This window comes from Lactuca serriola, chromosome 1 (assembly GCF_051521515.1).
Source record: "Lactuca serriola cultivar US96UC23 chromosome 1, Lser_US96UC23_V15, whole genome shotgun sequence".
In the NCBI taxonomy this organism is placed as follows: domain Eukaryota; kingdom Viridiplantae; phylum Streptophyta; class Magnoliopsida; order Asterales; family Asteraceae; genus Lactuca; species Lactuca serriola.
Genome location: NC_136408.1, coordinates 41,276,517 through 41,348,605, shown reverse-complemented (window position 1 = coordinate 41,348,605; position 72,089 = coordinate 41,276,517). Strand labels below are relative to the sequence as shown.

Genomic DNA, 72,089 nt, shown 5'->3' with positions numbered 1-72,089 from the left:
TTGATTGTTATGGCTAAAAAGTATGTTATCGCAAACTCACTTTTTACGATACACAACGTCGTGTCGATTTTGTCGCAAAACTTCGACGGGTCATAACTTCTTCGTTATAAGTTGGATTTTAATGTTCTTTATATCTCTGGAATCTTTGTCACAACCACTTCAACTTTCTTCATAGATATTGGTTCTATCTATTTTTTATTTTTGACGCATAATTTTATTATTATTTTATTACATTGTTATAAGCACATATGTAGCACATAAATCACACAAATCACATAAATCACATAATACTCAAATAATTCAATTTCATTACTTCAAAATAGGTTACAATTGTTGATCCTAACTATTACATCATAATATTAATGCTTAGCCAGAAAAGTAGGCATTACAATCTTCACCAATAGGAAGTCTAGTAAAAAGCTTCATACCTCATACCACCTTTCTCTTTCCATTTTTACCTAATCTTCTTCACCTTCTACTTTAACATCTACCTCCACAACATCAATCTCATCAAATTCTTCTTTGAGTTCAACATCCTAAGATACAAATGCAAGCATAAATTCAAAAACTTAGAAGGATAACAAGAAATCAGGAAAAATTGTGTAATTAAAATTTTAATAAAATATTTAAATACCTGAGGAGATATAGCTGCAGAAAGTGTGTCAAGCTTTTCCCTCTTCATATCAAAATTTAATAAGTACTTACTATTATACAATCAGGAAGAATAGAAAACCTGAGAAGTATAAGTTCTACACTTGTGTAAAACACAACAAACAATAAAGAAACGTTGTAATCAGATTCGAAATGAGAATTTGAAACACAAGAAGCAATCAGATTAAACCATAGATTAAAAATCCGAAAATGAGAGAGCATAAAAAACTAGAATGACCATACAGTGAGATACATGTCTCAATATTCGATTTCTATATATACATTTCTTAGAAATTGATTTATGATTTCTCTGATATTTAGCTTCATATTTGTTTCAAGATTTGATTTCCACATGTCTCAAGAATCGATTAAGAGTAAATAATAATAATAATAATTAGGGCTGGCAAAATTGTACCATGGAAAACCAACCAACATGTTACCAACCAAACCAAGAAACTTGGTAGCCAATACATTTGGTAGCCAATATGTTTGGTTGGTAGTACCGTACCAATTGATCAATGTTGGTACGGTAATGGTATAAAAATTTGAATACCATGCTAATACCGTACCAACCAATTCATTTATTATATATATATATATATATATATATATATATATATATATATATATATATATGAAATCGTATATTTCAACTATTAATTGTGCTTAGTGTTTACAGTTTTAATAACATTATATTAGTCATTTTGTTGTATTAGTCAATAGTTATTACCACGTTAAAACACAAAATTAAAACGTTACTTTAGCATTACTTTAGTATAATTCTTTTGTAAACAAAAAGAACTACGTAACTAGTTTCTATACTAAACATCAAAATTCCGATGTCTTTGCTTCAGTAGAATTCTTTTGTAAACAAAAAAGAAGTACGTAACTAATTTCTATACTAAACATCAAAATCTCGATGTCTTTGCTTTAGTAGAATTCTTTTGTAAACAAAAAGAACTACGTAACTAATATCTATACTAAACATCAAAATCCCGATGTCTTTGCTTATTTTTAAATCTTACAATTGAAAATCAAAAGAAGTTGATATATACCATTACCAATTTGTACAAACCAAACATGTTGGTAGCCAAATAAATTGGTACCAAATATACTTGGTACAATATCGGTAGAATTTTTTTTATACCAATTAGAGTTGGTACGGTACACGGTTTAGAGAAAAACGAATTGGTACCGTACCAATTCCATCCCTAATAATAATAATAATAATAATAATAATAATAATAATAATAAATAATAATAATAATAATAAAATAAGAAATATAAGTTCTATATTTGCTATAAGAGATGATACAGCTTCGAAAATTGAGATCGATCGAGAGAAAAAAAAATTGAAGAAGTTATTACCGATTCAAGAGCTTACGGAAAATACCTTGAAGAAGCTATTAACGATTCATTGGTTCAATAATGGCGATACACCTGTACACCGAAGCTTCAGTGCTTCACGTCTTCACCTTTATTAATCAACAATGGTGGATTGGCGGTTCAACAATGGTGATTCATCTTTGTCAAATACAAGTGTAATCGAGTAAGAACTAAGACGGGATCGGAAAGTTAGGGTTGATTGTGATTCATGAGAGGTTACCTAGGGCCATCGAAATGGTTGATAATAGAGAGCATGAATCATTTAATATAATCGATAGATCATGATCTGCAATTAACAAAACCATCAATACGAGTATAAGGAACGAAAAATGTTGATTGAGTTTTCGACGCATGTTCAATTTTCAAAGGAGCCGATGGAAACCTTTTTTAGTATCATTTTTAATGAAATGATTAAAAATGATTGTGTAGACTAAGGGTGTGTTTGGGAAAGCTTTTGAATCTTCTTATTGAGTTTTTGGAAAAACCAGAAATTTCTGAATTTTTGAAAAAGACATATTTTTGTCTAAAAATTAGTGTTTACCATTTTTTTTTAAAATTTATTGACTTTTTCAAAAGTCAATAAATTTATAAGTTATTTTAAAAAGCACTCATAAACACCCTTAAAATATAAGATTATGATATTATAAAGTGGAGTGATTATAACAATAACAAAAAATCCATTATCATGAATCTAATAACACCCTTCTATCTCATACATGTGTACTCGGTGAGAATTTATATAGAAGTGAAAAATACACACGATTAGCAAGGAACTAAAATGCTGGCAAAATTACAAGGTATCAAATCTATACTAATAAATAAAACTCATTTTCTGCCACATGTCATGTCCTCATTAATTTGGACACATGACATTTTAATAGATTTTAGGATTTATTTAATTCCACATGTAATTTTCTGATTTGTTTACATATCACAACTTATTTCGGTTACAATATTGAGAGAAGTAAATATTTCTTTGAAAAAGAATTGATATATTTATAATGTAATAAATGTCATAATTAATGAGAGCTCTAAAATTGATATTGATATTAAATATTGATATTAAATTTAATGTTTAAATATTGATATTAAATTTTTATTTTTAATAAACCCGTGTAGTACACGAGTCTCACACTTAGTACGGTTAGATAAGCAAATAACAGAATATGCCAATCAACCCATCTACCGACATGTCTTACTTATATAATTACACCCAACATATGATAATGAAATAACCATATAAGATTGCAATAATTAACTTGCATTTTTTGGACAATTCCCCCTATTTGCACCAAAAACACGGAAATCAAGGAACTCCGACACGTCATTGAACTGGTGGGTTGGAATTCCACACCATTTAAATATCCAAGCCACCAATTACCAAAGCAGTTGAAGAGTTAATAAGCACATGATCCTATGTACATAATATACTACCCGCTAAACTTTTAGAATTCCCCACCCCATCCATATCCTATACTAATTCAAAGGAAACACTTTCACAACAGAACAAGAGGAACACACAAATCTCAAAATGCATCGATGCAAAACGTGAAAGGGACACATATTATAAAACAATGTTAAACTAAATATCACATTTGTCTGTATAGTCTTATTTGGTGAACTCTTTATAATTAATTATTCCGGAGTCTAAATTAGAAAATGACCAAACTAGGAATGCTTTTTCTTTAAATAGGGATGATTTATGATTTTTTATGCCTACTAGGTAGATAATGCACTTTTCTTATGCTCCATTATTCGTGCTTACATTGTTGACGTATTGTTTACATGTTAATTTTTTCAAATATATTAATAAGTTGGCGGATTTTTATATTGAAACGAAATAATAATTATGATAAGCTAAATATAAACTAAATATTCGTGATTATTCATAAACTAAATATAAATTAACTATAAATTAGCAATCGCAATAGTTAGTGTCTTAAAAAGTATTTATTAACTATTTATTGGTATTATAGCATCAAAAACTTCTTTTTGATGGTTAACCTTTAAATTATTAATTATTATTTTATTTTTATTTGTTAATGTTAATACTAAGGGGTACACCTCCCACGTCAAATGTGTGATGCTAACGTGGGCATTGGCTTGGAGTCGTGCATACAACCCCCCTTGAGCGCAGCCTTAGCCGTAGCCACTTTTGACCATGCAAGAAGCTCTTCTCATCTCTTTCTAGCTTTTTCCTTTGAATTTGTCTTTTTCTTGGTCTCAGCCACAATGTGAAGATGAAAAGAACACCGTCCTCTTTAGCAGTAGTGAAAAGAAGAAGCTGATTGTTGTTGTGGCCACATTGTGTGAAGTGTGTATACCAATCACGCAAACTAGTATCTTTCATCACAAAACTTTTTCAATTGGTTTATTTTTCTATAAGTTCTTTCTTAAAATTAAACTAATTTGTATTCATATATCTTAAACTTTTATAAAGTTCGATTATCTAATATTCTGTTTTTTAAACGCATACCATATTTTATATAACAAACATTTATTGTCGTAAGAATCTAAATAAACAAACATATTACATTTTGCAATATAAAAAATGATAAAAATATTATATGATCATAATGTTTTTAAAATAATTAATATTCCTTGTTATTTTGATTTTTTTGGCAAATAGTCATTGGCGGAGCTTTATAAGGGCAAGGGGGCTGTGATTTTTTGTTTATAAATAGTCCTTATAGTTTCGTTTTATATATTTTAGGCCAAAAAATATAAATTTTTTGCTGTGACCCCCCTGTTTACCAACTTTTATACATATTATATTTTCGGTCCCCCGAATCAAACGTTGAAGCTCCGCCCCTGCAAATAGTTCTTAATAAATTTTAATAAAATAGTTAGTTTTATTTACATATCTAATAAAATAAATTCATTAATAAGAAACAAATAACTAATAATAAATAGCTTTGAAAATTAATGAAAATAATCAAAATCAACATTGTTTCATAAGAAATTTGTGTAAAGCAAAAATGTATACACATGCTAATGTGTAACTTTTTTAACTCTAGGTTTTGATTTTGAGAACCAATAAATCCCCAAAAGTTTATTCCGTTTATCGGAAAAAGACATCTTGAAACTCACCGGAAGAACAATGTGGGTGCACCCTCTTTCTCCTCTCCGCCCTTCGCCAATTTGCTTATTGCCTCTGTACACACTCTCTCCTTTTCATTGATCGTTGGAATCCAGTTTGCTTAGTTATGCGTTGTGCGTTCAACATGTTGTCGCCCTCCATCTATGGTCCCCGATTAATCCCTGATTAATCTCCAGCAAGACCTATTAAACCCTTAAAACCAGTCGATCGCCGAGCTACCGTCGAACGATTTTTACAACCTTGATATATATATATATATATATATATATATATATATATATATATATATATATATATATATATATATATAATTTATTACCTTCATGCCAAAATTCTCTATCTTATTTGATCTTGGTTATATATATATATATATATATATATATATATATATATATATATATTGATGCGACCTTGACCTTGACCTTCTATTTACTCTCTGGTCTGGTGTTAGAAGGTATCTGCAAGGCCACACGAAAGAACAGCCGTCAGCCGTTTCCAGGGAGGAGGCTCCCGGAAGAACGCTCCGACGGTCAAGTTAGATGGGGTTTTAGGTGTTTTTCTCAGGGAGATCGCTCTTAGAGAAGATGGCTTACCTTTAGGGCTCCTGAGTGCGCCTTTTATACCTAGCGATCCTGCTTGTCCGTATGGTACAAGATCGCTTTTAGGGGACAAGGTCAGAGGCATTGATTGAAGGGTTGTGCACCTCTTTATGTCAGAGTACTGCCATTGGCTCCGGCGGTAATGCTTTGACCCTCTGCCTTGTCGCTTGACCGTATCCTTTGTCTTGACACTGGGAGCGTCTCTGGTGGGTGCGAGCCTTTCTCCAGGGCGCCCTGCTCTTAAGGGCAATGGCGGGCGTTGAGCCCGCTCCTCTTGGCTCGGCCGGGGCGCCAGGTATCTTGGGCAGACGTGACTCTTCCGTGTCGACTTAGGCACGTCATCAAGTCCCCCAGTCCAGTAGTCGTAGCGTTGTGCTGCTAGATACGACGTTCTGGGCTTGATTACTTTACACGTGTTGCTTCCCTATTCGTTCGTCGTTCCGGTTTTAATGGCGACGTGACCGCTCATGATGGCTAGCGGTTACATCAGCGTATTAGACATTTTGAACATCTCTCCCTTTCCGTTTCCTTATAAGGGTACTTATCATGCCTTCTTATCTACGTTTCCTCTTTCTATCTATCCTTCTTCCTCAACTCCATTTTCTTTCCTTTCTTTTCATGGCGAGTCCCCCAGGCATTGTGCCTTCTGCTTATGAGTACTCATTTCTCGAAACCACTTATGGCCTTACTTCTCTTGATGGTGTAGAGTTTCCTTCACCAGGTTCTTTTATCCTTCCCCCCCCCCCTCCCGGAAAAGTCGAAATCTACCAGAAAACCCTAGATGTCGGCCTCCGTCTGCCCTTGACTGATTTCCAGAAGGAGGTGCTCCATAAAGACGGTTGCAACATTCAAATGTTGACACCCAATGCTGTAAACAAGGTTGTAGCTTTTGAGATGATCTGTCGGGCTAACGGTTATCTTCCTAATTATTTTGTGTTTAAATACTTGTTCCGCTTTTGTTGCACCAGTGATAAGTCACGTTTTCCGTTCGTCGGGAAGGACATACGTTAGTGCCTGACGGTCGAACGCCCAAAAATTGGCAAGATAGGTGGTTTTTGGTTAATCAGGGCTTGGTGGCTAGCGGACACTACCGTGCCAACACTTTTGTTGATACTACCCCCAAACTCTTTCCCCATAACCAAGGCGTGACTGATTTTCTCAAGAACATCCAAGTGTCCCCCGAGGACTATTCTGAGGCCCTCCTCTCCAGTGTAGGAATGAGCCCGTCTTGGAGACATCGCGGTAAAATGGCGATTTTCTTCTTCGTTGTGGATGGTAAGTGTCTGCGTTCTTGCTTTGTTTATCAATGTTAGGGTTTTATTATCTGAAGATCTTCCCCTTTTTGATTTTCCTTAATGCCTTAAATTCCCCAGGAAACGAGTCTTCTTTGTCTACAGGGGTAAATTGGAGTAGAAGTGGATTTAGTCGATTGTCTCCCCCCCTCTCCGTTTGGACCAGCTTGTTCTTACCGCTGCTATGCCTACTCCTCCGTCGAAAAGCGAGGATCTGCCGTCTAACGGGGTGGATACCCTTGTAGTTCGCCCACTTTCCTCCGTTATGCCTTTAGGTGGCGTTCATACTACTTCCACCGAGGGTGACGAAGACAACAAAGATGGCGTCATTGCTGATGTTCGGTGACTGCAGGCCAAGCGGAAGGCCGTTCTGGCCATGGGCGAGACTATGAGCAGTGCACCTAATGTCGCCAAGCGAGTTCAAACCAGGTGTAGCTTCTTGTGCCTTCTAAGTTCGATCTCTTCGTCGTCGGCACCCATTGTTGTTATCCCCGATGATGACGTTCAACAGTCTGAAGGGATTGGTGGGGCGCCCGTAGTTCCTGCTTCAGTTGTTCCCCCTGTTTCTACCAGTTCTTCTCCTTTAAAGGACCTTCGTGACCCGTATCCCACCCCTGTTTCCCCCATCAAGAACTTAGGCGGAGGTTCTTCAGGGCCCTCTCCTTTTGTCCCCACTTGGAATCTTCACAATGAGTCTCTTCTCTCTGTTCGTGCTAATGCTTTAGAGTTTGTCCGACATGCTTTTACTCCTGCCATTGCTGCTGATATGGAGGCTATGCGCAGTCATGCCCTGTCCCATAACATGACCTGCGTCACTGCGCAAGCCATGTTGTATCTTGTTGCTGGGGCCCGTGTAACTGAGTTAGAGCAGCGTATTTCAGAACTTACTAGTGATCTGCAGCATGCAGAGAAAAGGTATCAACTTCTGGCTTTTGAAAAAGCCGCGGTGGAGGAAATCAAGTTCGGTTTGGAAGCCAAAGTTGATTCTCTTTCCCAGGTTAACAAGGGTTTAATGATTCAGGTCAAAAGCCTTAAACGTGACGCAACCGATCGTGACAGGGTAGTTGCTGACTTACATTCGAATGTGAACGTTACACAGCGAGATCTAAATTGGTTATTACAGGTGGGGCTTGTGCGAGTTGTGGATAAGCTAATCGAGCATCCGGAGTTTACAGGGGCGGTGAGTCTCATCCATCATGCCACCTTTGTTGCCGAAGCGGAATCTGTGTGTGCTGCTCTGGTCACTGCTGGTCACCCAGGTCTTGTGGATACCCCTGCTGTTGGCCCCATTTCTAGTGTCAACGAGGCTCTCTTAGCATTTTCTAGTATGGATCATGCTTTATTGTTAGGGTTAGGCGAATTGGACATGCATGGGGTTCGTGATCTTTGTGCTTTCTCTGGTTTCGATGGTACTCCTGAAGATGTGGTGTATGGCAACGATGGAATTGATTATGGTAAGAGCACTGTTGGTGGTGGTGGGAGTGTTGTTAACGAAAGTGATGGTGGTGGTGGTGTTGGTGATCGTTTGGATGCCAACGTTTGTCTGGGTGATGAGTGTAATGATGTTGTTCCTGAGCCAAATCGTGTTGATGACATTGTTGAGAACGCTGGAGATGTAGAAGATGTTGTTGTGCGTAGAGGTGGCGACACTAATGTCGTAGGGAATGAAGATGACGGTGATGGTATGATGTAGGTTTCGTGTGCTACCCCTATGGGGCGTGAAGACACTTGTTTCTTTGTTGTTTTGATGTTTATGTCTTGAACTCTCGTGTGTGGTTATTTTGGCTTTTGTGTTGGCGATGTTATCCTTGCTGTGATATTTGATGATATATCAATGTAATCACTATGTGTTTATTACTCCATATATCATTAGTTGCTAAATTTATTAATGCTACAGGGCCACACACTAAGTGATCGACCTTGTGTTGAGCATAAGGGTGATGCCTCGATTAATTCGACGCACTAAGCGTCTGCATGAGCCAGTGTGTCGAGCCTTGTATATGTTGATCATAAGGTTTAATACTCTAAGTATTAAGGCTGAATGCACTGGGTTTTAATATACTGAGTATTTAATACACTAAGTAATATCATTGAATGCACTAAGCATTATAATTTAATACACCAAAATTTAAGACTTAAATGCACTGAGCATCACACGCGTTAATCATTAAGAGTTTAGTACACTAAGTACAAATTTCATCATTTTAACTGCTTAGATTTGTACACCGAGTACAAGGCTTTAAACATATTGTCTATCAGAACCTTCTTTAGTGCTCACACACTCAGGTTTTGATCTTGGCTTCTTGCGTTTTGACGCTTGAATTGTCCACCAGTACTTGCTCCGACTTCGTTGCTTTCTTGTGGGAGCTTTCTTCTAGAAGTAGAATTTCCTCAAATTCCTTGCGTTCCACGTTCTTGGAATCTACCTTCCTTCCATTGTTTATAGTGTGTACACCCCATTCTGGTTTGCTTCTACAACCTTGTATGGACCCTCCCATACGGGTCCTAGCTTACCCTGAGGCTGGGCCCGACTTGCCTTGGTCTTTCTTAGCACGTACTTTGCCACTTTAAATGCTTTTTCGTTGACTCTTTGATTATAATATCTCTCTGTCGCATGTTTGTATGCCGCTTGGCGTATGCTTGCCTTTTCTCGCCTTTCCTCAAGGATATCTAGGTTCAGCCTCAGGTCTCGGGAATTGGCTTCTTCATCGGTATGGTTTGTCCTTAGCGTGTCTATACTCACCTCCACTAGAAGCATTGCCTCCGCTCCATATGTCAAACTGAATGGTGTCTCCCGCGTGCCTGTTCGCAAGGTGGTCCTATACGACCATAGCACCGTCGGTATCTCTTCCGCCCAATTTCCTTTGGCCTTTCCTAATCGCTTCTTAATCCAGTTCACAATGGTTCTATTGGATACTTCTGTCTATCTGTTTGCTTGTGGGTGTGCCACTGATGTGAAAACGCTGATTTATCCCCTTGCTAGCGCATCACTCCTTGAACGGGTTTTCAGCAAACTGAAGCCCATTGTCACTCATTAACGTTTTAGGTGTGCCAAACCTAGTCATGATATTCTTCCAGACAAACTTGATCATGTGCCTTCCTGTTCTGCATGCCAACGGTTCTGCTTCGATCCATTTCGTAAAATAGTCCACCGCCACGACCATATATTTTAACCTTCCTAACGCTTATGGGAATGGTCCCACAATGTCTATTCCCCACTGATAAAATGGTCAGGGGCTGGATATATTGGATAAGGGCGCCGGTGGATTCACTTGCACCGGGGAGAATGCTTGGCACTCCCCACATGCTTTTGTCATCTCTGCTGCGTCTTGGTGCACGGTGGGCCAGTAGATCCCCATCAGAAGCACCTTTCCCGTTAGAGCTCGTGCACCCTCATGTGCGCCTGCTTGACCTGCATGTGCTTCCCGCAACGCCTCTTTCCCTTTGATCTCGTCCACGCATCTTAGCCATGGGGTTGTGAACCCCTTCCGGTATAGCTCCGCCTCAATTAGAGCGTATGAAGGTGCCTTTATGCGTATTATTCTGGCTTCGTCATGGCTATCAAGTAGGATGCCTTGCTGTAAGTAGTCTATTAGTGGGGGTCATCCATGTGGGTCCCGCTGTCATGAGTGTGCTTACCTGCTGTTCCTCTATGCTTCTTTCCTTGAGCACTTCGACCAAAACCTTCTTTGATAAGTGATCAAAACATGTCGACGCCAGTTTGCTTAGGGCGTTTGCTCTCCTGTTCTCGCTCCTTGGGATTTGCTTGATAGTGAACTCCTTAAATGATTTGGTAAGTTGTCACACTGTTTTAACGTATCTTTCCATTCTTTTGTCTCTTGTCTCGAAGCTTCCATTAACCTGGTTGGCAGCCAGTCTTGAGTCCATCAGCGCAGCTACGACCTTCGCCCCCATTTGTTTGGCCAAGCGTAGGCCGGCAAGCAATGTCTCGTACTCCGCCTCATTATTTGAGGTGTGTAAGTCGAAACGGAGGGCATACGTAATGTAACGCCCGTGTTTCTGGGATTGCCATTTTTAGCAATGTAATAGTCTAGGTTAACCTTTGTAACCCCAATTTGAAATAATAAAAATGTATTATTTGTGAATTATGTGATTTATGTGTTTATTTTCTTAATTATTATAATTTAATGAATTAAGAATAAAATAAGCGTCAAAGTTAAAGTGTGAGATAAGCCCGATATCTTTGCATAAAGTTGTAGTGGTTGAAACAAGGATTCCGGAGATATAAGGAATGCCAAAATCCGAGTTATAACGAAGAAGTTATGACCTGTCGAAGTTTCGCGACAGAACCGGCACGACGTCGAGTGACGTAAAATATGAATTTAAGATAGAGCGATATTTAGCCTTAGCGATCTAAACGAAAGTCGTAGATTTCGTTAAACCGAGAGCGTGCATAAAAGGAACGCCCAAATCTGACTTCGTATAAGGAAGTTATGATTTTTCTAAGTTTCGACGTGGCAGTATGCAGCCCGAATACTCGATTTGAGATCGAGCAGCTTTTAGCCGAAACAATCTAAATGAGAATCGAAGATCTCGTTGTTAGTAGCGAAACGATGAAAAGTTAGGCGAGAACGGACGTCAGACGAAGAAGTTATGAATTTATAACGAAGTTTTTCTGTCCCGACCTTCTAAAAATAAATAATAAAAATAAAAGTCAAAATTAGCCGACAGAGTCTAAATGAAAGTTGTAGAGTATGGTCTGACCTTCGCGTGGATATAAAGAACGTTGAAAACGGAGCTCGTATGCGAAAGTTACGCAATTTAGAAGTTCGACAAGTCAATTACGCCCCGCATAATTGAGTACGCCCCGCGTACTCAGTCGGATGCAACTTGTCTGACCAATACTCGAGTGCCACCAGATCGACGCATGCAGTGACGTCAAAGTACGCCCCGCGTAACCGAGTACGCCCCGCGTACTGAGTACGCCCTGCGTAATTTGAGATTACGCCCCGCGTAATCCCAGACCCTCAGCCTATAAATAGAACTCGAAATCAGCCATTTTCTCTTGTTCAAACTCTTCCCTCTCTCTAAGTTTTGCCTCAATTTGCGTGCCAATCATATCCCGAAGCCCCGGTATCATTCCCGAACCCCGAAGCAAGATCCGAACCCCCGAGGATCCCGAAGAGCGTTATTCCCGAGCCGAAGCCCTGCCCGCGAGGAGCCCGGTTTTTGTGAAGATCTTCCAGATCTACGGAGAGATACTACTTCTATAAGCCGTAGTGCTGTCGGATCATCTTCTGATCAAGTGAGTGTATAGTCCCTTTTCAATACGCGATATTATACAAGTAATTTTTAAACGTATTTAAGAATACGGGATGTGAATGTGTAGTTATTTTCTTTCCAACGCAATATTATGAAGTATTTAATATAAAATACGTGCTACGTGTATATATTTTGTGGTTATATGTATGAATGTATATTCACTCTCTTCTATCTCATAGATCTGATATATTCTCTATGAAATACGTGTTATGTGTATATGCCTCATCTGTTATGTGGAATATGTATTGATTAAAGCATGCTATACAGGTTTTTAAACAATGTATAAAAATGTATATTTTTATCTACTAATATGTTGGGTAGAACATGGGTAGATAATTGGTGTGAAATAAACAGATGAGAGGCCTCGGTGTTATTGGTGTTATTCTAGTCATTCAGCAGAGTATGGATGACGACCACGGACTATTCTAGACTGTCCTGTGGAACACTAGCAGGCTCATTACCTGTAGGTGTTGTGAACGACATGTTCACCGGTGTACTCTATCCCCCACATGGTTGCCTTTAGGACACTTATTGTTGAGGAAGCCCCTCTGCAGTAATGTCCGTCCCGATGAAAATCCTGAAAGAAGTTCCTTATAATAGACGTTATTTTTAGGAACATAAGGTGAGGATAACGGGAATGGGTAATCGGGTTTATTGTTGGTTGTTGTAATTAAATATAATTATTGTGGGTTTGAAAACCCTATATGCTCACCAGGCTCCCAAGCCTGACCCACTCAGTTGATTTGTATTACAGGAAGTGGCGCAAGAGCTTAAGATGGGCGAATCATCAAGTTGTTTTGTTTACAAGTCTGTATATGTATATATTTGTTGAACGACTTGTGATGTTATCGTTTATGCTTTATGATCTATATCGGAACATGACATCCCGACTTTTGATTATGAAATGAAATCATATTTCTATATGAAATGTTTTGATAAATATCTATTTTATCATGTTTTGTTTTTGGGAACAAATTCTGCATCTCTTTTAAAATCAAACGGATTTACTCTGAAAATGTTTAAAAAGCATAAATGAAATCGGTCTTTTCTGGCCGAGATTTTGGGGATGTCACAGTTGGTATCAGAGCATTAGTTTAAGCGAACTAGGAATTTGTAGGATTTCTAGACTTAAACTTAAGATGCTAAATGGAGATTGGGAGGTGTGTGTCTGATAAATTTAGACACGAGCACTAGTTTATTTTAGGAGAGTTGCCTAAAATGTTTTTATGTGCTAAATTTTATATGTTGCCATATATGATATTATTTGTTCGGATCTACGGTTTGTTGCCAACCGGATCTGAAGGTTTATGTGTTTAGGATTCTAAGCGTATGTATACGATATTAGAACTAACATGTAATCGTTTGGAGTAATAAGGTGAAATAATTCGGTGTGTAGATCAAAAATGGTGAGAACAAGAAGCGGAGTTGGAAATGCTGATGAAAACAGGAATCAACCGCCTGTAATTCAACAAGTACCTGTTGTAGCTGATGCACCTGAGCCGATAACAATGGCTGGTGTACAAATGATGATTCAAATGATGTTGGATCGTCAGATGGAAGAAACAAGACGCCTGCTTAGGCAGAATCGTGAAGAACCGTCAATTCAAGCGGAAGAGCCCGAGGAGAATGGAGGGCAGTCTGAAGGAGAAAACTTTAGTGGGATCATTGGTCAAGACGAACAACCAGTGGTTAGACGCAATAACCAGTATGGAGGAAATGATGGTCGTGGGTGCAAGTATAAGGATTTCATGGCATCCAAACCACCATGTCTATCCGGAAGCCCGACGCCGGTGCAAGTTATGGACTGGGTCTCCGAAATGGAGACTATGTTTGAAAGTTGCGAATGCAGCAACAGGCAGAAGACCGCTCTTGCGATCCCTCTGCTAAAATCTGGCGTGTTGAGTTGGTGGAAGCTGTTAGCTGACTCTATGCCCAAGGGAGAAGCAAGCAAAATGTCTTGGGAAGACTTTGTGGAACTACTAAAACTGCAATACTGCTCCGAGCAGGACCTTCTGGAAATCAGTAATGAGTTTCAGAATTTGAAGAAAGGGAAATTGAGCGTTACTGAATACGCTGCAAGTTTCACAGAAAAGATGAAGTTTATCCCATATTTGGTGCCTACAGAACTCTCTAAGGTCAACAAGTTTGCCCTTGGACTACCAGCGGACTATGGTCCAATGGTTAAGCAAGCAACCACATTGAAAGCCGCCATCTGGGCTACTAGAAATGTTGAGACCCAAATCAGGGAAAAAGGTCTGGAAAGGTCAGAGGTTGGCGAGAAAAGGAAAATCGATGGATTTTCAGGGTCCAGCAAGAAAAGTAAATTCTTGAAGTCTAGTTCGAGAGGAAGTGGAGGAAAGGTAGAGGCGAAATGGTGCGACAAGTGCAAGAAGAAGCATCATGGGAAGTGTGGCGGGGAAACCACATGCTTCAAATGTGGAAAGCTAGGGCATTATGCCAATGACTGCACCTTCACCAAAAATGTTTGTTATGGTTGTGGTGAGGAGGGGCACATCTCAAGGGATTGTCCGAAAAAGAAGGAAGCAGCAAGACCCAACATTCCGCCAAAGCCAAAGGCGAGAGCATTCCAGATGACACTGGAAGCTGCTAAAGATGAAGCTGATGTCGCTTCAGGTACCTTTCTCGTTAACAAATTGCCTGCCCAAATTTTATTTGATTCTGGAGCCAACTACTCCTTCATATCGCATGAATTTGGTAGAAAACTAGCTTTGCCTGTTGATAGACTAGATAATGCTTTATTAGTCGAAGTTGCTAGTGGCAAGTTTGTACCTGTTAGCCATTGTATGAAAAACATCTTAATTGATCTGAATGGAAATAAGTTCCACGAGGAATTATTGCCTATCGAACTTAACGGTTTCGACATCGTTTTGGGAATGAATTGGCTTAGCGCCAACGATGCCGAAATTTTATGCAAGAAGAAAATAGTGAAAGTGAACCCGCCTGGGAAGGAATCGTTTATGGTGTATGGAGATAAACGCAGAGTAAATTTTGGGATCATTTCTCTAATGAAAGCCAGAAAATGTTTGACCAAGGGGTGTACATCATACTTAGCATTCGTGATCGACGCTAAGAAGGAAAAGAAGGTGATGCAAAATATTCCTGTTGTGTGTGATTATCCGGAAGTATTTCCCAAAGATCTTCCTGGATTACCGCCTGATCGACAAGTAGAATTTCGTATCGACTTGCTGCCCGAAACAATGCCAATTGCAAAAGCACCTTATCGATTACCACCGACGGAGATGAAGGAGCTAATGATGCAACTTAAGGAGTTATTGGACAAAGGTTTCATAAGACCTAGTTCATCACCCTGGGGAGCTCTGGTGTTATTCGTAAAGAAGAAAGATGGAAGCATGAGGATGTGCATTGATTACCGAGAGCTGAATAAGGCAACAATAAAGAATAGATATCCGTTGCCAAGGATTGATGACCTATTCGATCAACTACAAGGTTCAAGTTATTTTTCAAAGATCGACCTAAGGTCAGGATATCATCAGCTGAAAGTAAGGGAGCAGGATATAGAGAAGACCGCATTCAGAACGCGATATGGACACTATGAGTTCTTGGTTATGTCGTTTGGACTAACCAATGCTCCAGCAGCATTCATGGATTTGATGAACAGAGTTTGTAATCCGTTCCTTGATAAATCTGTGATAGTGTTCATAGATGACATTCTGATTTATTCAAAAAGCCAAGAGGAGCATGGCAGACACTTACGAGAAGTGTTAGAAGTCTTGAAGAAGGAGAAGTTGTATGCGCAATTCTCCAAATGTGATTTCTGGATTCGTGAAGTCCAATTTTTGGGTCACGTGGTCAACCAAGAAGGGATAATGGTTGATCCAGCGAAGATCGAAGCTGTGATGAAGTGGGAACAACCGAAAAGTCCCACGGAGATCCGAAGCTTTTTGGGATTAGCCGGATATTACCGAAGGTTTATCCAAGGATTTTCTTCGATCCCTAGTCCATTAACAGCTTTGACCCACAAAGGAGCTACTTATGCTTGGAGTGATAAGCATAAAGAAGCATTCGAGAGACTAAAGAAGAAACTATGCGAGGCACCGATACTTTCTCTACCCGATGGGGTTGAAGACTTCGCTGTTTATAGCGATGCGTCTGGGGTTGGATTGGGTTGCGTTTTGACCCAAAGGGATAAGGTGATCGCATATGCGTCTCGACAGCTGAAAGAGCACGAAAAGAACTACCCGACTCATGATTTGGAGTTGGCAGCGGTAGTTTTCGCACTGAAAATATGGAGGCATTACCTCTATGGCACGAAGTGCAAACTTTTCACTGATCATAAGAGTCTCCAATATCTCTTTAGTCAGAAAGAATTGAATATGAGGCAACGACGCTGGCTGGAATTACTTAAGGACTACGACTGTGAGATACTTTACCACCCCGGTAAGGCCAATATTGTTGCTGATGCTCTCAGTCGGAAGGTCAATCTTGAAAAGAAAAGGCCAAGAGCGTTGAGAATTGAAGTTGTCTCGACTATTTTGGAAAGTATAAAGAAAGCTCAAAGTGAAGCTTCTGAGAAAAATGACCGAATGGAGGAACGTTTGGGCAAAACGTTGGTGTTCGGTGTAAACAGTCACGGACTGAAGATGTTCCAAGATCGGATTTGGATACCTAAGACAGGAGGAGTCAGAGATCTTCTGATGGAAGAAGCTCACAAAACCATGTACTCGATTCATCCCGGTAGCACAAAAATGTATAGGGACCTGAAACCCTATTATTGGTGGCTGACGATGAAGCTCGACATCGCGAAGTATGTGGCCGAGTGTGTAACATGTGCAAGAGTCAAGGCACAACATCAGAAACCATACGGGAGTTTAGAACCATTACCTGTGCCTATGGGTAAGTGGGAAGACATTGCTATGGATTTTGTCACTAAACTGCCCAGAACAAAAAATGGTCACGACATGATTTGGGTGGTCGTCGATCGATTCACTAAGAGTGCGCATTTCATAGCAGCAAAGGAGAAATGGACTATGGAAAAGCTTGCGAATTCTTACGTGAAGGAAATTGTGAGGCTTCACGGTGTTCCGTTAACAATTGTGTCGGGTCGTGATAGTCGTTTCACCTCACGATTTTGGAAAAGTCTACAAGAGGAATTGGGTACCAAGTTGTGTTTAAGTACAGCTTACCATCCGCAGACTGATGGTCAGAGTGAAAGAACGATACAAACACTTGAAGATATGCTGAGAGCGTGTACCTTGGAATTCCTAGGTAATTGGGATGAACATTTACCTTTGGTAGAATTTTGCTATAATAATAGTTTTCACTCGAGCATAAAGATGGCACCTTATCAAGCATTGTATGGACAGAAGTGTCGTACGCCGTCTTGTTGGCTTGAGGCTGGGGAAAAGCAGTTTATGGGACCGGAGATAGTCCATCAAACAGCTGAAAAGTTGAAAATAATTAGGGAAAGAATGTTAGCAGCTCAGGACCGTCAAAAGAGCTATGCTGACAAAAAGCGAAGACCGATGACTTTTGAAGTTGGAGATTCGGTTTTGCTTAAAGTCTCGCCGTGGAAGGGACTTATAAGATTTGGTAAAAGGGGAAAGTTAAGTCCAAGGTTTATTGGACCGTTTAAAGTTCTTCAGAGGATTGGGAACCAAGCTTACAAGCTCGAACTACCAGAAGAACTGAATGGAATTCATAACACTTTCCATGTGTGTTATTTGAGGAAGTTCACGGGAGAAGTTCCCGACATAATTCCACTTTCGGAGTTGAGGATCGATGAGAATAAAAGATTGATTGAGGAACCGGAGGCAATCGTTGACCGAAAGACTAAGAAATTGCGACGTAAGATGGTTAAGTTAGTGCTTGTCCAATGGAAACACACGAATGGGCCGAATCTCACCTGGGGGACGGAGAGTGACATGATGAGTCGCTATCCGCATTTGTTTGCTGATGTGTGATTCCGGGGACGGAATCATTCTAAGGTGGAGAGAATTGTAACGCCCGTGTTTCTGGGATTGCCATTTTTAGCAATGTAATAGTCTAGGTTAACCTTTGTAACCCCAATTTGAAATAATAAAAATGTATTATTTGTGAATTATGTGATTTATGTGTTTATTTTCTTAATTATTATAATTTAATGAATTAAGAATAAAATAAGCGTCAAAATTAAAGTGTGAGATAAGCCCGATATCTTTGCATAAAGTTGTAGTGGTTGAAACAAGGCTTCCGGAGATATAAGGAATGCCAAAATCCGAGTTATAACGAAGAAGTTATGACCTGTCGAAGTTTCGCGACAGAACCGGCACGACGTCGAGTGACGTAAAATATGAATTTAAGATAGAGCGATATTTAGCCTTAGCGATCTAAACTAAAGTCGTAGATTTCGTTAAACCGAGAGCGTGCATAAAAGGAACGCCCAAATCTGACTTCGTATAAGGAAGTTATGATTTTTCTAAGTTTCGACGTGGCAGTATGCAGCCCGAATACTCGATTTGAGATCGAGCAGCTTTTAGCCGAAACAATCTAAATGAGAATCGAAGATCTCGTTGTTAGTAGCGAAACGATGAAAAGTTAGGCGAGAACGGACGTCAGACGAAGAAGTTATGAATTTATAACGAAGTTTTTCTGTCCCGACCTTCTAAAAATAAATAATAAAAATAAAAGTCAAAATTAGCCGACAGAGTCTAAATGAAAGTTGTAGAGTATGGTCTGACCTTCGCGTGGATATAAAGAACGTTGAAAACGGAGCTCGTATGCGAAAGTTACGCAATTTAGAAGTTCGACAAGTCAATTACGCCCCGCGTAATTGAGTACGCCCCGCGTACTCAGTCGGATGCAACTTGTCTGACCAATACTCGAGTGCCACCAGATCGACGCATGCAGTGACGTCAAAGTACGCCCCGCGTACTGAGTACGCCCTGCGTAATTTGAGATTACGCCCCGCGTAATCCCAGACCCTCAGCCTATAAATAGAACTCGAAATCAGCCATTTTCTCTTGTTCAAACTCTTCCCTCTCTCTAAGCTTTGCCTCAATTTGCGTGCCAATCATATCCCGAAGCCCCGGTATCATTCCCGAACCCCGAAGCAAGATCCGAAGCCCCGAGGATCCCGAAGAGCGTTATTCCCGAGCCGAAGCCCTGCCCGCGAGGAGCCCGGTTTTTGTGAAGATCTTCCAGATGCCGTAGTGCTGTCGGATCATCTTCTGATCAAGTGAGTGTATAGTCCCTTTTCAATACGCGATATTATACAAGTAATTTTTAAACGTATTTAAGAATACGGGATGTGAATGTGTAGTTATTTTCTTTCCAACGCAATATTATGAAGTATTTAATATAAAATACGTGCTACGTGTATATATTTTGTGGTTATATGTGTGAATGTATATTCACTCTCTTCTATCTCATAGATCTGATATATTCTCTATGAAATACGTGTTATGTGTGTATGCCTCATCTGTTATGTGGAATATGTATTGATTAAAGCATGCTATACAGGTTTTTAAACAATGTATAAAAATGTATATTTTTATCTACTAATATGTTGGGTAGAACATGGGTAGATAATTGGTGTGAAATAAACAGATGAGAGGCCTCGGTGTTATTGGTGTTATTCTAGTCATTCAGCAGAGTATGGATGACGACCACGGACTATTCTAGACTGTCCTGTGGAACACTAGCAGGCTCATTACCTGTAGGTGTTGTGAACGACATGTTCACCGGTGTACTCTATCCCCCACATGGTTGCCTTTAGGACACTTATTGTTGAGGAAGCCCCTCTGCAGTAATGTCCGTCCCGATGAAAATCCTGAAATAAGTTCCTTATAATAGACGTTATTTTTAGGAACATAAGGTGAGGATAACGGGAATGGGTAATCGGGTTTATTGTTGGTTGTTGTAATTAAATATAATTATTGTGGGTTTGAAAACCCTATATGCTCACCAGGCTCCCAAGCCTGACCCACTCAGTTGATTTGTATTACAGGAAGTGGCGCAAGAGCTTAAGATGGGCGAATCATCAAGTTGTTTTGTTTACAAGTCTGTATATGTATATATTTGTTGAACGACTTGTGATGTTATCGTTTATGCTTTATGATCTATATCGGAACATGACATCCCGACTTTTGATTATGAAATGAAATCATATTTCTATATGAAATGTTTTGATAAATATCTATTTTATCATGTTTTGTTTTTGGGAACAAATTCTGCATCTCTTTTAAAATCAAACGGATTTACTCTGAAAATGTTTAAAAAGCATAAATGAAATCGGTCTTTTCTGGCCGAGATTTTGGGGATGTCACACGTAACCTCTTCTCCTTCCGGACTGGTTAAGATTAGGCCAGCCCTCGAGCCCTCCCTGCTGGATGCTCCATCGATATACAACGTCCATTTTCTATTTCCCTATGGAATTTCTTTTACCGCCATGATTCCTTTTTTGATTACATCTCCTTCCCCTGGGACTTCAAGTAGAAAACCTACCAATGCCTGCCCTTTGATGCTTGTCCTTGGCCGGTAGCTAATATCATGTTCACCCAATTCGATCGCCCATTTTGCGAGTCTTCCTGAGGTTTCGGGCTTGTGCAAGATTTGTTTAATCGGGCAATTCGTCAGGACCTCTATTTGGTGGGCCTGGAAATACCGTCTCAACCGTCTTGCAGCATAGATCAGCGTTAGCACCAGCTTTTCCAGGGTGGGATAGTTAAGTTTAGGGCCTTGTAACGCTCTGCTCACGAAGTACACTGGCTTCTGTTCCCCTTCTCTTTCCATAACTAGTACAGAGGATATGGCTTCGGCTGAAGTCGAGAGGTATACCTGCAATATCTCACCCAAAATGGGGCTAGCTAACGTGGGTAGTTTGTGTAAAGCTTCCTTGATTCCTTGGAGTGCTACCTCTGCTGCCGTTGTTCACTGGAAATTACTTTTATCGATACAACCTTTCAATGTGTTGAATAGTGGCATAGCCTTTTCAGCTGACTTTGAAATAAACCTAATGAGGGTTGTGACTTTCCCATTCAGGCCTTGTGCGCCCCTTAGAGTACTTGGGGGGGGGGGTGTTTCCATGAACTTGTCTACTTTTGCTAGGCTGGGCTGGATGCCTTGTCTGGTAACATAGTATCCTCGGAACTGGCCTTCTTCCACTCCAAACGAGCACTTGCTCGGGTTTAGCTTCATCCTTGGTTTCTCCAATGTTTTGAAAGTCTCTTCGATATCCTGCAACATCTTTACCTCATCCTCACTTTTAATGACCATATCGTCGACATATACTTCAATGTTTCTCCCAATCTGGCTTGAGAACATGGAGTCGACTAGGCGTTGGTATGTTGCCCCCACGTTTTTTAAACCAAAGGGCATTTTGGTATAGCAAAATGTGCCATGGTCGGTGTAGAAAGTTGTTTTCTCCTCGTCGTCCTTACTCATCAGGATCTGGTGATACCCTTTATACACATCCAGAAAACATTTTAATATGAAACCTTGTATTGATTCTACCTTCCGGTCAATTTCCGGGAGGGGGTAGCAATCTTTAGGGCATACCTTGTTAAGGTCGGAGAAATCGATGCACATATGCCATAATTCTTCATGTTTTCGTACCATGGCAGGATTGGCTATCCAAGTTGGGAAAACTGATTCCCTCAGGATCCCTGCCTTTTTCAGCTTAGCCACCTCCGCGTTGATCGCCCTATTACGGTCTCCCCATGGACCGTCTTTTTCTGTTTAACTTCCTTTGTACCCGGTTTAATCATGAGTTTATGTTCAATGATTTTCCGGTCTACACCTACCATGTCTGTGGGAGTCCACGCAAATATGTGCTTGTATCGCCTGAGGAGATCGACGAGTGCCCACCTGGTGTGCCCTGGAAGGTTGCGACAATTGCTGATTGTCTGATTAAGGTGTTCTTCGTTGACCACCTCTTTCTCTTATGCCGATTCACCCTATGCTTTTTTGGTTTCTCTTGTTATCTCGGCTGGCTACATAATCGTATAGCACTGTAGTTGTCTTGGTGGTGTGGCCAGGATTGTGGACGGACCTCCTCTAGTGTTAAACTTCACTATCCCGTGCATTGTGGATGGAATCACGCCTAATTTGAGCAAAGCTGGCCTCCCCAAAATGATATTATGCTCTGCTGAATGTCAGATCACAACAAAATCGATCATGACTGTTTTCCTTCGTTGCTTGTCATGACTAGTCAGTGTAAGAGGGAGGTGGATCATGCCTAGCGGCCATAAACCGTGTCTCGTGAATCCAACCAACCTTCCCGTTGTAGGTATCAGGCCATCCTTCCACCTGTCTGGAAGGAGGCGGAAGCAATGCTCGTAGATGATGTCTGCGGAGCTACCTGTGTTGATATACACTCTGTGTATGACCACGTCTTTAATAGAGGCCTACATTATGAGAGGGTTGTCACCTGTCCAGCCTTCGGGTTTGGGATCTTGTTCCAAGAATGTGAGCTCTTATGTCATGGGCGTGAGGTTCTCCTGATGTGCAGTTCCCTCGTGTCTGCTTCTCTTGGCTCATATCATGAATATTTCTTTAGGCTGAGTACCTTCTTCCGGAGCTCCTTTGGCGTTTTCTGCGTCAAACTTGGCGCACAGGTTGTGTGCTACCTCCATAAGATCTCCCTTGAGCCTTTTCTCCTCCATTTCTTTTTTAAGGACCGAGTAGTTGGTAGTGTCATGTGTTTTGCTTTTGTGGTATTCGTAGTACCGTCCTTTTGGTGCTCTCTCTTGCTGCTTGTCCGCGACCACATATACAACTGGACGATGACCCCGTCTGTCATCCTTGGCGAACGGCCTGAAGCGACCAAGTGGTCTCTTCCCTCGTCCAAAGTGTCTGCCTCCCCTTGATGTTTCTGTATAGGTTGGGTTAGAACGCTTGACGGCCATGGCGTTTAAGTATGCTTGTTTTGCTGCTTCGCCTTCCTCCTGTCTTAAATATCTTTCCACCATTTCATTTAGTTCAACTCTAGTCTGTGGTTTTTTGCCCATGAGTTTCTGTGACAGAGGGCCGGGGAGGAGTCCCCATGTGAAAGCTCCTGCTATAAGACCCTCGTCATGACCCGACATGTCCAACGTGGCGTTTGTAAACAGTGTGAAGTACTCTCTTACGCTTTCCCCTTCCTTTTGCTTACATCCGATGATGGAATGGGAATCGCCTTTGTACTTTCGCAGTTGCATGAAGTTGGTGAGGAAAATATACTTGAGTTGGCCAAAGTTGTAAATACTATTTGGGCGCAGTGTCTTGAACCACGTGCTTGCATTTCCATCTAGTGTCGTTGGGAAATATGTGCACCAGAAACACTCTTCTAGCTTTAACGACATCATTGTCCATTCATATGTGTCGATATGACCGTCCAAATCGGTGGTACCATTGTAAGTTTTCAAGTTGGGGAGCTTCACTGTGTTTGGGATCTCGTAATCCAGTAGTTCCTTGGTAAACAGAGATGTGACACTCCGTGACAGGCAGTCTTGATTGGGGCTGGTTAGCGAGCCCTGTACATTATACTGGTGGGGCGTGTTGTATGGTTGTGCCCCAAGGTGATCGTAAAACACTTGGTATCCTGGGTTAGGACCATATATAGAAGGCATGCTGCTGGAATGGCAACTGCAACGAGTATCTCGGGTGTATAAGTTGAGGTTGAGCTAGGAATTGCGTTGGTGCAGGCTGCTGTTGACTTGTGTGGGTGGTCACTATAGGCTCACCCCATGTGCTTGTCGAGAGGTGAGGGAACAATGGTGATGCTATCATGGTTTGTGCGAGCGGTGGGAGCATCAGGGATGTGCTCGTCGGTATCTGGCTATGTGGCGACATGTGGAGTGACGGTTGGGTGTTTGGTGCTTGGCTTGCTGACATCGTCGCTGGAAAAAGGGGAAGTTGGCGTTGTACGATCGGGGTAAAAAAGGGTGACGTTTGGTTTACTGAGAGTTGTGTCGCCATTGGTTGGAATGTTAACGGTGTTGGCAGAGGTGTGGCTAGTGGTACTGTCCCCATAGGTGGCTTCGATTGTCAGGATGGCGGTTGGATGATGACCTTTATGCTTGTTGTTGACAGCGAAAGATGTGGTTAAGCTAGCTGCTGGGTTATCGGGGGTGTTGTAGTTAGCATAGAGCTTCCTTCGCCGGTGGTGTTGATTAGTATTTATTTGAATTTTGATTCGTTATGTACCTCAAATTAAACCTCAAAAACCTTAGGTGAAGAAATCGAAATCAAAATCAAAATCCACTCATTGCATGTTGATCTTCAGGTGGCGGTGGCCGTGGTTTTTCTAGGGGTGACAATTAATGGCACGACATGACAAAAATACATGACACGAAACAAAACTAGGATGAAACTGAAATTTGAATCCGTGTTTGTGTCAAGTTTAAAAAACAAGATGTCATGTTCATGTTCAAATTTCGACACGAAACTGACACAATTTAGCATTTGTTTGTCGTGTTATGTACGATTAATCATTACTTAAGTAAACTAATTGGTATTTTAAGTTATCATTATCGTGTCGTGTTGTATTTATCGTTTTTCAATTGGTATGTTTTGCATGTTAGTTAAAAAAACACGACATCAGGTCGTGTTTGTGTTACATAAAACATTGTTATGCTGTGTTGTGTCAGACAAAAACACGACCATTGCCCGATTTGTCACCCCTAGGTTTTCCGATGGTAATGAAACGAGATTTCGAACATGAATGTCCATGGTGGTGGTGATGAAACATGATTTCGAACAAGATGACTCTATGCACAAGATTTCGTCCACATTCACATGATGACTTCCTGGTAGGTTGATGTACCACCGGCTTAAATGATGTGCTTCACCGAAAAAGGTCGCCGATGGGGATGCTTTATGGAACGGTGAAATGTTCAAGGGAGTGGGAGAAATTGAGTAGCACGAAGCTTGAATCTTGATTTTAGGTTACAAGTATTTATTGATTTTGATTTTAGTTTTTTATTTTTTTTAAAATTATATTATAATTATAATAATAAATAATAATAATTATTATAAAATTTATATATAGACAATATGTAACACCGTAAATTTTCAAACAAAATTTTCATTTCAAAATAAGTTATTTTCATTCAAAACAAGGCATAAACATTTCAAGTGTCATATCAAAAATACAAGTCATCTAAATCCCAAGATCACAAAACATCTTTCAGTGTGTACAGATCACGTCGGCGCCTTCCCACGGTCCTCGCTAATACCTGAAACACATACATAACAACTGTAAGCATAAATGCTTAGTGAGTTCCCCAATATACAACTTACGCACATACGCCTTTCCAGGCCCTGACCTTCCGGTCCATGTGTCTCAGGGGACTTCCGTCCCTGCTGGGTAAACCTTCCGATCCTACCCACGCCGACCTTCCGGTCCACAACACAACGCCTTCCGGCCCATAACACAATCGCCTTCCGGCCCATAACATATTGCCTTCCGGCCCACATAAACATACATAGCACGCATAACAATTAACTTATCACATATAGCACGTATATCACATATCATATCCGACCTTCCGGTCACACAGTCAAACCCTTCCGGGTACAATATAGTGAGAAGACTCACCTCGTGAATGTCGAAAGCTAACAAATCCCGAAGTCACTCGTACTCGATCCGCCGAGCTACAATCTCCCTATAACATCATACATCTCTTATTAACACTTTTATCTTCTAAGTTTGACTATCCCTAAGAGGTCAAACATAGGTCAACTCTGGTCAACGGTCAACGGTCAACTTGACCTGACTCGGCGAGTGCTAGGGCGACTCGGCGAGTCTAGACGTCCTCACCAATTCTCTAAGATCCCCTTTCTACTCGTCGAGTATCCTCCTTGACTCGACGAGTTTCTCCTGGAAGAATCGCGGGGCCACCCCGACTCAACTCGCCGAGTCTGAAGAACAACTCGACGAGTCCCAGTTAATCTTCAAGCTACTCGCCGAGTCTGTTCATCGGACTCGGCGAGTCCATGCCATGCAACCGCTCAAACTGCTTTCTAAGGTCAGAACTGCTCCGACCATTCATAGGTCTGGCCTTCCTAGACTGATTCATCACGTAAGGTCCTCATTTCAGTGCTCATAATACACCCCATGACTCATAATTTACATTTTGACCTAAGGCATAAGGATTCCAATCCAAAACCTCCATTGATTCCCGAAATGCTCAGGCATGGGACATTCTGGGCTTCCAAAGATCCCAATACAGGGTTCCAATCGTTTGGGGGACTAAGGTAACACTCAATCTAGCCACAAAAGGGTTCAATAAACCCTAATTCCATATATACATCAACATAGAAGGATGCAACTCGAAATATTACCTGAATAACGTGCTCTCTGTGTCCCCAATCCTCAGAACGTGGCTTCTCTTGTTGTTCCCTTAACCAAGCCTCCTCCTTTTTGCACAATAACACTTCCAAGATCAATAATGGTCTTCTACCTTGCTCTAGGTGCTCACAATCGAATTAGGGTTTCTCTCAGAGGACTAGGGTGAACAATGACGGCCATAAGGTCCCTTATATACGTCCCAAACCTGAACGGTTAGGGTTTTCGCTAAACAGCACAGACTCGCCGAGTCCATATCCGGACTCGTCGAGTCCAGTCGCGAACCCGCGACCAGTTCCGCGATCCTACTCGGCGAGTCTAGGCTCCAACTCGCCGAGTCCTCTCTTAAAACACCCAAAATCATAAATATAACAATACCTGAAATTCCGGGCTGTTACAATTCTCCCCCACTAGGACTAGACTTCGCCCTCAAAGTCTCACTCTGAAAATAGCTCCGGATGCTGCTCCCGCATCTCACGCTCCGGCTCCCAAGTCATTTCCGATCCCTTCCGGTGTTGCCACTGAACCAACACCAGAGGTACCTCCTTGTTCCTCAGAACCTTGATCTTCTGATCCCTGATGGCCACTGGTCTCTCGGCATAATTCAGGCTCGCATCCACCTGAATATCCTCTAATGGAACCACTGCCGACTCATCGGCTATACACTTCCTCAATTGCGACACATGAAAAGTGTCGTGGATCTGCCCCAACTCTGCTGGCAACTCCAAACGATAGGCTACCCGGCCTATCCTTGCAATCACACGAAATGGCCCAATATACCGGGGTCCCAACTTGCCCCTCTTCCTGAATCGAATCACTCCTTTCCAAGGAGAGACCTTCAGGAGAACGAAGTCACCGACTTGAAACTCAAGCTCGGATCGGCGTCTGTCTGCATAACTCTTCTGTCGGCTCTGGGCGGTCAATAACCTCTGTCTAACCTGCTGAATCTGCTCTGTCGTCTGAAGCACGATCTCTGTACTGCCCATCACTCTCTGACCCACCTCTCCCCAGCAAATGGGGGTCCGACACCTCCTACCATACAACAGCTCAAAGGGTGGCATACCAATGCTCAAATGATGGCTGTTGTTGTAGGAAAACTCCGCCAAGGGTAAATACGCATCCCAGCTACCCCCAAAATCTAACACACACGCTCGAAGCATGTCCTCCAGCGTCTGAATCGTTCGCTCGCTCTGACCGTCTGTCTGGGGATGGTATGCGGTAATAAAATGCAATTTAGTACCCAGCTCCTCATGGAATTTCTCCAGGATCTGGAAGTGAAGCGCACATCACGGTCTGAAACAATCGAGATCGGCACCCCATGCCGAGATACCACTTCCCTCACATATATCTCCGCCAACTTCTCCGCTGAAGAACTCTCACTGATGGCAAGGAAGTGAGCGCTCTTCGTCAACCTATCCACAATCACCCAAATTGCATCGACTCCTCTGACAGTTCTCGGCAATTTGGTGATGAAATCCATAGTGATCTGTTCCCACTTCCACTCGGGAACCTCCAATGGCTGCAACTTGCCATGCGGTCTCTGGTGCTCGGCCTTAACCCTACGGCAGGTCAAGCACCTCTCCACGAACCATGCGATGTCCCTCTTCATACAGGGCCACCAATACTCTTTCCTCAAATCCAAATACATCTTCGTAGCCCCCGGATGGATCGAAAACTTCGACCGATGAGCCTCTTCCATCAGAGTATTACGCGTACCGCCCACGAACGGTACCCAAATCCGACCCTGAAATGTCATAAGCCCTCGTCCATCCTTAACGAACTCTGAAACCAACCCAACGACCCGCTCTCTCTTCTGCATCTCTGGTCGCACAGCCTCGGCCTGTGCCCCACGAATAGCATCCAATACTGGAGCTATCACAGTCAATCTCAAACATACATCTCGCAGTGGAGTGCTCTCCGCCCTGCGGCTCAATGCATCGGCTACCACATTAGCCTTGCCTGGGTGGTACAGGATCTCAAAATCATAATCCTTGACCACATCCAACCACCTCCTCTGACGCATATTTAGGTTGGGCTGATCCATCAAATACTTCAAGCTCTTATGGTCCGTGTATATCGTACATCGAACCCCATACAAGTAGTGACGCCAAATCTTGAGAGCGAACACTACTGCCCCCAAATCTAAATCGTGCGTGGGGTATCTCGTCTCGTGAGGCTTCAGCTGCCTCGATGCATATGCTATTACATGACCCCTCTGCATCAACACTGCACCCAGCCCCGAGATCGATGCATCACAATATACTACAAAATCCTCCATCCCTTCCGGGAGAGCTAATACAGGGGCTTCGCACAACCTTTGGCGAAGTGTTTCAAAGGAGGTCTGCTGCTCGGGACCCCATGAGAATGCAACACCCTTCCGGGTCAATCTGGTGAGCGGCACTGCGATCTTGGAGAAATCCTTAATGAATCTCCGATAATACCCTGCCAATCCAAGGAAACTCCTGATCTCAGAAGGTGACTTCGGCACCTCCCAACTCATCACCGCCTCAACCTTGGTCGGATCGACCAATATCCCCTCCTGATTAACAACATGTCCTAGGAATTGGACCTCCCGCAACCAGAAGTCACACTTGGAGAACTTTGCATACAACTTCTCCGATCTCAAAACCCCAAGGACCTCCCTCAAATGTTCCTCATGCTGCTCTCTAGATCTCGAATACACTAGAATATCGTCGATAAATACAATCACTGACCGATCCAACATCGGCCTGCATACCCTGTTCATGAGATCCATGAACACAGCCGGGGCGTTGGTGAGCCCGAAAGGCATCACCACAAACTCATAATGCCCATATCGCGTCCTAAACGCTGTCTTCTGGACGTCCTCATCCCACACTCTCACCTGATGGTACCCCGACCTCAGATCGATCTTGGAAAACCAAGATGCTCCCTGCAACTGGTCGAATAAATCATCGATCCTCAGTAACGGGTAACGGTTCTTGACCGTCAACTTGTTCAACTCCCGGTAATCAATGCACATCCGGTGTGAACCATCCTTCTTCTTGACGAACAGAATAGGTGCTCCCCACGGCGAGCTGCTCGGCCGAATGAATCCCTTCCCCAGCAACTCCTGAAGCTGCGAGGACAACTCTTGCATCTCTGGAGGTGCAAGACGATAAGGCACCTTAGCGATAGGCGCGGCCCCCGGAACCAGATCGATACCGAACTCTACTTGCCTCACAGGAGGTACTCCCGGCAGCTCCTCGGGGAAAACATCTGGAAACTCACGCACCACTGGGACCTCCTCAATTGATCTTGGTCTCTCGGAAACCTCCCGCGTATCCATCACATACGCCACAAAACCCTTACAGCCCTGCTGTAGACACTGCCTCGCCCTAGCGGCCGAACAAAAAGCTGATCCTGAACGGGTACCCTCGCCGTACACCGAAAGAACTCCCCCACTAGGGTCTCGTATAGTCACCAGCTGACGCTCACAGTCGATGACGGCGCCGAATCGGCTCAACCAGTCCATGCCCACAATGACACAGACATCACCCATCGCAATAGGAATCAGATCAATCGGAAACTCGACCCCGAAAATCTCTAACACACATCCCCGGAGAACCTCCGTGGCACAAATCACTCTCTCGTCAGCTATAGAAACTCTCAGAGGCCGACTCAACGACTCACGACTAACGCTGATATACTGACTAAAAGCCAAATATACAAAGGACCGACTCGCACCCGAGTCAAATAATACTAGAGCAGGCACAGAGTTCACAAGGAAAGTACCTACGCATATCCTAACATAAGCATAACATCTCGACATCAAAATAAATACATGAAATAAAGCATACCTGCCACAACATCGGGCGCAGCGCGGACCTCCTCCGCAGTCAGCTGAAAGGCTCTCCCACGAGCCCTCGGGGCCTCGGCCTTCACCGGTCGAGTCTCAGTAGCCCTAGCAGTAGGTGCAGATCCCTGAAGAAGCTGGGGGCACTCGGCCTTCCGATGGCCTGTCTGGTTGCAATGAAAGCAAACCGTAAACCCCTTGGGGCATTCCCTAGCAATGTGCCCCTCCTTGCCACACTTATAGCAAGCACCAGATCGACATGCCCCATCATGACCCTTGCCGCACTTTCCGCAAGTGCGGCCCTTCGGACCTCCCGTCCTCGAATCGGCGGACTTAGTCCGCTTGGCTGCCGGCTGAGACTGAGCCGGCTGCCGGTCCACCCGCTGAGACTCGGCCTCCTCCCTGGCCTGGGTCTCCAACTCAATCTCGCGCTTCCTGGCATTCGCCTGAAGCTCAGCAAAGGTATGATAGGTGGAGTTTGACACAAACTCCCGGATATCCCTCCTCAAAACACCCAAGTACCGGCTCATCCGAGCCTGCTCTGTGGACACCAGCTCGGGGCAGAACATCACCCTCTCATGAAACTTCCGCGTGATCACCGCAACCGAATCAGTACCCTGCTTGAGGGTCAAGAACTCCTGAACCAATCGTTCCCTCTCCACCGGGGGTACGTACTCGTCTCTGAACATAGAGGTAAACCCCTCCCATATCACTGCCGAAATCTCTGCCAAAGTGAAGTTCGCCGTCACGAACTTCCACCAATCCTTTGCTCCCAGACGGAGCTGGTTCAAAGCGAACCGTACCCTCAGATGCTCCGGACATGAACAAGTGTAGAAGCACCCCTCAATATCAGCGATCCACCTCATCGCAGCAATCGGATCCTGCGTCCCATCAAACTCAGGTGGCTTCGTGTTGCTGAACTCCCGAAACAGCAACGAGTCACCCCCTTGTGGCCTGGCAGTGGCCACAGCTGCGGTAGCTGCAGCGGCTGCAGCCTCAGACAATGCGGCGTACCGCTCTTCGAAAGTCTCCATCAAGGTGGTCTTAATAGACCCAAACATCTCCGGAATCTCAGCCCGGATCGCTGCAGCCACCTCCTCATGAATCATCTGACGAATCTCCTCGTCACTCACACCGCTCGAACTCGCTCCGTGGCGTGGTCTAACCATGATGTCTCTGAAATACAACATAAAACTATCAGAGACTCCATCGAGTATAATCGCACTCGATAACGCAACCCTACTCAGTCTCCGATATCCAGGGATTCTTACTTGGGTCTCCCACTGACCCGGCGTCTTCGGTAGTACGGGCCCAATACTACCGACCACACCGCATCTGCATTCATCCCAAATCTTCCTCCCCAAACCCCGGATAGTGAGTACCCTACTTTTGATATGCACTATCTACCTGCACGCTATCAAAGCATCTCATATCGGCAAACCTCCCTAGACTAAGGCATCACAAATCAGGCCACTCTAGTCCTATCATGAATACCTAGTCTTCTAGCATGCATAACAATTCATATCATAACTTGTTTCATAACATAACATTGTAAGGTATTTTGGGGATTTTTACCATTCGGGCGCTGACTGATCGTACACACTGCTTCTTTCTTGTTTACCACAAAATCATTTATAAAAGTTTATGCCTTTATTTTTAAAAGTTTTCCTCAAATCCTCGGTTTGAGTTCAGTTACGCCCGAAGGTGCACCCGAATCCCTCAAACCAAGGCTCTGATACCAATTTGTAACACCGTAAATTTTCAAACAAAATTTTCATTTCAAAATAAGTTATTTTCATTCAAAACAAGGCATAAACATTTCAAGTGTCATATCAAAAATACAAGTCATCTAAATCCCAAGATCACAAAACATCTTTCAGTGTGTACAGATCACGTCGGCGCCTTCCCACGGTCCTCGCTAATACCTGAAACACATACATAACAACTGTAAGCATAAATGCTTAGTGAGTTCCCCAATATACAACTTACGCACATACGCCTTTCCAGGCCCTGACCTTCCGGTCCATGTGTCTCAGGGGACTTCCGTCCCTGCTGGGTAAACCTTCCGGTCCTACCCACGCCGACCTTCCGGTCCACAACACAACGCCTTCCGGCCCATAACACAATCGCCTTCCGGCCCATAACATATTGCCTTCCGGCCCACATAAACATACATAGCACGCATAACAATTAACTTATCACATATAGCACGTATATCACATATCATATCCGACCTTCCGGTCACACAGTCAAACCCTTCCGGGTACAATATAGTGAGAAGACTCACCTCGTGAATGTCGAAAGCTAACAAATCCCGAAGTCACTCGTACTCGATCCGCCGAGCTACAATCTCCCTATAACATCATACATCTCTTATTAACACTTTTATCTTCTAAGTTTGACTATCCCTAAGAGGTCAAACATAGGTCAACTCTGGTCAACGGTCAACGGTCAACTTGACCTGACTCGGCGAGTGCTAGGGCGACTCGGCGAGTCTAGACGTCCTCACCAATTCTCTAAGATCCCCTTTCTACTCGTCGAGTATCCTCCTTGACTCGACGAGTTTCTCCTGGAAGAATCGCGGGGCCACCCCGACTCAACTCGCCGAGTCTGAAGAACAACTCGACGAGTCCCAGTTAATCTTCAAGCTACTCGCCGAGTTTGTTCGTCGGACTCGGCGAGTCCATGCCATGCAACCGCTCAAACTGCTTTCTAAGGTCAGAACTGCTCCGACCATTCATAGGTCTGGCCTTCCTAAATTGATTCATCACGTAAGGTCCTCATTTCAGTGCTCATAATACACCCCATGACTCATAATTTACATTTTGACCTAAGGCATAAGGATTCCAATCCAAAACCTCCATTGATTCCCGAAATGCTCAGGCATGAGACATTCTGGGCTTCCAAAGATCCCAATACAGGGTTCCAATCGTTTGGGGGACTAAGGTAACACTCAATCTAGCCACAAAAGGGTTCAATAAACCCTAATTCCATATATACATCAACATAGAAGGATGCAACTCGAAATATTACCTGAATAACGTGCTCTCTGTGTCCCCAATCCTCAGAACGTGGCTTCTCTTGTTGTTCCCTTAACCAAGCCTCCTCCTTTTTGCACAATAACACTTCCAAGATCAATAATGGTCTTCTACCTTGCTCTAGGTGCTCACAATCGAATTAGGGTTTCTCTCAGAGGACTAGGGTGAACAATGACGGCCATAAGGTCCCTTATATACGTCCCAAACCTGAACGGTTAGGGTTTTCGCTAAACAGCACAGACTCGCCGAGTCCATATCCGGACTCGTCGAGTCCAGTCGCGAACCCGCGACCAGTTCCGCGATCCTACTCGGCGAGTCTAGGCTCCAACTCGCCGAGTCCTCTCTTAAAACACCCAAAATCATAAATATAACAATACCTGAAATTCCGGCTGTTACACAATATGATAATTTTCCATTTGAAAGGGATAAGAAACACAACAAAAACATATCATAAAAAAATTCCAAATAAATAAAAGAGTTAGAAATACAACAATAATACAAAAAATGCATTTATTTAAGCATGTTATAGTTTACATTTTATATTTCATTTTTTTGGGGGTGTTTCTTTGCCTGTCTAAATTAATATAATACCATTGTATTTAAAAATATCCGTTTCTATTTAATTTTTATTTTGAGAAACATCCTATCAAAATAAACTTTAAATATTGATTTTAATTATCAAAAATTGATTTTTATTCTAAATAGGCATGTCATATATTTATCATAAACTAATCATATTGTTATCAAATAAACAATCGTTTAATACTTTAATTATTCTTTGTACACGAGAGTCGCGATGTGTAGGACGGATAATTGTCAGTTTGTCACATATGCCGCGTCACCATAAAATAATTGAAGTCAAATTTATAAAGCAGATTAGATTGCAGGGTGGGTGTCATGACTCGGTTGGACTTGGGGGCCTCTAATTAATCGATTGCCTGGTCACAATCTTTCACTGATTGCCGTCTCCATTCTCTCATTACATTTCTTCAGTATGTTTCGGACCATATCCTCTCAATTATCTTACCAGATTTCCGCAATTTTCTGTATATAAATTTTCATGTAGATAATAAGAATTTTGATTTTCATATTTGAGCTACTGTATCACTTGTTATATGCTAATTTTACTTTGAATCTGTGTTGATGCAGAGGCTTTTTGACGGCATTCAACTGTAGCCAAGTTATTTCGGTTCAGGTTCTTCGTTTCGCAGATAAGCAGGTTTGAATCGCACGTACTAATTATATATTCCGATTTGCAAAATTCTATCTGTTTACCATTACAAATTACGGTGAATTTTGTTGATGCGATATATGTTCAGATCTGAAACACTGTATCACTTGCCTTTCAAAAATTACGTTGATGCAAATATAATCTGATTTGCAACACCGTATCACTCGATCTTTACAAACTACGGTGAATTTCGTTGATGCGAGGGTTTTTGATTCGATTCGACTACTTTTAAGTTACTTCAGTTCATATTTGTGTAAACAAGTTATTTTCAAGTTACCGTCAGTTTTGTGGATAAGAAATTTTTGATTCGATTAAACTATATCCAACTTACGGTCAATCTCGTTGATTCTGAGCTTTTTTTTTTTCGTTAATTCATATTTGTGTAAAAAAGTTACTTAATCGTTTTGTAACGTATGCTGCAGGATACATAATGGCTCAGATACTGCTCCATGGCACTCTTCATGTGACAATCTACGAAGTTGATAAGCTTCATTCGAGTGGTGGCGGAAATATATTCAAAAAGGTATGCCTATACCTATACCCCATGTCTTTTCATTGAGAAGATCCAACTTCCAATTTCATTGTATCGATTAAACATTTGTACCTTTTTTCAAAAAGGCAAAAAGTTTAGCAATTGACTTTTTGATCTCATTGGAGTTGATTCTTATGGCAGTTGGTGGCTAACATAGAGGAGACTGTTGGATTTGGGAAAGGAACTGCCAAAATTTATGCAACAATCGATCTAGAAAAAGCCAGAGTTGGAAGGACGAGGAAGATTGAGAATGAGGTCGAGAACCCAAGGTGGTATGAGTCCTTCCACATTTACTGTGCTCATCTTGCTTCTGATGTTATATTCACTGTGAAAGATGATAATCCCATTGGTGCAACATTAATCGGAAGAGCTTATGTCCCTGTTCGAGATCTCTTAGGTGGGGAAGAACTAGACAGATGGGTTGAAATCCTGGATACTGACAAAAATCCCATAAGTGCGGGTTCCAAAATCCATGTGAAACTACAGTTTTTTGATGTCACTCAAGACCGAAACTGGAATGTCGGGGTCAAAAGCGGAAAATACCCCGGAGTCCCTTACACATTCTTCACTCAAAGACAAGGATGCCGTGTTTCTTTATACCAAGACGCCCATGTCCCCGACAATTTCATCCCCGAAATACCCCTCGCTGGCGGAAAAAATTACGAACCACACAGATGTTGGGAAGATGTGTTTGATGCCATCACAAATGCAAAACACTTCATTTACATTACCGGATGGTCTGTTTACACCGGGATTACTTTGATAAGAGATACAAGAAGGCAAAAGGCGGGAGGTGATGTCACACTTGGTGAGCTTCTAAAAACCAAAGCAAGTGAAGGTGTTCGTGTTCTTATGCTTGTTTGGGACGATAGAACTTCTGTAGATGTTTTCAAGAAAGACGGATTAATGGCGACTCACGATGAGGACACCGAAAACTACTTCCGGGGTTCCGAAGTCCATTGTGTTTTATGCCCTCGGAATCCTGATGATGGTGGAAGCTTCATTCAAGACCTCCAAATCTCCACCATGTTCACTCACCACCAGAAAATTCTCGTGGTGGATTCCGCAATGCCGACTCCGGAATCACAAAGCCGGAGAGTCGTGAGCTTTGTTGGTGGAATCGATCTTTGTGATGGGCGATACGATTCCCCATTCCATTCCCTTTTCCGAACTTTGGATACGGCCCACCACGACGATTTCCACCAACCTAACTACCCCGGTGCTTCGATAACAAAAGGTGGACCCCGCGAGCCGTGGCACGACATACATTCGAGGCTAGAAGGACCGGTTGCGTGGGACGTGTTATTTAACTTCGAACAAAGGTGGAAAAAACAAGGCGGGAAGGACATTTTGGTAAATTTACGAGAATTGGACGAAATCACCCCTCCGTCTCCGATCATGTTCCCGGATGACCAAGAGACATGGAACGTTCAGGTTTTCCGGTCAATTGACGGTGGAGCCGCCTTCGGGTTCCCGGACACACCGGAAGAGGCGGCGAAAGCCGGTCTAGTCAGTGGAAAGGACAACATAATTGACCGAAGTATACAAGACGCGTATATTCACGCTATCCGAAGAGCCAAACGCTTCATCTATATAGAAAACCAGTATTTCCTAGGAAGTTCATACGGGTGGGAACCCGATGGCATTAAAGGAGAAGATGTTGGTGCTTTACATTTAATCCCGAAAGAACTTTCGTTGAAAATAACGACTAAAATTGAGGCGGGCGAAAAGTTTACGGTTTATGTTGTGGTCCCGATGTGGCCGGAAGGGATACCGGAAAGTGGTTCGGTTCAAGCTATATTGGATTGGCAAAGGAGGACTATGGATATGATGTATAAAGATATTATTCAGGCTCTTCAAGCTCAGGGGCGTGAAGAAGACCCGAGAGATTATCTTACGTTTTTTTGCCTTGGGAATCGTGAGATGAAACAGGAGGGTGAATATATACCCTCGGAATCGCCAGACCCGGATACGGATTACTTGAAAGCTCAGGAGGCTCGGAGGTTCATGATCTATGTTCATGCCAAAATGATGATCGGTATGATATCATAATAACTCGAGTAAATTACAATTTTGTTTCGTGAGTTTAGATGATTTTTTCGGTTTTGGTTTTTAAAGGAGTCACAATTTGCAATTTTGGTCCCTAAATCATTAATTCTAACTGCTTAGTTGTTTATCAATTAAAAATGACCACCTTTCACTTGGACCACGGGACCAAAGTCATTATGAAACATCAAAATGGCCTGAGATTATTTTTCCTTTGGACCACCTGACCATTTTGTGCTTGTGGTATAGGGCAAAATGGTCATTTTATATTAATTAACAAACGAGTAGTTAGATATTATGATTTAGGGACCAAAATCATTAGGAAACATTAAAATAAGGACCAAAATTGCAAACCAAAACCAAAAAAGTCATTTCAACTCTACCAAAAATGTAATATACTATTATAATTATCTTTTTCTTCAACCAACTATAAGATTAAAATGGTCATTTAAAAAAGTTAACTGTAGGTATATCTAACTATTGAGGGACGAAAATTACAAACTGCTTAAGCAAAACATAAACAATCATGTAAACTCAGGGGCCAAAAATGTAAGATCCAGTCTAATAACTTTCTTCTTCAATCTTCACTTGTGTGTTGCAGTGGATGACGAATACATTATCATCGGATCAGCAAACATAAACCAGCGATCCATGGACGGTGCTCGGGACACCGAGATAGCAATGGGAGCCTACCAGCCTTTCCATTTATCGACCCGCGAATCCGCAAGGGGTCAGATTTATGGGTTCCGTATGGCTTTATGGTACGAACACATGGGGATGCTTGATGAAAGCTTCCAGAACCCAGAAAACATAAACTGTGTGAAAAAGGTTAATCAGATTGCTGAGAAATATTGGGATTTGTTTGCAAGTGAGAATCTTGAACAAGATTTGCCAGGTCATTTGTTGCGATACCCGATTGGGGTTGATAGTGAAGGTAATGTTACGGAATTGCCAGGAACGGAGTTTTTTCCGGATACTAAGGCTCGTGTTCTTGGTGCCAAATCTGACTACCTTCCTCCAATTCTTACAGCCTGAGAATTTTATGGTCGGTATATAATAATAATAATAAAAATAAGGTATGTTTGCTTTGGATGTGGTTAAATGAGGGAAGACTTGGGTTTTCTAGTGGTTTGTATTGTCTTTTACTTGTTTTCCCTAACTATGGCTTTTAGTTGATGCAACTTCTAATATTTTTGTGATTCCTGTTATATGTATAATGTATGTTAAGTGAGATATATATGCTTGTATCTATAAAAGGAATTTCATAACATATATATTTTTCATACATACATGTTACAACATAAATCCCAATAAGGCCCCAAACTGTCGGTTGAACCTTGCAAACACTCGTGTCATGGGTATGTGGATGTGGATTGACCACATGATATCTACGGTGAGGGCGATAATCCGTCATTGTGGTGAGGTTCAAAAATGGGTGTAATGAAGACTTATAACTGTTCCTAAACCGAGTATGGATTGTGATGATTATATTATGTCTAACCCTGTGTAACTCATCAAACTTCATAGATTAACCATAAGTAAGATGTTGCATAATGTCATCAACAAAAAGGTATATGCCAATGCACCTTTTCTTGAATCTCATGAGAAATGTCTCTTCAAAATCAAAGAGAAAATATATAGGCAAAGATTTTATCCATTACGTAACACAATTTCCATATAGAATGACTGTGTTGACCAACAGGAGTTCGAGCGTAGACCTACAATAGCCCTCATATTATCCTAAAACATGTCTAGCTTCTTGAGTCCTCCGTATAGTCTCTTGAGGCATGCCATCATATGCCTTCTCGAAGCCGATGAATACCATCCGAAGATCCTTAATTCTTTCTCTATATTTCTCCACAAGGTGCCGAACATGAAGTTGAATTGATTGAAGCGTACAATTGATTTGTCGGAGATTGTACAATTGATTCGAAACTCGGATGACTCAATCTTCTTTGTCAGAGATTGTACAATGGACTGAAGCGTACGAGATGTTTTCTAACGTCTTGCCGATTTCAATGTTCTTTGACTTCACCGCGAACCGGAGGGCGGTGCGATGATTGTGCACGTTTTGACATTAGCCTGGGCGGTGGGTGGTAGACACTGGGCGTCGTTCATGAAAGAGATCGTAGAGAAAACAGAAGTTCGACGATGAAAACACAACTCTGCCTTCGACATTACGCCCAAATTACCTTCTTCCACAATTTTCCTTTTCGAACGGTTGTAAATGGGAATGGTTTTTGTTGAAGGAAGATAAGAGATGAATGGGAGTGTGGATCATTTAAGGTTCCAGTGGTTATACTAATTAAAAGAGTAAAATATAAATAATGACATAATAATTTCTTTTAAGAGAAATCAAATATTTTTTATTATAGATTCTTCCTACGTATCATCCTATTCATTAAATCAAGACAAGTGTCAAAAATAAAATAAAGATAGATGAATTTAGAAATAGAAGGAATGGTATTCACATGTTATTGATTCATAATCTTATATGAGTTAAGTTGGAGGATAAATGGAAAGGAAAATAAAAGAATATTTAATATTTCTAACAAATATGACATGACAAAAGCAACCTATAAACCCTTCCAATATCCACAAAATGATGTATTAAACCCTTTATGACCTTAGATTACTGAAAAATTACAACCTTTAAACAAAACAAAAATAATATCTTGTAGGGCTATGATGGTCAACAAAAACAATAAAATCAGTCATATATGGAGTAACCAAAAATGATACTAGGCGTAGATTGGACTTTTGGATATGGTCGACTTCCTGGTAGCATCCAGCAAGATCCGTGGAGTATTTATCTAAACATAATTTAACATTTTTTTTTCGCGTTTCAATAATCTTGGATCTGATCTTTCGCCAAAAATTCATCAGCCAAGAAGAATCATTTCCAAGTATCTGAGTTCGCCGCTATCCTCTCGACCTAGGGCTTCCAATCCTTTCCGTTTCAGAAGGGGTTCATTCAAAGATTACCACCCAAAAGGAAGGAAAGAGACCAATGTATGCCCCTTTAAGGTGCGTCTTTCTATGTCAACGTTAATTTATTTTGCAATCGCCGTTATGTTTCAGCTGTATATGATTAATTCAACACGTCTATTGAATCAGGGCCTATTGATCTTTCCTCCTTTGGTGAAATTAAATCGATGTTTCTTGTTGGAGCACTGCTACGTTTTGGATTTGTAACAGCTTGGCTCTTTCACCTTGTTGCCTGTATGGTGTACGTTGCTTCATTTCATCAATTTCTGGAGTTTTCTTCTCATTCATCTTTCTGTCGATTGTTGGTTCTTTTGCAAATTTACTAATTATGTTTTTGCTGTGTAATAATATGAATCAATCTGTTTTGCTCAACATGTGATTGTATACCATCCTTTCATTATGTTCTTGTTATGTTTACGATTGTTAGGGGAAATTCATGAATACAAAAACGATTGCTTGTTAGAAAGCCCTAGATTCTAGACCTAGAAAGAAGGTGCATAATGATGAATTGTGACTTTCTAATCCTATATGCAATTGACACTAAGTGGTTCCATTTGTGACACAATAAATCATGATATTTTCATACCTGAAACACAATAAATCATGATATTTCCTTGTTCCTAACAGAAAAATTGAACTTTTTATCATCCTCTCTAGCACCAGTATATGAACTTATATGGTGTAACAGTAGCTTTATAGGTAAAAGGCTAAGGTCTAAATTCAAATAAAGATTCTAACTTTGTTGTGTAATTGCAAGTGTAAGTGTTGCATCTATAATAACATACATTACAATTAAAATGCTGATAAGATGATTAAAAGAGGTAAATAAAATCTTAATCTTTTAACTTGTAAGTTTATTCAATGACATCATTTGTAACAGAGCAGTTGCTGTCTTGGATGTGATGCGAAGCACAAACTGATCAAAAGTCAAAGTCAAAGTCAAAGTCAAACTCGCCCAATGTCAAAACCTTGTATGGCAGATGACACCTGGACAAGTAGTAGATTTGAGATGGACAACACACGCGATCCATCTCTTGATTCTCATGACTTCATAAATCATGGCAAGAACATTATATATTTTTTACCCTTTTATTAATTTTCACATGTATTCTTTTATTCTTATTTCAAATAATAAAATTTGGTATAGGTTTTCTTCTCTGGAACCAAAGTAGACAGCAGTGGATAGGAAATAAAAGAAATAGACAAAGAAACAAGCCTCGCGAACCAAGATTGAGGTAAAATTTTTTTTTTTTTTTTTTTACTTCAAATTATTCGATTAAAATTAGGTTAATTTTGTAGAAAAGTTTAAAGAACCATTTTTTTTAATGGTTTTTGCAGTAAGAATGTTACCTATGATAGTTTGCTAGGTAGCAACAAGCCCTTTGCAAAGCCGGTTCCTCTTTCTGTAAGCCATTATTATTTTTTTAATTATTATTATTATTTTTTTTTGTGGAAGAAGAAGACTCACAATATTTGGTTAAAACTTAAAATTTGCAGGAAATGGTAGATTTTTTGGGGGATGTATGGGAGCAGGAAGGGTTGTATGATTGACAATAGGTGAAAATTAAACTTAATTATAAATTGTGTTTTAGAATAACACCTTAGGTTATTATGTATTGTTTTTTTTTATTATGTTTACTGTAATCTTTATTTATTTTTCTGGTATTGGACTATTTAACTGACTAGATCCATAGACAGAACTTGTAAAAACCCCTTGGTGAAAAACTTGAAAGTTGTAACTTTATTTGTCACCTAGGGATGTAAGATGTTGCATTGAGAAAAGAGGGGTTGTATTTGTATCTACAAGATATTTACATTGTAATTTTTTTCCTTGTTTTTTTATGATGTGGTTTTCAAGAAAATGAAGGTGGTTTTAGCGTTTTTAATGTTTCAAGGTGGCAAACTACATATTTGTTGTAGAAAACGTAGCGGCTAACAACCCGAACCAAGTTTTGATTTGTTTACACTTACATAACAATGGAGTCATACCTAAAGCATATGAGATTATTATCAAGGAAAGCTCGAGTTTCATATAGAAGGATTGAAATGAGTTGGGTTGAGCTAGCGCACTATGAATTTAAATGAGTCAAGCTTGGGCTCATTTACATCCTTGGTCATTTGCTCGATCTCTAATATGATCAAATTAATTGTAAGTAAAACTATTGCTTTCACGAAACGCCCCAATACTTTTTGTGACCGTGAAGGACTGATTTCTATTAAAGGCCCAACTATCTATAGAAAATCATTTTTTTTATTCTTCTTTATTATAGAATATATTATAGATTCATGCTAGGATTTTGATATCTGTATATCTGGAATTCAACTGAATTTATTGATCATTACATACAATTCTCTACAATTTGGAGTTATCAAGCGTTTTTTCTTGGCAAGACCATAAGACTATTTTTTTTCTAGTGAAATATTATAATATTCTAATATTTATAAAAAATAAACATGTGTAATATTTTAATATTCTAAAACAATAATTTTAACATATTTTACATTGAAATATTGTAAAACATATAATTTTAGAATATATTGCATATTTTATTTTTATGAACAATAAAATATTAAATATTTCAATAAAAACATTTGGTCTCACGGTCTCATAAAATTGTATTCGTCTCAACCGAACTCTTATATATATACCTGCTATAGACATTTTTTTAGGGTTGAATTGTAAAAAACAGACACAAAAAATCAGATTTTCAGGTGTAGACATGGATTCCGTGGTGAGCTCTGAGGGCTTCACAGAATCCACTGTAGTTCTGCGGAATGACAAAATCATAATTAAATCACGGGTATTAACGCAAAAAAAAAAAAAAAAAAAAAAAAAAACTCGATGAACTGTTGCGTGGAGGTGCATCCATGGACCTCGTTAGCAGCTCTGTGGAACTGTTCATCGATTTTTTTTTTTTTTTTTTTTTTTTTTTTTTTTTTTTTTTTTGCATTATAGCCCCTGATTTAATTACGATTTTGTCATTCCGCAGAGCTACAGTTGATTCCGTAGAGCCCTCAGAGCTCACCTCCGCGGAATCCATGTCTATACCCAAAAATCCAATGTTTTGTGTTTATTTTTTGGAATTCAACCCAAAAAAATGTCTATAGCCGGTATTTTCTCTTCATATTTATACATATGAAAATGTATTTATATGTAAAAAGTATGTATAAATTAGTAAATACATATGAAAAGATATTTATATATTTTTATACCTTCAAAGCGTTTTTTAAAGTTTTTTTTATTTAAACGTATTTATACACTGTTAAGAAAAAAACTTGATGACGATAGAACATATCGGTATAATGAGCAGATCAGATCATGCTTAAGTATGGTGGACTAGGGCATGCAAGCATGGTGAACTAGAAATATATAGTAAACAGACGACCATACTCAACATGTCTAAGTATGGTTAACAGACGATCATATTTAGACCATGTCATGCTTAAGTATGGTGGACAGACGACCATACTTAACATGCTTAAATGACACAATCTTTATAAAAGATTTGATTAGATAAAGTAACCAAAAGTATGTCTCCCTGGTAAAGAGAATATTGAAGATCAATCTTCAAAACACTTAAGGTCAGGAGTGTCTCAAATCAATCTTCATCACCATCTTCACATAAGTCCAGACAATCTTCGTATCATTAAAAGGTTACCTTTCCATGTATAAAAACTTTTAAATAAAAAATAGAACTTTAAAAATGTTTTTTATAAATACATATATAAATATGTTGTCTGAGTATGATCGGTTGTCTACCATAATTAGGCACTCTGAGTATGATCGTCTGTCCACTATAATTAGGCATTTTGAGTATGATCGTCTTAAACAAATCAAATAGAATTTATTATATTTATGCGTATTTTTTATCGATATGTTCTAACATCATCTAATTCTTTGTATCGGTGTGCTCTATCATCATCCAGTTCTTTTCTTAAAAATGTATAAATACATTTAAATGAAAAAGAACTAAAAAAATGTTTGTAATATATATATATATATACACACACACACACACACACACATTTTTCATATGTATTTATTATATTTATACATATTTTTTTACATATATATACATTTTTATATGTATAAATATGTATTTAAAATATGTTTATATATGCATTTATTAATAATATTAATAATACTTTTTTTTGAAAAATACTATATTTATTTGAGTTTTCAATAAATTAATAAAAACAAAAATAAAAATAAAGATAAAAGTTTTATAGAAAAGTATCAATATTTTGGGTTAGTTTACGAAATAGTCCCAAATTAATTTTGTTACTGGTTGAACCGGAAAAAGGGTCAGAATGTAACCTTCTACCTGTTTTTTGAACTTTTTTTTGTAAAAAAAATAATAATTTAAGACTATTTCGTAAACTGATATAAAATATTGAAATTTTTCTGAAGATTTTCCTAATTCAAATTTTTGAGAACAAAATTTTCTATCATTTTAAACATAAACAACATACTATTAGTAACGAGTTAAACAAGATTTGTTACAATTTCAAACTATTTTATACATATTATATTCATAATCATCATAACATAAAAAACATAAATTCATTAGTATATAGAAAATTATTTTATATTTATAATTATAGATAATAGTTTTTCTTATTATTTAACATTTTTTTTATATCTTATCCATACACAAGTTATAACCAAGTATTTATATAAATAAAATTAAAAACTTCTCAAAATTATAAATTCGTTGCAATATTATTCGTTTAACATATAATTTAAAAAATGTCATTTTTAATAATAAGGAAATACCTCAAAAATCAAGTGATGAAAATTTTATAAGACAAGAATACATGTAGTTCTAATAGAAGGTAGTAGAATTTTCTTTTCCTGAAAAGCGAACAAGAAACAAGAAACAAGAAACTTCTCATTTCTTCTTCCTTTCTCTTATTTACCCCCTCAATTTCAAGTTTTCAACACCATCACCACAAACAAGCATAACAATGGCCATGTCCCGTTTTATCACTCAGAGTCACCGATCATCTCTCAAAACCCACCAATGGACCTCTCAACTCCTCCAGCATTTCACCATCACAACCACCACCGACCACCCTGAAAAACCAGACACAAAAGAGATTTCCATCTCCGATTCTACCAGAAAACCCAAACTCTTTTCACCAAAGAGACGCAACCGGAGATCACCTTGGTCGAGAAACAATGATCGGAACTTCCTTCCTTCTCTCTCCGGTACCTTCACTCTCTTAAACTATTATTCACCACCGAAAATTTTCTTTCTTAATTATTACTAATTTCAAGATTTCTTGAAATTCACCAGGTGTTGGGCATGCCGTCGTGGAAGCGGCGGCGAACATGAACAGACTACTGGAAAACTTGTCTCTGTCCCATCTGATAAGGAGATTCAAAGAGAAAGATGAGAGTTACAGCATCAAGTATCAGATGCCTGGGCTCTCGAAAGATGATGTGAAGATTACAGTTGAAGATGGGATGTTGTTCATCCGAGGAGAGCATAAGGAGGAGGAGGAGGAAGGAGACGAGGAGGAGTATTGGACGGCAGCCAGATACGGGTACTATAACACTAGCCTGATGCTGCCGGAGGATGCTAAAGTGGAGGAGATCAAGGCGGAGATGAAAGATGGGGTGCTTCATGTAGTCATACCAAAAGATGACACCAAGAAGAAGAATGTCAAGGAGGTTAAAGTTGGCTAGGAATTAAGTAGTATCCATATGTATGAATTATGATTTTGATGTATAAGTACGTTATATATATGTAATGGAAATTTTAATAAATAGTGGATAAAAAACAGGCGAAATACGGCTTTGATATTCTTCCATGAGAGGTTTTATTGATGGTGGTAAAAGAATAAAAACAGAAAAATAAGGATTATTGTTAGAAAAACCTAATATTTTTTCTAATTAACCGAAAAATCTAAAAAAATGTTTAGAAAATGATAGGATACCAACTAAAACTTTTGAAAAAATTTTTTGGCTGTTTTTTGCAGATTTATCTGGTATCCTATCGGTTTCTATTATTTTGGTCAAAATATTGAGATATTTCTAAACATTGTCTTATTATTATTATTATTATTATTATTATTATTATTATTATTATTATTATTTTGAACGACTAACACACACCACCTATTAAATCTTCTCTTTTGTCCACAACGAGATTTAAACCTTCAACCACTTGGAAATGGATATCTTTTCACAGCGTGACAACACTTGATACCTTTGGGCTATAAACCAAAATATTGAAATTTTTCTCGATTCAAAGACAATGACTAGAAGTTCATTCTCTATTGTGCCTAGTGTGCAAGGTAGATGTGCACTTCATTTAGAAAACAAGGTTTGAAAGGAAAGTGTGTTATGGTGGGGATTGAGCACTCCAATTTTTAAAGGTCTCTCTGATTTAGGATAAACAAAGATCCTTCCAAATTCGGACAAGATAATGTTCCTTTGATCTGGAACAAAATTACCTAGTGTTAAGTATATAAGTATATGAGTACATGCATTGCATTGGATTTGCATATTACATGAAAGTATTTTTTGTATAAAGTATAATTGTGTAAAGTTTGTTTGTATAAAGTATTGTTGTTAAAATCCCTATTAGGTCCTGATTAATCCCAACATACACTGGTGGGTGCCATTTTTAGTAAAATTATTCAAGATATGGAAGTGTATTTTGACATGAAAGTTCGACAGAAAGCAGTTTACGAGCACCACATGTTCAAGATTTTCTTCTAGCTATACATATACATGGGCTTGGCCAACATATGTCTCGTATGGAGTATCACACTATCCTTAAATATCGGCTCATGATCCCAATATTTCCAACTGACAAGATGTGCCCGGTGTGCCGCAAGACATGTGGTGCTCGTAAACTGCTTTTGGATGAACCGTCATGTTGAAATACGCTTCCATATCTTCAATAATTTTACTAAAAATGGAACTCACCAGTGTATGTTGGGATTTAGGGAAGGGGTGGTGTCCTTATGCAAATCGGGATGTTTTGTTTGACATATTTAAGCGTATCGATATTTCTGCCAAGAAAGAGGCACCTGTGAATTTCTTGACTGACTCGACAGAAGGAAGGGCAACCCTTAGATGGACTGATGTTTTTGTTTTTGGATGGGTTGGAGGGAAACACGCTTGTGTGGACCTTATAGGAGCATCCCTTTTCGTAGGCTTGAGGATTGGGGTTTCAAGTCAAGACATGCTGCTTTAAAAGCGGCTACATGCAAAGTCACAAAACAAGAGAAATCATGCTTGGAAAATCAATACATTTCATACCATTTGCGTTTGATACATTTGGTTTCCTCGCACCAGACGCGGTGGAGCTTATTAATAGAGTACAATGGATCATGCATAATAATGTTATATCCCCTAGATCTATGGATGTAGTCTTCAAAATAATTGGTTTTATCATACAAAATGGTTTAACGGCGCAACTTGTCGTCCATTTTCCTTCTCACTCATTGTATTGTGATAACTAATTTATGTGAAATGGTTAACCCATTAATATAATTGAAAAAAAAATTAAAAAAATCTCCTAATAGTCCCTAGGCGTTACCCGACTGACTAGAAGACGCCTAACAATTAATTAATGCCCATACAATGAATGAAATAGTAGCAAATGATAAAATTCTAACACTTTAAATAATTTATATCTCAATAGAAACTATTTAAGGAAAGATTAGTGTTGTATTAATCATATTAACGTATTTTGCTATGATATTAGTGATATTTATGAACTTTGTCTGACATCCCCAAATTTCTGAACCGAAAAAAAATATTCTTTACACTTTGAAAATCATAATATCTTTTGTTACGAAATTCCCAATACATTAAAAAAATCTGAATGCAAAAAATTGTCTCAAAATAATAAAACTATAAGGATGTCATAATCGATACATAACATATGTTACAACGTAAAGACCTAACGGTCTTGAACTGTATTGCAGGTCTTCTATTTAATTACTAAGCATCCTACTCAAGTCTTCAACCCTCTTAGCACCGCTACCTGTGATACATATAAACTAAGTGGGTCGGGTTGGAAAACCCGTGAGATCTATAGGGTTTTCAACCCTACAATGTGATAATATATATATATATATATATATATATATATATATATATATATATATATATATATATATATATAGCAAACTTGCAACACCAACCGTTATCATCAACACATGTAATATCATGCCACTATGCCATTCTACCCTATCTCGTCGATCCAATACAAAGAACTTACGAGTTTTTAACCTAAAGGATCAACGTCAACAAAAAGTTGATTGTATTGTTTTGGGGGATTCCCTGACAACAAACGAGAATCAATAAAGACATCAAATGAGGGGAATGAAATAAATCTCATCACCAATACCGCAAGACAATTAAGTAAAGGGTGGTTACCTAGATAACTATGCTTAACAGTGGTCTGGCCTTGAGGTATTTTACCCCCATACTCACATTATCCGATAAAATAACATCAGACATACCTAGTAATGGTCTATTACTAACACACTCTATTTGGCAGTGTACGAAGTTCCCTCAACTATTTTGTGAAATAAAACATTGACATGCAACGCTCATCAAAAGATTCTGCTTCGAAGAATCCTTGGCAGTTGAAAGTCAATAAAAGGACAACTCTGAAGTGGGAATGAAGTATATCGAATGAACAAAAAGTTCTATTCCTGTGACTCATATGATTCATTTACACTTACAAAATATGAGTCTGCAGCCTTACACTAGAAGGGGATGCTAATATAGCATGTATGTATGTGGCATTTCCCCATCGATCATCATCACCATTATCGTTAGCGAATTAGAATTTTAGGAGGGGAGAATACAAATGTAGTACTTCTGTATGTAGGACGTACCCCACCAATCATCAATCTCGTCACACATATACTCCTAATAATATGCTACCCAATATTCAAACTTAACTGAACTAATCATCCCTTAGGGTATAACTAAACAAGCTTGTAATACCCATAATTATCCTAAAGTTCCTGCATATGTAATCTATTTATAGTACATGGTAAATCTAACATCTCTTTTATTAACTCAAACTAATCATCCTTTGTAAGTCTTATCTCATCGCTAAACAAGACTATATTGCTTATAATCCACTTCCAATACCAACTCTGTTTTAGGCAACACTATCCTAACTTAGTGTATATATTTAACACAAAGTATTATGTATTAAACTTTCATTTATAGTCTCAACAATAATACTTCTTATTATTATATACATTTTATCACATATACAACTATATATGGTTCCCACATCATATACATCTAGCATATATTTCATGCAACATACATATAATTCAAGTTTAAACTTTCGACAAATATTTAATATTTAATTAATACTTGTATTAAACTCATGTTCATGAAAGTAACTATACACTCACATGCCTTAGGTGGATGGCTAGTGATTTGGGCAGAGCTTCGCCTAATACCTTAGTTTTTCCTTTGACATGAACTAGGTATATATATCACTACGTATTAGACTTATATTCCTGGTGAGTAATGATAGTTTAGATTCCTCATTAATCCCAATGTCTACATCCAGATCTATCAAGTAAGGTAAGATCATATCGAAAGTATGGTCTGTTTGGTATACAAAATATATTGTTTAGAAATCTCACTCTAAATACCTCACTAGATCTAGTCTTAATTAACATCACTCCTATAAGTATATTAATCAGTATAATAATATGGAATCACTGATAAATCTTATTTATTGATTCATAATAATGATTATAAATATAAATATAAGTTACAGTTGAAATAAGATAAGTCCAACTTAACTTATAGAGTTATCCTGACAAAAGTCCGGAAAGTTCACAGACATAACTCCGAACCAAACACTTCTATTTTTTGGATTCTCCGATGATCATGAGCCCTGCTGAATACTTACAAATCTAGGGGAAATTCCGATCAAAGAAGTAGAAATTCCAGAGAAGGGATTATGGAGGTGTGAGGGAAGGAATGAGGACTGAGCTTCTATTTATAGTAGATTTTTGACCAGGCGCACCGCACGCTCAAGCTACGTTGCCCTTTCAGCTTTGTGACGCGTGTCGAAAAGATGGTGGTTCACATCGCCCTTCTAGAAGGCATGCATCGCGCGTTTTTTGTACGCCGTGCACCTTTGCGTGTCTCCCGGATTTTAATTTTTTTATCTTTTTTAAAATCGTATCTTTCTCATACGAGCCATGTTTTCAACATTCTTTATATCCACACGTAACTATCGATGAGTACTATAACTTTCATTTAAACTCTGTCGGCTAATTCTTGCTTTATTTTTAAAGTTATATTTTTAGAGGGCATGGACTGTTAAAGTGTGAATAAAAATCATAACTCTTACATACGAATTCCATTCTCGACTGTCTTTATACTAACGAAATTCTATTCACAAGATCTTCAATTCTCGTTTAGATTGTTTCGTCTAACAATCAACTGATTTGAATTGTGTCCGCACTGCTGTGTTGAAACTTCGAAATACCATAATTTCCTCATATGAAGTCTGATTTGGACGTTCTCTATATGCATGTTTTCGCTTTTACGATTACTACGACTTTTGTTTAGATTACTTAGATTAATAAGCAACCTATCTCCGATTCATTATTTATGACACACATAACTGTGTCAGTTTGATCGTGAAACTTCGAAGAAGCATAACTTCTTCATACAAAGTCGGATTTAAACGCTCCTTATATCCCCGATGTAGTCAACACGACTAGTACATCTTTAGCTAAGATTATTACTATGTCTTAAATGTTTAGCTTGAATTTGCGGACGTTACACTTTGTTATCATATTAGTCGTCTTTAATTTTTTAAAATTAAAAAATTAGCAGTTTATGGCCCCCGATTAATCTCTTAAACCTAATCCATCAACTAGCTAAAATTGAACGTTTTTTTTACAACATTGGCATAAAGTAATTATGTTGAAAGTGGATTTAGGTTTTAAAATTGAAAGTTTGTTAAATATATAACAAATGATTTGTGTCTAAAACCTAATATCTCACGAGACATAAAATTTATATATTAGGCATGTTTGGCAAAAATAATTGTTAGTTGGAAGTGGGTAGCGGTTAGCTGGTAGCTGGTAGCTGGTAACGAGAAACTGTAGCTTTTATTTGTTATATGAATGTTTGACAAAAGTAACTGAAAGCTTTTGAAATATATAAAATTACATAAAATGACAATTCGTTAAAAATAAATAAATATATAAATATATTTTTAAGGGTAATTATGGAAATTGATTTCAAAAGCTCATGAGCGTTTTGTTAAACGCTACATGAAGTAGCTTTTAGAATCGAAACGTTTTGTTAAAACTAAAAGCTAAACGCTCGTATTGCCAAATGAATTTTTTTGTTTAAACTAGAACGTTTTATCAAAAGCTAAAAGCTAGAAGCTCCCAAACACTTCCAATAGCTTCATGCCAAATACGCTCATTATTGTTTCATAAAATGCACCCGAGTCACCGAAGAATAGTAGAAGTGACATAAGTCACTAGTATGAATTTTCGAGACTTAGATGTGGAAAACATCATAATAATATGAATGGGACAAGTCTTCCATTAAAAACATAGATTTGGAAATGAAACGTGTTTAGAAGTATTATAAAAATTGGGGTAAAATTGGGGTTTACAGCTATCATCGACAAAAATACCACTTTAAGCAAAAAACAACAAGAATGTTTGGAGGCAGAGACTTGTACAACGATTTGGAACTTTTGTAACCCTTTGCTCTTTGGAGCACAAAACGGTGGAAATATGGTCTTTTGGCAAAAAAAAAAAAAAAAAAAAATTGCATTTTATAGTTGCTTTTTATAAGAAGTCCAAACTTAAACCTAGTTGGATCCGTTGGTTCTAAAATCCGAGTCCAGTTCTTTTTTTCGTTGTAATGTTATTGTTTAGTAGCACCCTGTTCTTTAATGTAAGTCGGTCCTTCAAAGAAAAATAATGCTTCCTAATAACAAGAAGAAACGTTGTGATTATTTTAAGTATGGGAAATGACATAAATGCCTTATAAAATTTCTATAATTGGTCAATTTAGTCCTTCATTTGTAAGCATATTAATGATATAATTTACTGACCATATCTTTAATATACTAAAAGAATTTGAAAGTATCGTGTAAAAATATCATCAATATTTTTACGAAATTATAAGTATTTTAATACATTGGACGACATTTATTCCATTTTTTTTTTTGCCTCAACTAAGTTTCTGAAGTTTATTAATTTGAGTTACTGGTATAATCAAAATTAAGCCATTTTTTAAAAAAAATAAGTACATCTGACTTGTATATAATGTATATAATATATGAAATTTAGATATAGTATTAGTGAAAAACATATTCTAGTGTTTACTGTTTAGTGCGCTGTACTTGCTTGCCAATTCTTGACAAAAACGTTTAAAAAGGAAGAAAGGAATCTTGCGCCGACTATCCCAAAAGAGTGCGATAGAAAAAGACAACACTAAAAAGTAGCCCGTTTTACATTCCCCCCTAATAATTAACAAAAGACAAAAAATTAAAAAGTTAACAAACAACCTATAACACCCAAAACCCACACCCCATGCTACCTACATGCGCTTCGATTCACTGCTGGTGCACTACACCTGCGTACCTCACTGCATCTCCGAGCACTCTTTGTTGCTCCATCTGCACACAACCTCTGAAACTCGTCAGACCTCCATTCTGCTTTAACAAAACCAAATGAATGAATAATAATTAATTACCTGAAAAAGTTCATGCAACTTGTTCTTCAGATAACAATATTCGTGTTCAAGCACCTCTAATGCCCTCATGCACCTGCAATTAAATTAATCCAATGAACATATATTAATTATCTAATAAAGTTTAAACGAAATCCGATTAATCTAATTAATGTATCCTCGGTCACGTACGCTGGACGATTATTCTGTTCAACTGCAGCCCGAAACACAGCACAAATGTTCCGAACTCTTTTAGCACCAATGCTGGAACTGCTTCCCATCAACTGATTCAAATGTATTCCGAGCTTAACATGATCCCATGTCTCCTTATCCAACCTTTAATTGGTTAATTTCCAACAATTAATATGAAGACTTATATATAAATATGAGAAAACCTGAAGGAATGAGAGGAAATGGAGGGATTATATATATAATACGTACAGTAGGTTTCGGAGGTTGCGAAGCTGCTTTTCTGATTCGTGAAAGTAGATGGTGACGACGTCGGAGACGAAGTTGGGGGAGGATTGATCTTGGAGGTGTTGGAGCTGCAAGAACTGTTCATCGAGAACGCCTTGGTGGAAGAGGACTGAAAGCAAGCGATTCATGTCGGTTCGCAGACGAACTGCACCGAATCCAAGCATCCACAGAGGAACACCCGTTTTGGATGGCTTTGATATGATGGGTGAAAGCGAAAAGAAAGAAAGAAAGAAAGGGAGTGTTTGTGTTTGTGTCTGTCTTTTTGTGTACGAGGATGAATGGAATTAATGGATTCTTGTGGTTTACTTATTTATAGCAATATAATTAGTACTCGTTGTTGGACCAGGGAGACCAAACAAAGTGTCTGAATCACTCTTTAAAAGGATGTGTTGTTTTGTTTGTATTTGTTAATTCCAACTTATTTATCAGAGAAAAAGACAAATATGTTAATTTCATTTATAATTTTCTAAGATTTATACAAAATTAAAAAAACAAGACACTATAAAAATTAGCTATTGTTTTTTAGATTTTATCTGGAAATTACAGATTTATCCGCGTATATACAAACATTCTAACACTAGTTTGTATTTTTCTATCTTCCGTACTTCAAAATCTGATATCCATACATAGAGAATAAGAAAATTTTCAAAAAGAAAATTGTCTAATATCATTCTCTAAGGAAAAAAAATATATGATTTCAAACCCAAATAGTATTTAATTGTTTGTATCGGTGGTTCATAACAACCATTAAATGATAAAACTTAATATGTTAGGCCTTTTGTTATGAACTATGGTGCAAAATTTATGTCTAAATTTTCTTGATTTATAAATTTGGTCTATTTGAAGACATGTTTGCAAAGCATAGTTAATATCAATTTATCTTTTCAACATCCTAGTTTAAATTATCTTATATAGATAGTTGACCAGAGTGACATCAAACACTTGAAAAATGTTATTCAAAAAATCTAAATTGTTGTATATGTGTATATGGTAGTTACACTTCGTTTCAAAATTCAATTTAACGAGAGAAAAAAAAATAAGAAGAAAAAAAAATTGTTGTTCCCGAGTTTCATTAAAGGAAGAAAGTGGAAGGATTACTTTCATTCTGATTTGGAAGGATTTGTAGAGAAAAAACAAAATATTTAATTTTCCTTCCACTTCACTCCACCTCGGAAACACAAAAGACAAATTTCTTTTCTTTTCCTTTCTGTTATTTTCTCTCATTACTTTCTTTTCTATTCTTTTATTTTCTTTGCTACAACTCATGAACGAGGTGTTAGTGGCGATGGTGATGGTCCGGTGGAAGAGGCTTCGAATGTTCAATATAATGTAGTGAACCTAGCAAACAAGGCTCCAAAGTACAAGATCCATTACCTTAAAATACATGCCTTTGACCTAATTGTTTAATATTAACATGTATGAGACTTACATGCAGCATGCCTTAGAGATGACACATCCATTATCTCATTGGACATGTTTAAGTTGACCTAAGGCATGTATCTATTTCATTCATATTGAAGTTAGTGATTTGATTCGTTGTGAGTATGGGAATGACAAATTTTGATATACATATAAGTCTGAATGATGTTTCATTTTTTGTCACCTAGACGATAGTCGTATATTACCATTGAACACTTGGGAGGTTATTGAACCGAGATGTTTCATTTGTTAATGAATTTAGTTTGGCCTTTAGTCTGTTTATTTTCCATCAAGGTGAATGTATATTTGATTTTCATATCATTGCATCATTTTTTAACAACTAAATATTCGTATATTTATACTAGCAAGAATCTAGAAAAATAAACAATTAGGCAACATTAATTGGGTGTTTTAATCACTCTACACAACTAATTGAAGTTTTCATGCCCTTACTTCAAAACCAAAAAAAAAAACAATAGTCTTTAATAGTGTTATGCTATATTTTATTAGTTTAATGTTACCAAGCACCCGTCACTATGAATTTCTGAACCGCCAAAAAGCCCAACACATAGTAAATACAATCAATTCAATCATTAATTTTTTGAGGAAGAGGTATGACTCGACTCTAACCAATGGAAACATCATCAATTTTTTCAAAATCTAGAACTTGCATGTCCATCCACATAGAAATTGAATTCCAAGTTCTAGCTGCAACTTGACACTTCACCAAAAGACGAATTAAGTCTTTAACTCTAATAGAACAACCCAAAGACATAATGGAAGGACACATCAACCCAATGGATGGCAATGTTAGGTCTAGTTAGAAGTCTATTCCAAATAACACTCCACATAAAGACATTAACTTTCTTTGGGGCTTATTTGTTCCATTTAGTAACTAGATCACTATCGAGAAGTAAGAAATCATCAATGGATATATATTTACTAAAAACTGTGAAATCACCATCATTGCCCAAATCCTAATACCATCTATCTCTTTGATCATAAAATCGGACATTATCATCCAAAGGAATTAATGTCATGATTTTATTAGTCTCGACCTCTGTCCTCGGGTTGCAAACCTAATCCCAATGCTAATGCTCACCAAGTCTTCAATCTTTGATGCATCAATATTTATTTCTTTCAAGAATAAATAAATAAAGGAATTTGGTTTTAAGATGAACATTGGCAATTCAAACATCCTTATAGAAAAAAGAACTATTACCATTTCCAATAGCCATATGAATATTACCATGATTAATAATACCATTTGCATGCATTTTATTTATAGGTCAAACAATATTCGACCAAATTTCACCGTGTCAACATAGTTGTCATGAAACACATTTCTTATATGAAGCCCATGAATTAAAGTGGTAACCTTAATCCATAAAACATCTTTATTTTTATGAAATCTTCATTTCCATTTTCCCATGAGGGCATAATGAAGGGCCGAAAATTGCCAATAACAAGACCTCCTTTTTCCTTTGACGCTAACACCATGTCCCATTTAACCCAATACAATTTTCTATTAACTTCATCTCCTCCCCCCCTCCCTCCCCCTAAAAAAATATCTAACCCGATCAGTTTCTAAGAATTTAGAAACATACACCAACATGGGAAAAAGTCAAAAAGATACATGTTGTAAGTCCTTAAAGAACCCAAAACTCACTTCTATACAGTCTAACACCAATAGAAAGCATTCAAATCTTCCATTTGGACAAATTATTTGTAAGTCTATCCACAAGAAGTCATATTGACAATAAGAGAAGACCTAGCCGAATTGAGACATGCTTTATGCAGCTATTCCATTTTCCACTAAAACCCATAAACTACATAACTTGAACTAAAAACCCGAATCATAAGCTTCTCAAATTCAATCTTTAGAATCCTTAGTTTTTTCTTGTACCAAGTTACCATCTCATTCACTATTAAGGGACCATCAAGGATTTGACGATCCTTAATAAACATAGACTACGTAGAAGTAACAATAAAATCAACCACCGTGGCAAGTCTATTACCCAAAAGTTTGGAAATAATTTATAATGATCCCTGATGAGACTAATATGCATTAAATCAGACAAATACATATGTATCTACATTTTAGGAATAAGAATAACAACGGAACAATTGAAACATGAAGCAATGTGACCCATGTTGAAGAATTCATTAGCAATTCCTAAAACTCCAACTTGTAGAATGTCCCAATACTTCTTCCAAAATAAAATATTAAAACCATCCCGACCTGGAGCTTTTTCAAAACCATACGATCAAACTGCATCTTCTTACAAAAATATGGACTCCAAAACCACAACTTATTTTGGTCTAAACTCAAGGATCTAAACCGATGACTTCAGTTTAGAATGAGCACTAAAGTGACACAAATTGAGTTTTTCTTTATAATGCTAAAAAAAAATTTCATTCACTCTTCTAGGTTCACCCATCCAATCCCCTTCCGACTTGATACATTGAATGTGTAATCGGTGTTTCTTGTTGTTAGGAACTCCGTGAAAAATACTTGGAGTTCTCATCCACTTCAATAAACCATATAATGTTTTATTTTTGAGAGATACCAAGATTCTCACAAACCTCCATATCTCTAAGCTTTTTGATCACTTTCTTTCGACTTATAGCAAGTTGTTGATTTGAGAACAAAGTCAATATCTTTCAAGTTACTTACCAAATCTTTCTTCTCCTTATTCTTCTTATTTTTATAATCACCATGTCAAGCTTTCAACGCCCCTTGGAGATGATTCCAATTATCTCTGAACTTCAACCATTTTGAAACAACCATATCATCTATATTGACTCACAAATTATCCCTAACTACCTTATCGAATCCATCCAAGAATTAAAAAGCTTGACATGAATCACACCATAGTATGCAAGAACATGTTTCATCGCAATAGGACGATGATCTGAAATAATACTATCTAACGTTGTTACCGTTTCATTAGGAAATTTAGTCACCCCCTCATGAGATACTAAAAACTATCCAGCGTTGCTCAGTTTTTCTCCATTTAAACTCAATCTCGTGAAGCTATACCCACCTATAGGACAATCAATTTTTTTTGCATCATGACAAAGTTATTAATATTCTCCATTATATTCTGACAAAACACAATGCCCATCTTCTATACTCGATCTCTAACTGCATTAAAATCTCCAAAAAGAACATAAACACCGGTATTCCTATTTGTGAACGAAAGAATAAAACTCTAATATTTTTTATGCTAGTCTTGAGGGACATACACATTTACCATATAACAAGATAACTTTGAAAAACATACTCCTCTTCAACAACAACCAAGTGATCCGTACGTATAACTCTCATTTTCACAAAAACCGATAAATCCCTTACTGAAACAGTGAACACCCCCCCCCCCCCAATCCTTAAGCTCTTGAGTACTATTACAAGGGATATCAAAAGATAACTCTAGCCACAAACTTTTAAATTTTTTTCAAATCTAGTCTTGACATACAAGACTCTTGTACACCCAAAAAAATAAATTGATGAACAAGACAGGAAAATGGAATTCTTGGATTTTCTCTGTGTACATAAATTCATAACACGATGCCTTTTCCACCTGTCACCAATACCGTATGAATATTAGTGGACATGATATTCATCTATCAATGAATTTCACACCCATCTCGTTAATTAAATTTGTTAGATCCCTCTTACTTCCTTTCATTTCTCACCCTAAAATATTACCAACTTCAATTTATCATATCATAGACTCATAGTATTAATTAGAGAAAAACCACGATTTCGTTACGTGACAGCCTATAGTTATCAGAAAAAGATGATTAGTTTATCTTATTCCCAATACTAATAGGTGAGCTAACTTCCTTCGATTGTTGTGGCTTTGGAGTCCCCTATTTTACAAATAAATAAAATATACAAGAAATTAGAAAGTGTGCAAAGAAACATATTGCAATTGCAGCAGGGTTATGGTGAGGGTGGGAGTAGAGAATAAAACTTGGTCGGAGTTTAGCGATGGTGGGTGAGCATGCATTTCGCAGGGTGCGGCCACGACAACACCCTGCAGCCGCTAATGACCTAATGTCACCTCATAGCCCATATCATAAAGTGGCCAACACCCACTCTAATTCTATATTCAACTTTATTTAGAAAAAAATAACTTAAATTACACACCAGTTTTTTAACTTTACTTTAAAAAATATTTTATGTTGTAATCTAATGCAATCTATCCTAATTTGATGTAAAAATACATGTACGCTCGACATTATATATAGTTTTGTTGTGATATTAGCTTTATCAAAAAGGTACTTCATTAATCCATTTATCATATTACATTCATTTTAAAACAAAAATGAACGATATCACATTTATCAACACCACTTCGAATCTTCAATTCGTTAGCTCGTATTTAAACATTTGATTTAAAATAATACCATCAAACCAAAGTCCATAGACAAATACTTATGTGTAGACATGTGAGTATGTGTGTGAGTGTGTCTTATCCAGGGACAGTTTTAAGGGGTTCCCGGTGTGGCACCAACAACCCCTAACTTTTCTGGCCGCAGTGGAAATTTTTTCGATTTTTCGATTTTTTTTTACTTATTTTTTATGTATCGGCAACACCTATTCATCCCGGTCTTATCTAGAGTACTTAACAAAGAAAAAAAATGCTACAAACAAAAAGTTTGAGATTTTGCAATTTCTTGTCTAGTATTTTAAGTTCTATAAATAATGATTAAATGCAAAAAATAGCAACGTACTTCTATGAATTATTTATTACATCATCAAACTTTCATTTTTCCTATTCTAAAGTTGTACTTCGGGAAAATTATAATGCAAAACAATTTTTACTATTATAACTATAGATTATCGAAGTATAATGTTCTAATAAGAAACATATTAAAAATGCAATAATTTGGCAGATATTTCAAAATATAAATAAATTGAAAATGGATTACAATATGGATTCTTCTTCAAAGTACAATGACTTTAAGTTTATTCACATGTGTTTTAATGGTAGTTGTGTGAGGGAATAAACAAAGAGACTAAAAGATAAGAAAAGTCTTATTTTGGAAATTAGCTCTTTAAACTATTGCACCAATACACTATTCATATCAAATCCCATCAACTTGCATCATATTCTTTGAGTTCATCTTTCACATACTCCACCAAAATCAATTATCTTGACAATTTTTATATTGTAGCCCCTTTATCCTTTAATATGCTATAGCAGCTGGTCAAAATAGAAAGATTGTTAAATTTGATGGAGTTTGTTAAAATTGAGCCTTATGCCATTGTAATATGTTTGGACATGAAGATATGTTTCCCCTTTTGGACTTTTGGTTTTCTTTGACAACGAGGATATCTATGTGCTGCAATGCTGGTGGGCGCCATATACACATTCTTTAGAATATAACGGCTTAAAGCAGAATATTATAATAATTATTAATTATTTACTTCATTGTCCATTCATAAGTAAGAAGTGCTATTTTCAAGTGTGACAAAAATGCTATGTTGTTAATTATTTTCATATCAAAACACTAATATTTCAATGCAATACAATCCTATAAGAAATGCGTTATGTACGCACCCCACATTTTGTCATATTAATTTTTATAAATTTGGCTTTTTATAACAAAAGTATTTTGATGATTTTCCCAATCATTCAGAGTTGGATGTTCTCCTACAACTGGAGCAAGTTTTAATGCGTAGAAAATAAAAATTGAACCCTTCTTTGTTTTATAAACTTAATAACAAGATTTTAGATTTTATTTTCTAATTACATTTAAACCAAATATGTATACAACTGATTTTACCAATGAAAACTCTACTTTAAACAAAAAACAATGAGAATGTTTGGAGGCAAAGACTTGTATAGAGATTTGGACGATTTGCAACTTTTATTACACTTTGCTCTTTGGAACACATAACCGGAGGAAATGTGATATTGTTTGATCACAAAAAAATGTATTATTCACAAAACCCGACTCTAGTGTCTTGCAAGTATAATATAATTTGGTTGTTAACAGCAAGAACCATTGTCTGATTAGTCTAAATGCATATTGTTGAAAAATACTCTTATTTATTACAAATTGAAATTAATTCAGTTAACAGTTTTTTCTGTAATAGTGTTCTTTTGTGTAGGTTGTGTTTGTAACTTATTCAGGATGGCTTCGGGTTTGCACGCGGGTCTTCGGGTGCTTCGTTGGTATTTGGATATCCAACTGTATCCGAAGTATTTAAGGGGCTATTGGCATGGAGATATTTTTGATTCATTGTTATCCGATCATTTTTATGTTTACATCTGTTCATTCTTCTCTCTGGTTCATACGCTTAGAACTTTCGTTTTAGGGTTTGAGATTAAGAGTGTGTTCTTAAGTTTTCTCTTGTTCTAGTTGTTAATCTAAGTGAGAGTGACTTTTGTAGAGAGGTTTATTTATGTTGTAATTTGTATATGAAAACCATATGTTTCATATTAGATGAAATGATGATGTTGGGTTTGTCTTGTGTTGTTTACATTTTTAAGATGGTATCAGAGCGTTAATTTTGACGATCCTCTTTAATTTCACCCATCTGATAATGCTATTACTTCTATAGTTACTACGATGTTAACTGGTAATGAAAATTTTAGGTTATGAAAGAGTTCTATATCTAGAGCTCTTAAAGCTAGGAATAAACTTGGATTTATTGATGGTTCTCTTAAGAAAACTAATGTTGATGAGTCAAAACAATCCAAGTGGGATAGGGCTAATGATGTTGTGTGTTCCTGGCTTTTATCTTCTATTTCTGACTCTATATACCAGAGTCAAGCTTACTCTGAGGTAGTTGAGGATATTTCGAATAGTCTTTTGGAAACATATAATAAGTCAGATGGTTCAGTTGTGTTTAATATACATCAACAAATTTATACTTTTAAACAAAATGGAATTTCTTTGTTTGAATATTTTAATAAACTTGATTCCTTGTGGAAGGAATTTGATGGTCTTACTAGCTTGACTGAGTGCACTTGTAAGGCTTCTTTCAAACTAAAAGATCATTCTAATCTCATGAAACTTATGCAATTTTTATCTCGACTTGATGAATCCTATAGTCAAGTAAAGAGTCATATTTTACTAATGGAACCTTTCCCTATTGTTAAAACTTATTTTTCTATTCTTTCAAGGGAAAAATCTATTCAAAGAAATGGTTCTTTATCTTCTCTTCAGTCTTCAAAGTCTTTGTCTAAGTCTCAATCTACTGCTTTTAATAGCAGGTTTAATAACAAATCTGGTTTCAATAACTCTAATAAAAATAAAGCTCAATCTGTTCAGTGTAAGAATTGTGGAATTAAGGGTCATTCAATTGACAAATGTTATAAGCTAATTGGCTATCCTAAGGATTTTAAACCAAGGAATGAGTCTAAGAATCAGAATGGTTTTAATAAGAATTTTTCTGCCAATTCCTCTACTACCACCTCAAGAATGAAACATCCCAAAAATACGACCCGAAAATTTCATTTTTAATATAACAAAGATCATAAAACTGAGTATCACATAATAAAACCATACATTGCGTATCTCAAAACCATAATAAAATACTGTGAGAAAAACGGTGTCACAACTGTATCAAAACATATCTAAGGAACTGAATCAACTCCCATGACAAAAACTGAAGCTGTGGTGTGTGCGATGCCATCATCCCGAGCTCTTCCCTTTACTTGCGGAAGTACCTGAAACCAAAACTGAAACTGTAAGCACGAAGCTTAGTGAGTTCCCCCAAACTACCACATACCACACAATAACAAATAAAGCACATATTGGGCCTTGCCCACTGCATCGGACCGAAGTCCGGAACTAACTGCATGGGACCGAAGTCCGGAACTGACTGCCTCGGACCAAAGTCCAGAACTGACTGCATCGGACCAAAGTCTGGAACTGACTGGGACCTTGTCCCCTGAATTGGACCGGAGTTCGGAACTAGCTGCATCGGACCGAAGTCCGGAACTGACTGGGACCTTGTCCCCTGCATCAGACCGAAGTCCAGAACTAGCTGCATCGGACCGAAATCCGGAACTATCTGAACATAGCATAACATAAACACGTATCCGCTAACATAACACATATACTGCATCGGACTGAAGTCCGGAACACATAACACATAGACATGCCTGAATCACAAAGACATCAAGCACCCTGAACTACTGCTTCAGACCGAAGTCCGGAACTAACTGCTAGCTAAACGGGCCGGCATTGTGGCCGTAGACCCGTTCCAACTGGTAGGAAACTCACCTCGTGAACTGGCTGCTGAGTGTATGGCTCTGGAAGCTACCTGCTGCTGCTCCGGTATCTCCCCGGCTACAATTCCATAAACACACTCAATCAAATACTAATAACTGAATTGGGGTAAAATGACTCTTTTACCCCTGGTCAAAGTCAACTCTCCCGGTCAAAGTCAACCTACAATTGACCTGACTCGCCGAGTTGGGCCGCCAACTCGCCGAGTCTCTATTCTCACTTCTCAACCCTACTCGCGGCTACTCATCGAGTATGGCATCAAATCGACGAGTTTCCTTTCGATTCTAGAACTCAGGCTATATGCATCCGACTCGCCGAGTCGTATGAACAACTCGACGAGTTGTTCTTGAGCTAAGAAGATTGCCTTGGACTCGCCGAGTTGTATGAACAACTCGTCGAGTCCCTCCATTACTGAGTCTGACCTCCAGCTCACTGAGTCCACTCTACTACTCACTGGTCCCCACTCGACATCACTCAAAAGGGGAAAAATCGGGGACTCGCGACTCGACTCGCCGAGTCGCATGCATGCAGCTACTCTAAACTTGATTCTTCTTGAATGCAGCCATAAAACTTATAGATCTGGGCTCCCTAAGCTCGATTAACACGTAAAGGTTCTATCTTTACGTGCCCATACGCACCCATGAAGATTAAAAGGCTCAAAAAGCATAATAAAGGCTAGATCTAGGGTTCTCAAGCAAAGAAACTTCGAAAAGGCACTAGATAAGGGCTCTAAAACTCCTAAATGAACAGATCTAGGGATATCTCGACCCAACAAGGCATCCATACAACTATAAAGCTTGGAAAATACATTAAACTAGCCTTAGAGGTGTTCTAATGGAGGTTTTAAGCACAAAACAGAATAATTCCGAGACATACCTCAATGAACTCTGACTTTGGCCTTGGATCTTTGCTCTACACTTCCTCTTTTTGGTCCTTTCTTCTTTTTCTTCTTCAATCCTTCAAGAATCCACACAAAAACACTTTAATCATACAAGGAATGGTTTAGGGTTTCTCACAAGCTCTCTGAGGGTGAATGAGGCGAGTTTGGGGCACATAACATTGCTTAAATAGTGAGCAAACCCGTGGATTTAGGGTTTCTTCCTGGCAGGCGGACTCGCTGAGTCCCGAATATGGACTCGTCGAGTCGCCAACTTACACGTGTTCGAAATCCCGTCTCTACTCGACGAGTCGGGCTATAGACTCGCCGAGTCCCTCTTGAAAACTTCTAAATAGATAACATGGAAACAACATACCAGAGACGGGTCGTTACAAAGAAGTACTATCACTTCTAGTGTTTCTGATTCTTGTGGGGAATCAGAATTTCATCAGCTCACTAAGGAGCAATGCTTCAAATTTTTACAACTTATTGGTGATAGGCAACTTAATGAGGAAGCATCTGCCAGTGCTAATATGGTAGGTACTTGTTTGTTTAAAGCTTTTAATTGATCTGTTAGTTCTCAAAATGGATTGTTGACTCTGGAGCTAATCAACATATGATTGCTTCTAAGTCTCTTCTTCATGACACTGTGGATGTGTCTAAACTTGATCTTCTTGTCAGTCATCCTAATGGTACTTCAGCTAAAATTGAAAAAATTGGCAATATGGATTTGTCTAATTCTTTAACTCTTTTTGATGTTTTTGTTGTTCCTGATTTCAATGTTAACCTGTTATCTGTTCATAAGGTTTGTAAAGACAGTAATTGTGAGGTTGTTTTTAATGAACATAGTTGTAAAATTCAGGGTTTACAATCAAAGGAGATGGTGGGGAATGGTAGAGAATTATAAAATGAGACAATTAATGGAATCAAAAGGTATTTTGCATCAAACTTCGTGTGTTCACACTCAAAAACAAAATGGAGTTGTTGAAAGAAAACATAGACACATTCTTAATGTTGCTCGATCTTTGATGTTTCAATCTGGGTTACCTCTAAAATTTTAGGGAGAAGCAATCTTAACTTTTGTTTTTTAATTAATAGAACTCCAACATCTGTTTTAAATGGATCTTCTCCTTGTGAGCTGGTTTATAAAAATACTCATGTTTTTGATAAACTTAGAGTTTTTGGTTGTTTGTGTTTTGCATCTAAGTTGAACAACTCTGATAAGTTTTCTGAAAGAGTCGATAAATGTATATTTCTTGGTTATGCTTTTGATAAGAAAGGTTATAAAGTTTTAAGTCTTGATTCAAATCTTGTTTTTGTTTCCAGGGATATAAAATTCTATGAATCTGTTTTTCCTTTCAAGTTAAAGAATTCATCTTTAACCAGTGTTCTAAAAGGCGCGCCATGGCGCGCGCCAAGGCGCGCCATGGCGTGAGGCGTGGCTTCGCCATTACGAAAAGCTTCATAACGTTGCTGTTAGGCGTGGCGAATGGCAAGGTGTGATATGGCGTGCCATGGCGCGTTATGGCGTGTTATGGCGCGTGTTTTTTCGTTTGAGACACAATTTTTTGCTCTTTGTTATGTCTTTCAAAGCGGAGATACAAGTATTGTGGTTTTTGTTAACTTTTTGTTATTAGTTATTGATCTAACACTTCTAAAAAGTAGTTATATTTAATATAAATTTATATTTATGTGGTAATATAATTTTAAATTAATACAAAATCGCCGACTTACATCACGCCTTGAAAAACGCCATGGCTCGCCATGACTCGTTAAGCTTGAGGCTTGGCCTTGCCGCCACGCCACGCCTCACGCCATTTAGAACCTTGTCTTTAATAGATAAATCTAATGTCCTTTTAGATGATCTCTTTTCCTATGATGAGTCAATACCCTCTAGTATATTACTAGATAATACTAATTTAGAGGATTTGAAAGGTGCCCATCAATTGAATGGTGCTAGTGCAGAACAGAACTTGGATGAGACCTTTCCCTCTAGTGTCAGCAACTAGTCTGGTGAGGTATATGTGCCTTCATCTGATGAGGTGGTTCCAAGTTCCTCTTTATTGACCGAGGAAAATGTTTCAATTGATACTAATCCTTCTGATGGTCAGTCTTCTAGGGTCACAAGGTCAGGACGTACTGTTCATATGCCTTCTAGATTTAGTGATTATGTTGTGGAAGGGAAACATAAATATGGTATAGAAAGATCTGTTAACTACTCAGCTTTAAAATCTGAAAATATTTGCTTTGTTGCTAGTCTTAATAAAACAGTTGAACCTAAAACCTATAGTGAAGCTGCTTTAGATCCTAACTGGATAAAAGCAATGAATGAGGAAATGGAAGCTCTATATAGGAATAATACTTGAGAAATTGTAGATCTACCTAAGGGAAGAAAAGCTATTAGTTGTCGTTGGATTTATAAAATTAAATATAATTCAAATGGAGAAATTGAAAGGTATAAAGCTAGGTTAGTTGCTAAAGGGTATAGTCAAAGAGAAGGCATAGATTATGAGGAAACCTTCTCCCCTATTGCTAAAATTGTTATTATTAGGGCTTATTTAACTTTAGCTATTCATCATGCATGGCCTTTATATCAACTTGATATAAATAATGCTTTCTTATATGGTGATCTGTCTGAGAGTGTTTACATGCGACTTCCTGAAGGACATCATTCTAAAAAGGATAATAGAGTTTGTAGATTGATTAAATCTCTTTATGGACTTAAGCAAGCACCCAAGAAATGGAATGAGAAGCTGAGTTCTTCTCTTTCTTCATTTGGCTTTAAGCAAAGTATCAATGATTACTCTTTGTTTGTTAAAGAAGTCAAACATGTTATAGTTATTCTTTTGGTTTATGTGGATGATATTATTATCACTGGAAATTTCAAGGTTGAATTGGAAAATGTTAAAAAAAAATTAAAATCTCAGTTTTTAATAAAAGATTTAGGGGAACTGAAATATTTTCTTGGAATTGAGGTGATTAAAACTGATCAAGGTATTTGTCTAAACCAAGGAAAATATTGTTTTGAGTTGTTACATGAATTTGGCATGCTAGCTTGTAAACCTGTTAAAACTCCTTTGGAACCTAATCTTGTCATTAAGAGGGAATGTGATCTAGATCCCTCTGATTATGTGGTAAATATTACAATTTCAAAAATTAATTGGTAAATTGATTTATTTGACTATGACACGCCCATATATTTCATATGCACTTCAAAATTTGAGTCAATACATGCACAGGCCTTATAAATCACATGTAAATATAGCCTTCAGATTGTTAAGATACTTGAAAGATTGTCCAGGGAAAAGAATGCATATAACAAAAAATGATTCTCTTAATCTTATTGGATTTGTTGATGCTGATTAGGCCAAGTGTCTTTTCAGCAGAAAGTCTGTTACAGGATATCTTGTTTATTTTGTTGGTTCTCTTGTATCCTGGAAAAGGAAGAAACATAGTACTGTTTCTCGTTCTTCCACTGAATCTGAATACAAAGCTTTAGGCTCTGTAACTTGTGAAATTATTTGGATTTTAAAATTACTTTGTGATTTAGGAATAACTGGTTTAAATCCAGTTAATATTTTTTGTGATAATGAATCAACAATTAAGCTTGTACTAAATCCAGTTTTTCATGAAAGGTCTAAACATTTTGAAGTAGATCTTAATTTTGTTAGAGAAAATGTTGAAAATTGTATTATAAAAGTTAATAAGATTGATTCTTTAAATCAAAATGCTGATGTTTTAACTAAAGCTCTTGGGCCTTCTCAACATGAATATATTTCTAGTAGACTTGGTTTGATAAATGTTTTTAAAAAAATAATACATCATAAACATTGAATTAATGTTCAGTTTGTGGGGGAGTGTTGAAAAATACTCTTGTTTATTACAAACTGAAATTAATTCAGGTAAGGGTTGTTTCTGTAATAGTGTTCTTTTGTGTGGGTTGTGTTTGTAACTTATTCATGATGGCTTCAGGTTTGCACGTGGGTCTTCGGGTGCTTCGTTGGTATTTGGATATCCAATTGTATCCGAAGTATTTAAGGGGCTATTGGAGATATTTTTGATTCATTGTTATCCGATCATTTTTATGTTTACATCTGTTCATTCTTCTCTCTGGTGTGGTTCATACGCTTAGAACTTTCATTTTAGGGTTTGAGATAAAGAGGGTGTTCTTAAGTTTTCTCTTGTTCTAGTTGTTAATCTGAGTGAGAGTGACTTTTGTTGAGAGGTTTATGTTGTAATTTGTATATGAAAACCATCTGTTTCATATTAAATGAAATGATGATGTTGGGTTTGTCTTGTGTTGTTTACGTTTTTAAGACATATTAAGATATAACATATGAGATTTTGGCAAAAGAATAAATCACAAAAGAAGTGTTTGATAAAATATCCTAAAGAAACAGTTTATGTCTTATATACGTGCTAATCATAAAATAGGTAAATTACATGTTTTCATCAGTGTAAACTTGAAATCATCAACTTTTCGTTAAAGATATTTTAGTAGCATAATTACTGGTTTATGCCATGCTATAATGTAATGACCAAATTGTAATATACTCAAGAAAAAAATCAAGAATTGAAGTACTATAGATATATCATCAATATTTGTACGAAATTATAAAGTATTTTATTTTTAATACATTGGACGACATTCATTCCATTTGACAAATTTAATTGGTTTTTGCTTCTAGTGAATTTTTAAAGTTTAATTATTAATTTGACTTATTGCTATATAATTGAAAAAAGTATTGTAGTTTACGTTTAGTGTGTTGTAGTTTAACAATTCTTAACAAAAACATTAAAAAGGAAGAAAGGAATATTGTCCCGACTATTCAAAAGTGTGCGAGAGAAAAGACAACACTAAAAACTTAGTAGCCCGTTTTTACATTACCCCTTAATAATCAACAAAAGACAAAAAGTTTAACAACCTATAACACCCCCACCCCATGCTACATGCATATGCTTCGATTCACTGCTGGTGCACTACACCTGCGTACCTCACTGCATCTCCAAGCACTCTTTGTTGCTCCATCTGCACACAACCCCTGAAACTCGTCAGACCTCCATTCTACTTTAAGAAAACCAAATGAATAATTAATTAATTACTTGAAAAAGTTCATGCAGCTTGTTCTTCAGATATCAATATTAGTGACATCACCTTTAACAAAGATAGTACTTAACTAATAACATTCCACTTATCATATTACATTAATGTTAAAACAAAAATGAACAATATCACACATTTATCAACAATAATACTTCAAAACTTCATTTTTTTAACATTTAATTAAACATTTCATTTGAAATAAACCATAAATAAACAATAAACCATCAAACCAACGTCGATAGACAAATACTTTGTGTAGATACGTAAGTATGTGTGTGTCTCTATATATAGACCGTTGATTTAACATTAATTACTACTATACTATTATCGTATGAACAATGATGGCTACTACTTTTTTATAAATCTTACATAAAGTAAGCACTTTGTCTTGTTTAAATACATTATTTTCATTTTTTTTAATGTCTTAGTACTCACTATTTCACGTATAAATCTACATTTTACTTTTTAAAAGAGACTTAAACATTCAAGTTTTGACTAAAATGCTTTTATAACTAATGCTACAAAACAAAAAGCACATAAAACTATAAACAAAAACAAAATTTATATTAACCAAGGAAATGCATATATGTTTCAGTAAAAAAAGCTTTGCGGGGATTATTTAATAGTTTTCGTTTGGCATGGCAAGAAGCATTAGGGAAATTTTTTAGTTTTCTAATTGACCCATGCTTGCTTAATCTAGGCATTACCTTATCTCCTTATTTTTAAATTACTTGGTTTCCTTAATTTTCACTTTAAGCATTGATTCAACAAAAAGTTTGTCGCAAAAGTTTCAAGCATAAGTGCATTACCACAAAAAGTAATATATAACATGTACACATCTATATGATTAATTCAATTTTCTCGATAATTACTAATATGATGTCATTAGCTCATCATTCATCTATATGTTAAAAAGTTATATATATATATATATATATATATATATATATATATATATATATATATATATATATATATATATATATATATATATATATATAGGAGGGTTCAATTGAGAAAAAAAAGGTTGAGAATGGGGGAATCATTCTCAGCCAATCATTTATTTTTGCCGCAAAAGTCTCCAACGTACCGGCGGAAATGAGAGACGAATGCACATGTGTTTTGCAACATAACATATTTCCTTAAACTATACTAATCATTACCTTAATATATACAAAAACATAGTTTTTTTCGTTTTTTTTATTTTTATAAGCTATTTTTATCAAAAAATGATTTTAAATATACCAAAATTCATGATTCTTTTTTCTCTACAAATAGACATCCATATTGATATAGTTTTAAGATAAAATAATTTTTTTTTTATATATTTTCAGCTATTGTTATTCATAAATGAATAACAATGCATCAGGTTTTATTACAGTACATTCGTTATTCATTTATGAATAAAAAGTATGATTTTTTTTTTACAATTTAAGTATCATTCATATATGAATATAGCATATAATAAACATAGTATATTCATATTTTAATATTGGACGATGAATTCACTTGTGAATATTAACATAGTATATTCACTTGTGAATATTAGATGGTATATTCACTTATGAGTATTAAATGGTGTTTCATATGTGAATATTACATAGTATTACATAGTATATCACATGTGAATATTACAGAGTATATTCACTTGTGAATATTAGATGATATATTCACTTATGAATATTACACAGTATATTCACATATGAATATTACAAGGTATATTCACTTATGAATATTGAAGGTATTTTGACAAATATATATAATTTTTATATGTTATTCACATATGAATAACATACAGACTTGCATATTTGTTTTGTGTTTTTAATAATCATATACTGATTCAGGTGAGAAAACATATTCATATGTGAATATAACGTGCTAATTTAGTTTATGTATTTCATCAAACAGTTGGAGTGCAAACAAGTAAACTATTTTAAAAATGTTAAAAACATCAAGTTATCAATTCTAAATCATCATATACTTCCGATTTCGACTTCAGATGCGACATCCTATCTCTGATCGATTTCTCAATTTGATTTTGATTTCCGAAAATCCGATTGGAAACCTGTGATTACCGATTCTAAGTCCCTCAATGTCGACTGTGACTACGAGTCCAGAACTCCGATTCCAATTTTATGAACAGCGAAGAATTCCGGTTTAGTTGAAGAAATCTAGATGATTTTTGAAGGTTGGAGGAAAATTTTTGATCATGAACGAACAGTTATCGAATTTTCTGTAGTTACGTATTTGAGATTGAAGGTTATTACGATATTTACAATATGCCACCATGTCTTTTATGCTTAGATTAAATGAGTGGCTGAGAATGATTCCCCCATTCTCAACCTTTTTTATTTTCTAAATTGTACCCACCTCTCTCTCTCTCTCTCTCTCTCTCTCTATATATATATATATATATATATATATATATATATATATATATATATATATATATATATATATATTAAAAATACTACTTTTATATTATTATTCTACAATGAATTTTGTATGCACAACTTTATGTTATTATTCAGTAATTAATAAATGAATACTCGTGGGTTAAAACTAAAATTAACATTTACTAAAAAAATGGATACACATATATTTATAATAGAATAATAACATTCTAATGAATATATATGAATAATCAAACGTTAATATTCATATTAGAAATCCTTCAACAATATAAATATACAACATTTATTGCAGAATAATAACATCAACATAATATTTTTATGTTTTCACACTATTTACTATTTTTATTTGAACTTATATATATGGCTGAGTTATTGTGTGAACTAAAAAAAACGTTTGAACTTGCAAAGTCATAATCAACTCATCATTTTTCAAAACTAGAAACACCAATATTCTCCAAATGATGCGTCTAAACTATATCTAGGCTCAAAAAAGATTTGACATTTTTTTTTTATTTTCGAAAAATGCATGAATGCAAAATGAACAGTCGTATGCATTGTTGATGAGCACAATACGCAATCA

At 37.6% G+C, this 72,089-nt stretch overlaps 4 protein-coding genes across 8 annotated transcripts; 3 read left to right on the top strand and 1 right to left on the bottom strand.

The window, feature by feature from the left end:
• The first annotated feature begins 34,288 nt into the window (after window positions 1–34,288).
• LOC145085087 (phospholipase D alpha 1) lies at window positions 34,289–38,529 on the top strand. Of its 3 annotated transcripts, none has more exons than XM_079023490.1 (5): window positions 34,289–34,442; window positions 34,600–34,669; window positions 35,104–35,204; window positions 35,355–37,251; window positions 37,861–38,529. In XM_079023490.1, exons 3-5 carry the CDS (start codon window positions 35,112–35,114, stop codon window positions 38,292–38,294), a joined length of 2,424 nt encoding a protein of 807 aa, XP_078879616.1. In that variant the 5' UTR covers window positions 34,289–34,442; window positions 34,600–34,669; window positions 35,104–35,111; the 3' UTR covers window positions 38,295–38,529. The 3 variants fall into 3 exon arrangements, with proteins under 3 accessions (XP_078879616.1, XP_078879617.1, XP_078879618.1); XM_079023491.1 differs by having other exon boundaries at window positions 34,387–34,496; XM_079023492.1 differs by lacking the exon at window positions 34,289–34,442 and adding an exon at window positions 34,494–34,512.
• A 1,470-nt stretch (window positions 38,530–39,999) lies between these two features.
• Window positions 40,000–42,109, top strand: LOC145085051 (uncharacterized). Of its 3 annotated transcripts, none has more exons than XM_079023489.1 (6): window positions 40,000–40,286; window positions 40,377–40,488; window positions 41,128–41,308; window positions 41,395–41,482; window positions 41,586–41,652; window positions 41,745–42,109. In XM_079023489.1, exons 3-6 carry the CDS (start codon window positions 41,206–41,208, stop codon window positions 41,796–41,798), a joined length of 312 nt encoding a protein of 103 aa, XP_078879615.1. In that variant the 5' UTR covers window positions 40,000–40,286; window positions 40,377–40,488; window positions 41,128–41,205; the 3' UTR covers window positions 41,799–42,109. The 3 variants fall into 3 exon arrangements, with proteins under 3 accessions (XP_078879615.1, XP_078879613.1, XP_078879614.1); XM_079023487.1 differs by having other exon boundaries at window positions 40,009–40,286; window positions 41,133–41,308; XM_079023488.1 differs by lacking the exon at window positions 40,000–40,286 and having other exon boundaries at window positions 40,377–40,481.
• A 2,963-nt stretch (window positions 42,110–45,072) lies between these two features.
• On the top strand, window positions 45,073–45,947 carry LOC145068146 (HSP20-like chaperones superfamily protein). Its single transcript, XM_079015126.1, has 2 exons — window positions 45,073–45,459; window positions 45,548–45,947. Exons 1-2 carry the CDS (start codon window positions 45,216–45,218, stop codon window positions 45,937–45,939), a joined length of 636 nt encoding a protein of 211 aa, XP_078871252.1. The 5' UTR covers window positions 45,073–45,215; the 3' UTR covers window positions 45,940–45,947.
• Window positions 45,948–52,711: 6,764 nt separating this feature from the next.
• On the bottom strand, window positions 52,712–53,730 carry HP6 (histidine phosphotransfer protein 6). The gene is made up of 4 exons (XM_079015122.1): window positions 53,404–53,730; window positions 53,155–53,298; window positions 52,987–53,059; window positions 52,712–52,909 (listed from the first exon to the last, which is right to left on the bottom strand). Exons 1-4 carry the CDS (start codon window positions 53,601–53,603, stop codon window positions 52,847–52,849), a joined length of 480 nt encoding a protein of 159 aa, XP_078871248.1. The 5' UTR covers window positions 53,604–53,730; the 3' UTR covers window positions 52,712–52,846.
• Between the last annotated feature and the right edge of the window lie 18,359 nt (window positions 53,731–72,089).

Excerpts from the sequence above, each read along its gene's own strand:
- LOC145085087 (XM_079023490.1), top strand. The coding sequence starts at position 35,112 with ATGGCTCAGATACTGCTCCATGGCACTCTTCATGTGACAATCTACGAA. Across the intron at positions 35,205-35,354 it reads GCGGAAATATATTCAAAAAG|TTGGTGGCTAACATAGAGGA; the intron begins GTATGCCTATAC and ends TTCTTATGGCAG. Across the intron at positions 37,252-37,860 it reads TCATGCCAAAATGATGATCG|TGGATGACGAATACATTATC; the intron begins GTATGATATCAT and ends TGTGTGTTGCAG.
- LOC145085051 (XM_079023487.1), top strand. The coding sequence starts at position 40,415 with ATGTTTCTTGTTGGAGCACTGCTACGTTTTGGATTTGTAACAGCTTGG. Across the intron at positions 41,309-41,394 it reads TCATGACTTCATAAATCATG|GTTTTCTTCTCTGGAACCAA; the intron begins GCAAGAACATTA and ends AATTTGGTATAG. Across the intron at positions 41,483-41,585 it reads CCTCGCGAACCAAGATTGAG|TAAGAATGTTACCTATGATA; the intron begins GTAAAATTTTTT and ends TGGTTTTTGCAG.
- LOC145068146 (XM_079015126.1), top strand. The coding sequence starts at position 45,216 with ATGGCCATGTCCCGTTTTATCACTCAGAGTCACCGATCATCTCTCAAA. Across the intron at positions 45,460-45,547 it reads CTTCCTTCCTTCTCTCTCCG|GTGTTGGGCATGCCGTCGTG; the intron begins GTACCTTCACTC and ends GAAATTCACCAG.
- HP6 (XM_079015122.1), bottom strand. The coding sequence starts at position 53,603 with ATGCTTGGATTCGGTGCAGTTCGTCTGCGAACCGACATGAATCGCTTG. Across the intron at positions 53,299-53,403 it reads CGCAACCTCCGAAACCTACT|GTTGGATAAGGAGACATGGG; the intron begins GTACGTATTATA and ends AACCAATTAAAG. Across the intron at positions 53,060-53,154 it reads GAACAGAATAATCGTCCAGC|GTGCATGAGGGCATTAGAGG; the intron begins GTACGTGACCGA and ends ATTTAATTGCAG.